This window comes from Schistocerca gregaria, unplaced genomic scaffold (genome assembly GCF_023897955.1).
Source record: "Schistocerca gregaria isolate iqSchGreg1 unplaced genomic scaffold, iqSchGreg1.2 ptg000327l, whole genome shotgun sequence".
Lineage (NCBI taxonomy): Eukaryota > Metazoa > Arthropoda > Insecta > Orthoptera > Acrididae > Schistocerca > Schistocerca gregaria.
In genome coordinates this window covers 1,947,317-2,019,405 of record NW_026061797.1, presented here as the reverse complement: position 1 = coordinate 2,019,405, position 72,089 = coordinate 1,947,317, and positions in this window count along the sequence as shown.

Sequence of the window (72,089 nt, the reverse complement as noted above, 5' to 3'; positions counted from 1 at the left end):
CGACTTAAAGCCAGATCGTCACATTGGGCGCTCTTCTCTCTGAAACGGTTCTACTTATCGTCTGCAAAGCTATCTCGCGTGTTGCCGTAGGCGGAAACAGGAAAAGCACCATAATAGAACACAGATGAAGCTTCTAAGTTGATGTAATAGCCAGTAAGAAGTAGTCCAATTTAAGTTTTAGGTATCGATTATTGACTTTTTAGCTGGCTTTGGTGCCTTGGACATAAGCTAGTACCTTAAGATTCTGCATGAAAGGAGGACTAGCAGCCGAGTTGCACGGGAGAATGTGAAAAGTGTTCATATAAAGTAACAACCTGAGAAATCGGTCCGTTTTCGTCATTTGTTATCGAATCGACTTAAAGCCAGATCGTCACATTGGCCGCTCTTCTCTCTGAAACGGTTGTTCTTATCGTCTGCAAAGCCATGTCGCGCCTTGCCGTAGGCGGAAACAGTAAAAGCACCATTGTAGAACACAGATGAAGCTTCTACGTTGATGTAATAGCCAGTAAGAAGTAATCCAATTCAAGATTTAGGTATCGATTATTGACTTTTTAGCTGGCTTTGGTGCCTTGGACATGAGCTAGTACCTTAAGATTCTGCATGAAAGGAGGACTAGCAGCCGAGTTGCACGGGAGAATGTGAAAAATGGTCATATGTAGTAAAAAAATGAGACATCCGTCCGTTTTCGTCATTTGTTATCGAATCTACTTAAAGCCAGATCGTCACATTGGTCGCTCTTCTCTCTGAAACGGTTGTACTTGTCGTCTGCAAAGCTATGTCACGTGCTGCGGTATGCGGAGACACTAAAATCACCACAGTAGAACACAGATGAAGCTTCTAAGTTGTTGTAATAGCCAGTAAGAAGTAGTACAATTCATGTTTTAGGTATTGAATATTGACCTTTTTGCTGGCTTTGGTGCCTTGGACATGTGCTAGGACCTTAAGATTCTGCATGAAAGGAGGACTAGCAGCCGAGTTGCACGGGAGAATGTGAAAAGTGTTCATATGTAGTACAAACCTGAGAAATCCGTCCGTTTTCGTCATTTGTTATCGAATCGACTTAAAGCCAGATCGTCACATTGGCCGCTCTTCTCACTGAAACGGTTGTACTTATCGTCTGCAAAGCTATGTCGCGTGTTGCCGTAGGCGGAAACAGGAAAAGCACCATAATAGAACACAGATGAAGCTTCTAAGTTGATGTAATAGCCAGTAAGAAATAGTCCAATTCAAGATTTAGGTATCGATTATTGACTTTTTAGCTGGCTTAGGTGCCTTGGACACGAGCTAGGACATTAAGATTCTGCATAAAAGGAGGACTAGCAGCCCAGTTGCACGGGAGAATGTGAAAAGTGTTCATATGTAGTAAAAACCTGAGACATCCGTCCGTTTTCGTCATTTGTTATCGAATTGACTTAAAGCCAGATCGTCACATTTTCCGCTCTTCTCTCTGAAACGGTTGTACTTATCGTCTGCAAAGCTATGTCGCGTGCTGCGGTATGCGGAGACACTAAAAGCACCATAGTAGAACACAGATGATGCTTCTAAGTTGATGTAATAGCCAGTAAGAAGTAGTACAATTCAAGGTTTAGGTATCGGTTATTGACTTTTTACCCTTCTTTGGTGCCTTGGACACGAGCTAGGAACTTAAGATTTTGCATGAAGGAGGACTAGCAGCCGAGTTGCACGGGAGAATGTGAAAAGTGTTCATATGTAGTAAAACCTGAGAAATACGTCCGTTTTCGTCATTTGTTATCGAATCGACTTAAAGCCAGATCGTCACATTGGCCGCTCTACTCTCTGAAACGGTTGTACTTATCGTCTGCAAAGCTATGTCGCGTGCTGCGGTATGCTGACACACTAAAATCACCATAGTAGAACACGGATGAAGCTTTGAAGTTGATGAAATAGCCAGTAAGAAGTAGTACAATTCAAGTTTTAGGTATTGAATATTGACCTTTTAGCTGGCTTTTGCGCCTTGGACATGAGCTAGGACCTCAAGATTCTGCATGAAAGGAGGACTAGCAGCCGAATTGCACGGGAGAATGTGAAAAGTGTACATATGTAGTAAAAACCTGAGAAATCCGTCCGTTTTCGTTATTTGTTATCGAATTGACTTAAAGCCAGATCGTCACATTGGCCGCTCTTCTCACTGAAACGGTTGTACATATCGTCTGCAAAGCTATGTCGCGTACTGCGGTATTCGGAGACACTAAAAGCACCTTAATAGAACACAGATGAAGCTTCTAAGTTGATGTAATACCCAATAAGAAGTAGTACAATTCAAGTTTTAGGTATCGAATATTGACTTTTTAGCTGGCTTTGGTGCCTTGGACATGAGCTAGGACCTTAAGATTCTGCATGAAAGGAGGACTAGCAGCCGAGTTGCACGGGAGAATGTGAAAAGTGTTCATATGTAGTAATAACCTGAGAAATCCGTCCTTTTTCGTCATTTGTTATCGAATCGACTTAAAGCCAGATCGTCACATTGGCCGCTCTTCTCTCTGAAACGGTTGTACTTATCGTCTGCAAAGATATGTCACGTGCTGCGGTATGTGGTGACACTAAAATCACCGCAGTAGAACACAGATGAAGCTTCTAAGATGATGTAATATCCAGTAAGAAGTAGTACAATTCAAGTTTTATGTATCGATTATTGTCTTTTCAGCTGGCTTTGGTGCATTGGACATGAGCTAGGACCTTAAGATTCTGCATGAAAGGAGGACTAGCAGCCGAGTTGCACGGGAGAATGTGAAAAGTGTTCATATGTAGTACAAACCTGAGAAATCCGTCCGTTTTCGTCATTCGTTATCGAATCGACTTAAAGCCAGATCGTCACATTGGCCGCTCTTCTCTCTGAAACGGTGGTACTTATTGTCTGCAAATCTATGTCGCGTGTTGCCGTAGGCGGAAACAGGAAAAGCACCATAATAGAACACAGATGAAGCTTCTAAGTTGATGTAATAGCCAGTAAGAAGTAGTCCAATTCAAGTTTTATGTATCGATTATTGACTTTCTAGCTGGCTTAGGTGCTTTGGACATGAGCTAGGACTTTAAGATTCTGCATAAAAGGAGGACCAGCAGCCCAGTTGAACGGGAGAATGTGAAAAGTGTTCATATGTAGTAAAAACCTGAGAAATCCGTCCGTTTTCGTCATTTGTTATCGAATCGACTTAAAGCCAGATCGTCACATTGGCCGCTCTTCTCTCTGAAACGGTTGTACTTATCGTCTGAAAAGCTATGTCGCGTGCTGCGGAATGCTGAGACACTAAAAGCACCATAGTAGAACACAGATCAAGCTTCTAAGTTAATGTAATAGCCAGTAAGAAGTAGTACAATTCAAGTTTTAGGTATTGAATATGTACCTTTTAGCTGGCTTTGGTGCCTTGGACATGAGCTAGGACCTTAAGATTCTGCATGAAAGGAGGACTAGCAGCCGAGTTGCACGGGAGAATGTGAAAAGTGTTCATATGTAGTAATAACCTGAGAAATCTGTCCTTTTTCGTCATTTGTTAGCGAATCGACTTAAAGCCAAATCGTCACATTGGCCGCTCTTCTCTCTGAAACGGATGTGCTTATCGTCTGCAAAGCTATGTCGCGTGTTGCCGTAGGCGGAAACAGGAAAAGCACCATAGTAGAACACAGATGAAGCTTCTAAGTTGATGTAATAGCCAGTAAGAAGTAGCCCAATTCAAGATTTAGGTATCGATTATTGACTTTTTAGCTGGCTTCGGTACCTTGGACATGAGCTAGGACCTTAAGATTCTGCATGAAAGGAGGACTAGCAGCCGAGTTGCACGTCAGAATGTGAAAAGCGTTCATATGTAGTAAAGACCTGAGAAATCCATCCGTTTTCGTCATTTGTTATCGAATCGACTTAAAGCCAGATGGGCACATTGGCCGCTCTTCTCTCTGAAACGTTTGTACATATCGTCTGCAAAGCTATGTCGCGTGCAGCGGTATGTGGAGACACTAAAATCACCATAGTAGAACACAGATGAAGCATCTAAGTTGATGTAATAGCCAGTAAGAAGTAGTACAATTCAAGTTTTAGGAATCGATTATTGACTTTTTAGCTGGCTTTGGTGCCTTGGACATGAACTAGGACTTTAAGATTCTGCATAAAAGGAGGACCAGCAGCCCAGTTGCACGGGAGAATGTGAAAAGTGTTCATATGTAGTAAAAACCTGAGAAATCCGTCCGTTTTCGTCATTTGTTATCGAATCGACTTAAAGCCAGATCGTCACATTGGCCGCTCTTCTCTCTGAAACGGTTGTACTTATCGTCTGAAATGCTATGTCGCGTGCTGCGGAATGCTGAGACACTAAAAGCACCATAGTAGAACACAGATCAAGCTTCTAAGTTGATGTAATAGCCAGTAAGAAGTAGTACAATTCAAGTTTTAGGTATTGAATATGGACCTTTTAGCTGGCTTTGGTGCCTTGGACATGAGCTAGGACCTTAAGATTTTGCATGAAAGGAGGACTAGCAGCCGAGTTGCACGGGAGAATGTGAAAAGTGTTCATATGTAGTAAAAACCTGAGAAATCCGTCCGTTTTCGTCATTTGTTATCGAATCGACTTAAAGCCAGATCGTCACATTGGCCGCTCTTCTCTCTGAAACGGTTGTACTTATCGTCTGCAATGCTATGTCGCGTGTTGCGGTATGCTGAGACACTAAAAGCACCATAGTAGAACACAGATCAAGCTTCTAAGTTGATGTAATAGCCAGTAAGAGGTAGTAAAATTCAAGTATAAGGTACTGAATATTGAATTTTTAGCTGGCTTTGGTGCCTTGGACATGAGCTAGGACCTTAATATTATGCATGAAAGGAGGACTAGCAGCCGAGTTGCACGGGAGAATGTGAAAACTGTTCAAATGTAGTAAAAACCTGAGAGATCCGTCCGTTTTCGTCATTTGTTATCGAATCGACTTAAAGCCAGATCGTCACATTGGCCGCTCTTCTCTGTGAAACGGATGTACTTGTCGTCTGCAAAGCTATGTCGCGTGCTGCGGTATGCGGAGACACTAAAAGCACCATAGTAGAACACAGATGAAGCTTCTAAGTTGATGTAATAGCCAGTAAGAAGTAGTACAATTCAAGTTTAAGACATCGATTATTGACTTTTTAGCTGGCTTTGGTCCCTTGGACATGAGCTAGGACCTTAAAATTCTTCATGAAAGGAGGACTAGCAGCCGAGTTGCACGGGAGAATGTGAAAAGTGTTCATATGTAGTAAAAACCTTAGAATTCCATCCGTTTTCGTCATTTGTTATCGAATCGACTTAAAGCCAGATCGTCACATTGGCCGCTCTTCTCTCTGAAACGGTTGTACTTATCGTCTGCAAAGCTATGTCACGTGCTGCGGTATGCGGAGACACTAAAATCACCACAGTAGAACACAGATGAAGATTCTAAGTTGATGTAATATTCAGTAAGAAGTAGTACAATTCAAGTTTTAGGTATCGATTATTGACTTTTTAGCTGGCTTTGGTGCATTGGACATGAGCTAGGACCTTAATATTCTGCATGAAAGGTGGACTAGCAGCCGAGTTGCACGGGAGAATGTGAAAAGTGTTCATATGTAGCAAAAACCTGAGAAATCCGTCCGTTTTCGTCATTTGTTATCGAATCGACTTAAAGCCAGATCGTCACATTGGCCGCTCTTCTCTCTGAAACGGTTGTACTTATCGTCTGCAAAACTATGTCGCGTACTGCGGTATTTGGAGACACTAAAAGCACCATAGTAGAACACAGATGAAGCTTCTAAGATGATGTAATAGCCAGTAAGAAGAAGTACAATTCAAGTTTTAGGTATCGGTTATTGACTTTTTAGCTGGCTTAGGTGCCTTGGACATGAGCTAGGACCTTAAGATCCTGCATGAAAGGAGGACTAGCAGCCGAGTTGCACGGGAGAATGTGAAAAGTGTTCATATGTAGTAAAAACCTGAGAAATCCGTCCGTTTTCCTCATTTGTTATCGAATCGACTTAAAGCCAGATCGTCACATTGGCCGCTCTTCTCTCTGAAACGGTTGTACTTATCGTCTGCAAAACTATGTCGCGTGCTGCGGTATGCGGAGACACTAAAAGCACCATAGTAGAACACAGATGAAGCTTCTAAGTTGATGTAATACCCAGTAAGAAGTAGTACAATTCAAGTTTAAGGTATCGATTATTGACTTTTTAGCTGGCTTTGGACCCTTGGACATGAGCTAGGACCTTAACATTCTTCATGAAAGGAGGACTAGCAGCCGAGTTGCACGGGAGAATGTGAAAAGTGTTCATATGTAGTAAAAACCTTAGAAATCCGTCCGTTTTCGTCATTTGTTATCGAATCGACTTAAAGCCAGATCGTCACATTGGCCGCTCTTCTCTCTGAAACGGTTGTACTTATCGTCTGCAAAGCTATGTCACGTGCTGCGGTATGCGGAGACACTAAAATCACCACAGTAGAACACAGATGAAGCTTCTAAGTTGATGTAATATCCAAAAAGAAGTAGTACAATTCAAGTTTTAGGTATTGATTATTGACTTTTTAGCTGGTTTTGGTGCCTTGAACATGAGCTAGGACTTTAAGATTCTGCATAATAGGAGGACTAGCAGCCGAGTTGCACGGGAGAATGTGAAAAGTGTTCATATGTAGTAATAACCTGAGAAATCCGTCCTTTTTCGTCATTTGTTATCGAATCGACTTAAAGCCAGACCGTCACATTGGCAGCTCTTCTCTCTGAAATGGTTGTACTTATCGTCTGCAAAACTATGTCGCGTGCTGCGGTATGCGGAGAGAGTAAAAGCACCGTAGTAGAACACAGATCAAGCTTCTAAGTTGATGTAATAGCCAGTAAGAAGTAGTACAATTCAAGTTTTAGGTATTGATTATTGACTTTTTAGCTGGCTTTGGTGCCTTGGACATGAGCTAGGACCTTAAGATTCTGCATGAAAGGAGGACTAGCAGCCGAGTTGCACGGGAGAATGTGAAAAGTGGTCATATGTAGTAAAAACCTGAGAAATCCGTTCGTTTTCGTCATTTGTTATCGAATCGACTTAAAGCCAGATCGTCACATTGGCCGCTCTTCTCTCTGAAACGGTTGTACTTATCGTCTGCAAAGCTATGTCGCGTACTGCGATATTCGGAGACACTAAAAGCACCATAGTAGAACACAGATGAAGCTTCTAAGTGTATGTAATAGCCAGTAAGAAGTAGTACAATTCAAGTTTTAGGTATTGAATATTGACCTTTTAACTGGCTTTGGTGCCTTGGATATGAGCTAGGACCTTGACATTCTGCATGAAAGGAGGACTAGCAGCCGAGTTGCACGGGAGAATGTGAAAAGTGTTCATATGTAGTAAAAACCTGAGAAATCCGTCCGTTTTCGTCATTTGTTATCGAATCGACTTAAAGCCAGATCGTCACATTGGCCGCTCTTCTCTCTGAAACGGTTGTACTTATCGTCTGCAAAGCTATGTCGCGTGCTGCGGTATGCGGAGACACTAAAATCACCATAGTAGAACACAGATGAAGCTTCTAAGTTGATGCAATAGCCAGTAAGAAGTAGAACAATTCAAGTTTTAGGTATCGATTATTGTCTCTTTAGCTGGCTTTGGTGCCTTGGACATAAGCTAGGACCTTAAGATTCTGCATGAAAGGAGGACTAGCAGCCGAGTTGCACGGGAGAATGTGAAAAGTGTTCATATGTAGTACAAACCTGAGAAATCCGTCCGTTTTCGTCATTTGTTATCGAATCGACTTAAAGCCAGATCGTCACATTGGGCGTTCTTCTCTCTGAAACGGTTGTACTTATCGTCTGAAAAGCTATGTCGCGTGCTGCGGAATGCTGAGACACTAAAAGCACCATAGTAGAACACAGATCAAGCTTCTAAGTTGATGTAATAGCCAGTAAGAAGTAGTACAATTCAAGTTTTAGGTATTGAATATGGACCTTTTAGCTGGCTTTGGTGCCTTGGACATGAGCTAGGACCTTAAGATTCTGCATGAAAGGAGGACTAGCAGCCGAGTTGCACGGGAGAATGTGAAAAGTGTTCATATGTAGTAATAACTTGAGAAATCCGTCCTTTTTCGTCATTTGTTAGCGAATCGACTTAAAGCCAAATCGTCACATTGGCCGCTCTTCTCTCTGAAACGGTTGTGCTTATCGTCTGCAAAGCTATGTCGCGTGTTGCCGTAGGCGGAAACAGGAAAAGCACCATAGTAGAACACAGATGAAGCTTCTAAGTTGATGTAATAGCCAGTAAGAAGTAGCCCAATTCAAGATTTAGGTATCGATTATTGACTTTTTAGCTGGCTTTCGTGCCTTGGACATGAGCTAGGACTTTAAGATTCTGCATAAAAGGAGGACAAGCAGCCCAGTTGCACGGGAGAATGGGAAAAGTGTTCATATGTAGTAAAAACCTGAGAAATCCGTCCGTTTTCGTCATTTGTTATCGAATCGACTTAAAGCCAGATCGTCACATTGGCCGCTCTACTCTCTGAAACGGTTGTACTTATCGTCTGCAAAGCTATGTCACGTGCTGCGGTATGTGGAGACACTAAAAGCACCATTGTAGAACACAGATGAAGCTTCTAAGTTGATGTAATACCCAGTAAGAAGTAGTACAATTCAAGTTTTAGGTATCGATTATTGACTTTTCAGCTGGCTTTGGTGCATTGGACATGAGCTAGGACCTTAAGATTCTGCATGAAAGGAGGACTAGCAGCCGAGTTGCACGGAAGGATGTGAAAAGTGTTCATATGTAGTAAAAACCTGAGAAATCCGTCCGTTTTCGTCATTTGTTATCGAATCGACTTAAAGCCAGATCGTCACATTGGCCGCTCTTCTCTCTGAAACGGTTGTACTTACCGTCTGCAAAGATATGTCGCGTGCTGCGGTATGCGGAGACACTAAAATCACCATAGTAGAACACAGATGAAGCTTCTAAGTTGATGCAATAGCCAGTAAGAAGTAGAACAATTCAAGTTTTAGGTATCGATTATTGACTTTTTAGCTGGCTTCGGTACCTTGGACATGAGCTAGGACCTTAAGATTCTGCATGAAAGGAGGACTAGCAGCCGAGTTGCACGTCAGAATGTGAAAAGCGTTCATATGTAGTAAAAACCTGAGAAATCCATCCGTTTTCGTCATTTGTTATCGAATCGACTTAAAGCCAGATGGTCACATTGGCCGCTCTTCTCTCTGAAACGTTTGTACATATCGTCTGCAAAGCTATGTCGCGTGCAGCGGTATGTGGAGACACTAAAATCACCATAGTAGAACACAGATGAAGCATCTAAGTTGATGTAATAGCCAGTAAGAAGTAGTACAATTCAAGTTTTAGGAATCGATTATTGACTTTTTAGCTGGCTTTGGTGCCTTGGACATGTGCTAGGACTTTAAGATTCTGCATGTAAGGAGGACTAGCAGCCGAGTTGCACGGGAGAATTAGAAAAGTGTTCATATGTAGTAAAAACTTGAGAAAACCGTCCGTTTTCGTCTTTTGTTACCGAATCGACTTAAAGCCAGATCGTCGCATTGGCCGCTCTTCTCTCTGAAACGGTTGTACTTATCGTCTGCAAAGCTATGTCGCGTGCTGCGGCATGCTGAGACACTAAAAGCACCATAGTAGACCACAGATCAAGCTTCTAAGTTGATGTAATAGCCAGTAAGAAGTAGTACAATTCAAGTTTTAGGTATTGAATATGGACCTTTTAGCTGGCTTTGGTGCCTTGGACATGGGCTAGGACCTTAAGATTCAGCATGAAAGGAGGACTAGCAGCCGAGTTGCACGGGAGAATGTGAAAAGTGTTCATATGTAGTAATAACCTGAGAAATCCGTCCTTTTTCGTCATTTGTTATCGAATCGACTTAAAGCCAGATCGTCACATTGGCCGCTATTCTCTCTGAACCGGTTGTGTTTATAGTCTGCAAAGCTATGTCGCGTGTTGCCGTAGGCGGAAACAGGAAAAGCACCATAGTAGAACACAGATGAAGCTTCTAAGTTGATGTAATAGCCAGTAAGAAGTAGTCCAATTCAAGATTTAGGAATCGATTGTCGACTTTTTAGCTGGCTTTCGTGCCTTGGACATGAGCTAGGACTTTAAGATTCTGCATAAAAGGAGGACAAGCAGCCCAGTTGCACGGGAGAATGGGAAAAGTGTTCATATGTAGTAAAAACCTGAGAAATCCGTCCGTTTTCGTCATTTGTTATCGAATCGACTTAAAGCCAGATCGTCACATTGGCCGCTCTACTCTCTGAAACGGTTGTACTTATCGTCTGCAAAGCTATGTCGCGTGCTGCGGTATGTGGAGACACTAAAAGCACCATTGTAGAACACAGATGAAGCTTCTAAGTTGATGTAATACCCAGTAAGAAGTAGTACAATTCAAGTTTTAGGTATCGATTATTGACTTTTCAGCTGGCTTTGGTGCATTGGACATGAGCTAGGACCTTAAGATTCTGCATGAAAGGAGGACTAGCAGCCGAGTTGCACGGAAGGATGCGAAAAGTGTTCATATGTAGTAAAAACCTGAGAAATCCGTCCGTTTTCGTCATTTGTTATCGAATCGACTTAAAGCCAGATCGTCACATTGGCCGCTCTTCTCTCTGAAACGGTTGTACTTACCGTCTGCAAAGATATGTCGCGTGCTGCGGTATGCGGAGACACTAAAATCACCATAGTAGAACACAGATGAAGCTTCTAAGTTGATGCAATAGCCAGTAAGAAGTAGAACAATTCAAGTTTTAGGTATCGATTATTGACTTTTTAGCTGGCTTCGGTACCTTGGACATGAGCTAGGACCTTAAGATTCTGCATGAAAGGAGGACTAGCAGCCGAGTTGCACGTCAGAATGTGAAAAGCGTTCATATGTAGTAAAAACCTGAGAAATCCATCCGTTTTCGTCATTTGTTATCGAATCGACTTAAAGCCAGATGGTCACATTGGCCGCTCTTCTCTCTGAAACGTTTGTACATATCGTCTGCAAAGCTATGTCGCGTGCAGCGGTATGTGGAGACACTAAAATCACCATAGTAGAACACAGATGAAGCATCTAAGTTGATGTAATAGCCAGTAAGAAGTAGTACAATTCAAGTTTTAGGAATCGATTATTGACTTTTTAGCTGGCTTTGGTGCCTTGGACATGTGCTAGGACTTTAAGATTCTGCATGTAAGGAGGACTAGCAGCCGAGTTGCACGGGAGAATTAGAAAAGTGTTCATATGTAGTAAAAACTTGAGAAAACCGTCCGTTTTCGTCTTTTGTTACCGAATCGACTTAAAGCCAGATCGTCGCATTGGCCGCTCTTCTCTCTGAAACGGTTGTACTTATCGTCTGCAAAGCTATGTCGCGTGCTGCGGCATGCTGAGACACTAAAAGCACCATAGTAGACCACAGATCAAGCTTCTAAGTTGATGTAATAGCCAGTAAGAAGTAGTACAATTCAAGTTTTAGGTATTGAATATGGACCTTTTAGCTGGCTTTGGTGCCTTGGACATGGGCTAGGACCTTAAGATTCAGCATGAAAGGAGGACTAGCAGCCGAGTTGCACGGGAGAATGTGAAAAGTGTTCATATGTAGTAATAACCTGAGAAATCCGTCCTTTTTCGTCATTTGTTATCGAATCGACTTAAAGCCAGATCGTCACATTGGCCGCTATTCTCTCTGAACCGGTTGTGTTTATAGTCTGCAAAGCTATGTCGCGTGTTGCCGTAGGCGGAAACAGGAAAAGCACCATAGTAGAACACAGATGAAGCTTCTAAGTTGATGTAATAGCCAGTAAGAAGTAGTCCAATTCAAGATTTAGGAATCGATTGTCGACTTTTTAGCTGGCTTTCGTGCCTTGGACATGAGCTAGGACTTTAAGATTCTGCATAAAAGGAGGACTAGCAGCCCAGTTGCACGGGAGAATGTGAAAAGTGTTCATATGTAGTAAAAACCTTAGAAATCCGTCCGTTTTCGTCATTTGTTATCGAATCGACTTAAAGCCAGATCGTCACATTGGCCGCTCTTCTCTCTGAAACGGTTGTACTTATCGTCTGCAAAACTATGTCGCGTGCTGCGGTATGCTGAGACACTAAAAGCACCGTAGTAGAACACAGATGATGCTTCTAAGTTGATGTAATAGCCAGTAAGAAGTAGTACAATTCAAGTTTTACGTATCGATTATTGACTTTTTAGGTGGCTTTGGTGCCTAGGACCTTAAGATTCTGCATGAAAGGAGGACTAGCAGCCGAGTTGCACGGGAGAATGTGAAAAGTGTTCATATGTAGTAAAAACCTGAGAAATCCGTCCGTTTTCGTCATTTGTTATCGAATCAACTTAAAGCCAGATCGTCACATTGGCCGCTCTTCTCTCTGAAACGTTTGTAAATATCGTCTGCAAAGCTATGTAGCGTGCAGCGGTATGTTCAGACACTAAAATCACCATAGTAGAACACAGATGAAGCATCTAAGTTGATGTAATAGCCAGTAAGAAGTAGTACAAATCAAGTTTTAGGAATCGATAATTGACTTTTTAGCTGGCTTTGGTGCCTTGGACATGAGCTAGGACTTTAAGATTCTGCATAAAAGGAGGACCAGCAGCCCAGTTGCACGGGAGAATGTGAAAAGTGTTCATATGTAGTAAAAACCTGAGAAATCCGTCCGTTTTCGTCATTTGTTATCGAATCGACTTAAAGCTAGATCGTCACATTGGCCGCTCTTCTCTCTGAAACGGTTGTACTTATCGTCTGAAATGCTATGTCGCGTGCTGCGGAATGCTGAGACACTAAAAGCACCATAGTAGAACACAGATCAAGCTTCTAAGATGATGTAATAGCCAGTAAGAAGTAGTACAATTCAAGTTTTAGGTATTGAATATGGACCTTTTAGCTGGCTTTTGTGCCTTGGACATGAGCTAGGACCTTAAGATTCTGCATGAAAGGAGGACTAGCAGCCGAGTTGCACGGGAGAATGTGAAAAGTGTTCATATGTAGTAATAACCTGAGAAATCCGTCTTTTTTCGTCATTTGTTAGCGAATCGACTTAAAGCCAGATCGTCACATTGGCCGCTCTTCTCTCTGAAACGGTTGTGCTTATCGTCTGCAAAGCTATGTCGCGTGTTGCCGTAGGCGGAAACAGGAAAAGCACCATAGTAGAACACAGATGAAGCTTCTAAGTTGATGTAATAGCCAGTAAGAAGTAGTCCAATTCAAGATATAGGTATCGATTATTGACTTTTTAGCTGGCTTTCGTGCCTTGGACATGAGCTAGGACCTTAAGATTCTGCATAAAAGGAGGACCAGCAGCCCAGTTGCACGGGAGAATGTGAAAAGTGTTCATATGTAGTAAAAACCTGAGAAATCCGTCCGTTTTCGTCATTTGTTATCGAATCGACTTAAAGCCAGATCGTCACATTGCCCGCTCTTCTCTCTGAAACGGTTGTACTTGTCGTCTGCAAAGCTATGTCGCGTGCTGCGGTATGCGGAGACACTAAAAGCACCATAGTAGAACACAGATGAAGCTTCTAAGTTGATGTAATACCCAGTAAGAAGTAGTAAAATTCAAGGTTAAGGTATCGATTATTGACTTTTTAGCTGGCTTTGGTCCCTTGGACATGATCTAGGACCTTAACATTCTTCATGAAAGGAGGACTAGCAGCCGAGTTGCATGGGAGAATGTGAAAAGTGTTCATATGTAGTAAAAACCTTAGAAATCCGTCCGTTTTCGTCATTTGTTATCGAATCGACTTAAAGCCAGATCGTCACATTGGCCGCTCTTCTCCTTGAAACGGTTGTACTTATCGTCTGCAAAGCTATGTCACGTGTTGCGGTATGCGGAGACACTAAAATCACCACAGTAGAACACAGATGAAGCTTCTAAGTTGATGTAATATCCAGTAAGAAGTAGTACAATTCAAGTTTTAGGTATCGATTATTGACTTTTTTGCTGGCTTTGGTGCATTGGACATTAGCTAGGACCTTAAGATTCTGCATGAAAGGAGGACTTGCAACCGAGTTGCACGGGAGAATGTGAAAAGTGTTCATATGTAGTAAAAACCTGAGAAATCCGTCCGTTTTCGTCATTTGTTATCGAATCGACTTAAGGCCAGATCGTCATATTGGCCGCTCTTCTCTCTGAAACGGTTGTACTTATCGTCTGCAATGCTATGTCGCGTGTTGCGGTATGCTGAGACACTAAAAGCACCATAGTAGAACACAGATCAAACTTCTAAGTTGATGTAATAGCCAGTAAGAGGTAGTAAAATTCAAGTATAAGGTACTGAATATTGAATTTTTAGCTGGCTTTGTGCCTTGGACATGAGCTAGGACCTTAATATTATGCATGAAAGGAGGACTAGCTGCCGAGTTGCACGGGAGAATGTGAAAACTGTTCAAATGTAGTAAAAACCTGATAAATCCGTCCGTTTTCGTCATTTGTTATCGAATCGACTTAAAGCCAGATCGTCACATTGGCCGCTCTTCTCTGTGAAACGGATGTACTTATCGTCTACAAAGCTATGTCGCGTGCTGCGGTATGCGGAGACACTAAAAGCACCATAGTAGAACACAGATGAAGCTTCTAAGTTGATGTAATAGCCAGTAAGAAGTAGTCCAATTCAAGTTTTAGGTATCGATTATTGACTTTTTTGCTGGCTTTGGTGCTTTGGACATGAGCTAGGACCTTAAAATTCTTCATGAAAGGAGGACTAGCAGTCGAGTTGCACGGGAGAATGTGAAAAGTGTTCATATGTAGTAAAAACCTTAGAATTCCATCCGTTTTCGTCATTTGTTATCGAATCGACTTAAAGCCAGATCGTCACATTGGCCGCTCTTCTCTCTGAAACGGTTGTACTTATCGACTGCAAAGCTATGTCACGTGCTGCGGTATGCGGAGACACTATAATCACCACAGTAGAACACAGATGAAGATTCTAAGTTGATGTAATATCCAGTAAGAAGTAGTACAATTCAAGTTTTAGGTATCGATTATTGACTTTTTAGCTGGCTTTGGTGCATTGGACATGAGCTAGGACCTTAATATTCTGCATGAAAGGTGGACTAGCAGCCGAGTTGCACGGGAGAATGTGAAAAGTGTTCATATGTAGCAAAAACCTGAGAAATCCGTCCGTTTTCGTCATTTGTTATCGAATCGACTTAAAGCCAGATCGTCACATTGGCCGCTCTTCTCTCTGAAACGGTTGTACTTATCGTCTGCAAAACTATGTCGCGTACTGCGGTATTTGGAGACACTAAAAGCACCATAGTAGAACACAGATGAAGCTTCTAAGATGATGTAATAGCCAGTAAGAAGAAGTACAATTCAAGTTTTAGGTATCGGTTATTGACTTTTTAGCTGGCTTAGGTGCCTTGGACATGAGCTAGGACCTTAAGATTCTGCATGAAAGGAGGACTAGCAGCCGAGTTGCACGGGAGAATGTGAAAAGTGTTCATATGTAGTAAAAACCTGAGAAATCCGTCCGTTTTCCTCAATTGTTATCGAATCGACTTAAAGCCAGATCGTCACATTGGCCGCTCTTCTCTCTGAAACGGTTGTACTTATCGTCTGCAAAGCTATGTCACGTGCTGCGGTATGCGGAGACACTAAAATCACCACAGTAGAACACAGATGAAGCTTCGAAGTTGATGTAATACCCAATAAGAAGTAGTACAATTCAAGTTTTAGGTATCGAATATTGACTTCTTAGCTGGCTTTTGTGCCTTGGACATGAGCTAGGACCTTAAGATTCTGCATGAAAGGAGGACTAGCAGCCGAGTTGCACGGGAGAATGTGAAAAGTGTTCATATGTAGTAATAACCTGAGAAATCCGTCTTTTTTCGTCATTTGTTAGCGAATCGACTTAAAGCCAGATCGTCACATTGGCCGCTCTTCTCTCTGAAACGGTTGTGCTTATCGTCTGCAAAGCTATGTCGCGTGTTGCCGTAGGCGGAAACAGGAGAAGCACCATAGTAGAACACAGATGAAGCTTCTAAGTTGATGTAATACCCAGTAAGAAGTAGTCCAATTCAAGATTTAAGTATCGATTATTGACATTTTAGCTGGCTTTCGTGCCTTGGACATGAGCTAGGACCTTAAGATTCTGCATAAAAGGAGGACCAGCAGCCCAGTTGCACGGGAGAATGGGAAAAGTGTTCATATGTAGTAAAAACCTGAGAAATCCGTCCGTTTTCGTCATTTGTTATCGAATCGACTTAAAGCCAGATCGTCACATTGCCCGCTCTTCTCTCTAAAACGGTTGTACTTATCGTCTGCAAAGCTATGTCGCGTGCTGCGGTATGCGGAGACACTAAAAGCACCATAGTAGAACACAGATGAAGCTTCTAAGTTGATGTAATACCCAGTAAGAAGTAGTAAAATTCAAGTTTAAGTTATCGATTATTGACTTTTTAGCTGGCTTTTGTCCCTTGGACATGAGCTAGGACCTTAACATTCTTCATGAAAGGAGGACTAGCAGCCGAGTTGCACGGGAGAATGTGAAAAGTGTTCATATGTAGTAAAAACCTTAGAAATCCGTCCGTTTTCGTCATTTGTTATTGAATCGACTTAAAGCCAGATCGTCACATTGGCCGCTCTTCTCCTTGAAACGGTTGTACTTATCGTCTGCAAAGCTATGTCACGTGTTGCGGTATGCGGAGACACTAAAATCACCACAGTAGAACACAGATGAAGCTTCTAAGTTGATGTAATATCCAGTAAGAAGTAGTACAATTCAAGTTTTAGGTATCGATTATTGACTTTTTTGCTGGCTTTGGTGCATTGGACATGAGCTAGGACCTTAAGATTCTGCATGAAAGGAGGACTTGCAACCGAGTTGCACGGAAGAATGTGAAAAGTGTTCATATGTAGTAAAAACCTGAGAAATCCGTCCGTTTTCGTCATTTGTTATCGAATCGACTTAAAGCCCGATCGTCATATTGGCCGCTCTTCTCTCTGAAACGGTTGTACTTATCGTCTGCAATGCTATGTCGCGTGTTGCGGTATGCTGAGACACTAAAAGCACCATAGTAGAACACAGATCAAGCTTCTAAGTTGATGTAATAGCCAGTAAGAGGTAGTAAAATTCAAGTATAAGGTACTGAATATTGAATTTTTAGCTGGCTTTGGTGCCTTGGACATGAGCTAGGACCTTAATATTATGCATGAAAGGAGGACTAGCAGCCGAGTTGCACGGGAGAATGTGAAAACTGTTCAAATGTAGTAAAAACCTGAGAAATCCGTCCGTTTTCGTCATTTGTTATCGAATCGACTTAAAGCCAGATCGTCACATTGGCCGCTCTTCTCTGTGAAACGGATGTACTTATCGTCTGCAAAGCTATGTCGCGTGCTGCGGTATGCGGAGACACTAAAAGCACCATAGTAGAACACAGATGAAGCTTCTAAGTTGATGTAATAGCCAGTAAGAAGTAGTCCAATTCAAGTTTTAGGTATCGATTATTGACTTTTTTGCTGGCTTTGGTGCCTTGGACATGAGCTAGGACCTTAAAATTCTTCATGAAAGGAGGACTAGCAGCCGAGTTGCACGGGAGAATGTGAAAAGTGTTCATATGTAGTAAAAACCTTAGAATTCCATCCGTTTTCGTCATTTGTTATCGAATCGACTTAAAGCCAGATCGTCACATTGGCCGCTCTTCTCTCTGAAACGGTTGTACTTATCGTCTGCAAAGCTATGTCACGTGCTGCGGTATGCGGAGACACTAAAATCACCACAGTAGAACACAGATGAAGATTCTAAGTTGATGTAATATCCAGTAAGAAGTAGTACAATTCAAGTTTTAGGTATCGATTATTGACTTTTTAGCTGGCTTTGGTGCATTGGACATGAGCTAGGACCTTAATATTCTGCATGAAAGGTGGACTAGCAGCCGAGTTGCACGGGAGAATGTGAAAAGTGTTCATATGTAGCAAAAACCTGAGAAATCCGTCCGTTTTCGTCATTTGTTATCGAATCGACTTAAAGCCAGATCGTCACATTGGCCGCTCTTCTCTCTGAAACGGTTGTACTTATCGTCTGCAAAACTATGTCGCGTACTGCGGTATTTGGAGACACTAAAAGCACCATAGTAGAACACAGATGAAGCTTCTAAGATGATGTAATAGCCAGTAAGAAGAAGTACAATTCAAGTTTTAGGTATCGGTTATTGACTTTTTAGCTGGCTTAGGTGCCTTGGACATGAGCTAGGACCTTAAGATTCTGCATGAAAGGAGGACTAGCAGCCGAGTTGCACGGGAGAATGTGAAAAGTGTTCATATGTAGTAAAAACCTGAGAAATCCGTCCGTTTTCCTCAATTGTTATCGAATCGACTTAAAGCCAGATCGTCACATTGGCCGCTCTTCTCTCTGAAACGGTTGTACTTATCGTCTGCAAAGCTATGTCACGTGCTGCGGTATGCGGAGACACTAAAATCACCACAGTAGAACACAGATGAAGCTTCGAAGTTGATGTAATACCCAATAAGAAGTAGTACAATTCAAGTTTTAGGTATCGAATATTGACTTCTTAGCTGGCTTTTGTGCCTTGGACATGAGCTAGGACCTTAAGATTCTGCATGAAAGGAGGACTAGCAGCCGAGTTGCACGGGAGAATGTGAAAAGTGTTCATATGTAGTAATAACCTGAGAAATCCGTCTTTTTTCGTCATTTGTTAGCGAATCGACTTAAAGCCAGATCGTCACATTGGCCGCTCTTCTCTCTGAAACGGTTGTGCTTATCGTCTGCAAAGCTATGTCGCGTGTTGTCGTAGGCGGAAACAGGAGAAGCACCATAGTAGAACACAGATGAAGCTTCTAAGTTGATGTAATACCCAGTAAGAAGTAGTCCAATTCAAGATTTAAGTATCGATTATTGACATTTTAGCTGGCTTTCGTGCCTTGGACATGAGCTAGGACCTTAAGATTCTGCATAAAAGGAGGACCAGCAGCCCAGTTGCACGGGAGAATGGGAAAAGTGTTCATATGTAGTAAAAACCTGAGAAATCCGTCCGTTTTCGTCATTTGTTATCGAATCGACTTAAAGCCAGATCGTCACATTGCCCGCTCTTCTCTCTAAAACGGTTGTACTTATCGTCTGCAAAGCTATGTCGCGTGCTGCGGTATGCGGAGACACTAAAAGCACCATAGTAGAACACAGATGAAGCTTCTAAGTTGATGTAATACCCAGTAAGAAGTAGTAAAATTCAAGTTTAAGGTATCGATTGTTGACTTTTTAGCTGGCTTTTGTCCCTTGGACATGAGCCAGGACCTTAACATTCTTCATGAAAGGAGGACTAGCAGCCGAGTTGCACGGGAGAATGTGAAAAGTGTTCATATGTAGTAAAAACCTTAGAAATCCGTCCGTTTTCGTCATTTGTTATTGAAGCGACTTAAAGCCAGATCGTCACATTGGCCGCTCTTCTCCTTGAAACGGTTGTACTTATCGTCTGCAAAGCTATGTCACGTGTTGCGGTATGCGGAGACACTAAAATCACCACAGTAGAACACAGATGAAGCTTCTAAGTTGATGTATTATCCAGTAAGAAGTAGTACAATTCAAGTTTTAGGTATCGATTATTGACTTTTTTGCTGGCTTTGGTGCATTGGACATGAGCTAGGACCATAAGATTCTGCATGAAAGGAGGACTTGCAACCGAGTTGCACGGGAGAATGTGAAAAGTGTTCATATGTAGTAAAAACCTGAGAAATCCGTCCGTTTTCGTCATTTGTTATCGAATCGACTTAAAGCCAGATCGTCATATTGGCCGCTCTTCTCTCTGAAACGGTTGTACTTATCGTCTGCAATGCTATGTCGCGTGTTGCGGTATGCTGAGACACTAAAAGCACCATAGTAGAACACAGATCAAGCTTCTAAGTTGATGTAATAGCCAGTAAGAGGTAGTAAAATTCAAGTATAAGGTACTGAATATTGAATTTTTAGCTGGCTTTGGTGCCTTGGACATGAGCTAGGACCTTAATATTATGCATGAAAGGAGGACTAGCAGCCGAGTTGCACGGGAGAATGTGAAAACTGTTCAAATGTAGTAAAAACCTGAGAAATCCGTCCGTTTTCGTCATTTGTTATCGAATCGACTTAAAGCCGGATCGTCACATTGGCCGCTCTTCTCTGTGAAACGGATGTACTTATCGTCTGCAAAGCTATGTCGCGTGCTGCGGTATGCGGAGACACTAAAAGCACCATAGTAGAACACAGATGAAGCTTCTAAGTTGATGTAATAGCCAGTAAGAAGTAGTCCAATTCAAGTTTTAGGTATCGATTATTGACTTTTTTGCTGGCTTTGGTGCCTTGGACATGAGCTAGGACCTTAAAATTCTTCATGAAAGGAGGACTAGCAGCCGAGTTGCACGGGAGAATGTGAAAAGTGTTCATATGTAGTAAAAACCTTAGAATTCCATCCGTTTTCGTCATTTGTTATCGAATCGACTTAAAGCCAGATCGTCACATTGGCCGCTCTTCTCTCTGAAACGGTTGTACTTATCGTCTGCAAAGCTATGTCACGTGCTGCGGTATGCGGAGACACTAAAATCACCACAGTAGAACACAGATGAAGATTCTAAGTTGATGTAATATCCAGTAAGAAGTAGTACAATTCAAGTTTTAGGTATCGATTATTGACTTTTTAGCTGGCTTTGGTGCATTGGACATGAGCTAGGACCTTAATATTCTGCATGAAAGGTGGACTAGCAGCCGAGTTGCACGGGAGAATGTGAAAAGTGTTCATATGTAGCAAAAACCTGAGAAATCCGTCCGTTTTCGTCATTTGTTATCGAATCGACTTAAAGCCAGATCGTCACATTGGCCGCTCTTCTCTCTGAAACGGTTGTACTTATCGTCTGCAAAACTATGTCGCGTACTGCGGTATTTGGAGACACTAAAAGCACCATAGTAGAACACAGATGAAGCTTCTAAGATGATGTAATAGCCAGTAAGAAGAAGTACAATTCAAGTTTTAGGTATCGGTTATTGACTTTTTAGCTGGCTTAGGTGCCTTGGACATGAGCCAGGACCTTAAGATTCTGCATGAAAGGAGGACTAGCAGCCGAGTTGCACGGGAGAATGCGAAAAGTGTTCATATGTAGTAAAAACCTTAGAAATCCGTCCGTTTTCGTCATTTGTTATTGAATCGACTTAAAGCCAGATCGTCACATTGGCCGCTCTTCTCCTTGAAACGGTTGTACTTATCGTCTGCAAAGCTATGTCACGTGTTGCGGTATGCGGAGACACTAAAATCACCACAGTAGAACACAGATGAAGCTTCTAAGTTGATGTAATATCCAGTAAGAAGTAGTACAATTCAAGTTTTAGGTATCGATTATTGACTTTTTTGCTGGCTTTGGTGCATTGGACATGAGCTAGGACCTTAAGATTCTGCATGAAAGGAGGACTTGCAACCGAGTTGCACGGAAGAATGTGAAAAGTGTTCATATGTAGTAAAAACCTGAGAAATCCGTCCGTTTTCGTCATTTGTTATCGAATCGACTTAAAGCCAGATCGTCATATTGGCCGCTCTTCTCTCTGAAACGGTTGTACTTATCGTCTGCAATGCTATGTCGCGTGTTGCGGTATGCTGAGACACTAAAAGCACCATAGTAGAACACAGATCAAGCTTCTAAGTTGATGTAATAGCCAGTAAGAGGTAGTAAAATTCAAGTATAAGGTACTGAATATTGAATTTTTAGCTGGCTTTGGTGCCTTGGACATGAGCTAGGACCTTAATATTATGCATGAAAGGAGGACTAGCAGCCGAGTTGCACGGGAGAATGTGAAAACTGTTCAAATGTAGTAAAAACCTGAGAAATCCGTCCGTTTTCGTCATTTGTTATCGAATCGACTTAAAGCCAGATCGTCACATTGGCCGCTCTTCTCTGTGAAACGGATGTACTTATCGTCTGCAAAGCTATGTCGCGTGCTGCGGTATGCGGAGACACTAAAAGCACCATAGTAGAACACAGATGAAGCTTCTAAGTTGATGTAATAGCCAGTAAGAAGTAGTCCAATTCAAGTTTTAGGTATCGATTATTGACTTTTTTGCTGGCTTTGGTGCCTTGGACATGAGCTAGGACCTTAAAATTCTTCATGAAAGGAGGACTAGCCGCCGAGTTGCACGGGAGAATGTGAAAAGTGTTCATATGTAGTAAAAACCTTAGAATTCCATCCGTTTTCGTCATTTGTTATCGAATCGACTTAAAGCCAGATCGTCACATTGGCCGCTCTTCTCTCTGAAACGGTTGTACTTATCGTCTGCAAAGCTATGTCACGTGCTGCGGTATGCGGAGACACTAAAATCACCACAGTAGAACACAGATGAAGATTCTAAGTTGATGTAATATCCAGTAAGAAGTAGTACAATTCAAGTTTTAGGTATCGATTATTGACTTTTTAGCTGGCTTTGGTGCATTGGACATGAGCTAGGACCTTAATATTCTGCATGAAAGGTGGACTAGCAGCCGAGTTGCACGGGAGAATGTGAAAAGTGTTCATATGTAGCAAAAACCTGAGAAATCCGTCCGTTTTCGTCATTTGTTATCGAATCGACTTAAAGCCAGATCGTCACATTGGCCGCTCTTCTCTCTGAAACGGTTGTACTTATCGTCTGCAAAACTATGTCGCGTACTGCGGTATTTGGAGACACTAAAAGCACCATAGTAGAACACAGATGAAGCTTCTAAGATGATGTAATAGCCAGTAAGAAGAAGTACAATTCAAGTTTTAGGTATCGGTTATTGACTTTTTAGCTGGCTTAGGTGCCTTGGACATGAGCCAGGACCTTAAGATTCTGCATGAAAGGAGGACTAGCAGCCGAGTTGCACGGGAGAATGTGAAAAGTGTTCATATGTAGTAAAAACCTTAGAAATCCGTCCGTTTTCGTCATTTGTTATTGAATCGACTTAAAGCCAGATCGTCACATTGGCCGCTCTTCTCCTTGAAACGGTTGTACTTATCGTCTGCAAAGCTATGTCACGTGTTGCGGTATGCGGAGACACTAAAATCACCACAGTAGAACACAGATGAAGCTTCTAAGTTGATGTAATATCCAGTAAGAAGTAGTACAATTCAAGTTTTAGGTATCGATTATTGACTTTTTTGCTGGCTTTGGTGCATTGGACATGAGCTAGGACCTTAAGATTCTGCATGAAAGGAGGACTTGCAACCGAGTTGCACGGAAGAATGTGAAAAGTGTTCATATGTAGTAAAAACCTGAGAAATCCGTCCGTTTTCGTCATTTGTTATCGAATCGACTTAAAGCCAGATCGTCATATTGGCCGCTCTTCTCTCTGAAACGGTTGTACTTATCGTCTGCAATGCTATGTCGCGTGTTGCGGTATGCTGAGACACTAAAAGCACCATAGTAGAACACAGATCAAGCTTCTAAGTTGATGTAATAGCCAGTAAGAGGTAGTAAAATTCAAGTATAAGGTACTGAATATTGAATTTTTAGCTGGCTTTGGTGCCTTGGACATGAGCTAGGACCTTAATATTATGCATGAAAGGAGGACTAGCAGCCGAGTTGCACGGGAGAATGTGAAAACTGTTCAAATGTAGTAAAAACCTGAGAAATCCGTCCGTTTTCGTCATTTGTTATCGAATCGACTTAAAGCCAGATCGTCACATTGGCCGCTCTTCTCTGTGAAACGGATGTACTTATCGTCTGCAAAGCTATGTCGCGTGCTGCGGTATGCGGAGACACTAAAAGCACCATAGTAGAACACAGATGAAGCTTCTAAGTTGATGTAATAGCCAGTAAGAAGTAGTCCAATTCAAGTTTTAGGTGTCGATTATTGACTTTTTTGCTGGCTTTGGTGCCTTGGACATGAGCTAGGACCTTAAAATTCTTCATGAAAGGAGGACTAGCAGCCGAGTTGCACGGGAGAATGTGAAAAGTGTTCATATGTAGTAAAAACCTTAGAATTCCATCCGTTTTCGTCATTTGTTATCGAATCGACTTAAAGCCAGATCGTCACATTGGCCGCTCTTCTCTCTGAAACGGTTGTACTTATCGTCTGCAAAGCTATGTCACGTGCTGCGGTATGCGGAGACACTAAAATCACCACAGTAGAACACAGATGAAGATTCTAAGTTGATGTAATATCCAGTAAGAAGTAGTACAATTCAAGTTTTAGGTATCGATTATTGACTTTTTAGCTGGCTTTGGTGCATTGGACATGAGCTAGGACCTTAATATTCTGCATGAAAGGTGGACTAGCAGCCGAGTTGCACGGGAGAATGTGAAAAGTGTTCATATGTAGCAAAAACCTGAGAAATCCGTCCGTTTTCGTCATTTGTTATCGAATCGACTTAAAGCCAGATCGTCACATTGGCCGCTCTTCTCTCTGAAACGGTTGTACTTATCGTCTGCAAAACTATGTCGCGTACTGCGGTATATGGAGACACTAAAAGCACCATAGTAGAACACAGATGAAGCTTCTAAGATGATGTAATAGCCAGTAAGAAGAAGTACAATTCAAGTTTTAGGTATCGGTTATTGACTTTTTAGCTGGCTTAGGTGCCTTGGACATGAGCTAGGACCTTAAGATTCTGCATGAAAGGAGGACTAGCAGCCGAGTTGCACGGGAGAATGTGAAAAGTGTTCATATGTAGTAAAAACCTGAGAAATCCGTCCGTTTTCCTCAATTGTTATCGAATCGACTTAAAGCCAGATCGTCACATTGGCCGCTCTTCTCTCTGAAACGGTTGTACTTATCGTCTGCAAAGCTATGTCACGTGCTGCGGTATGCGGAGACACTAAAATCACCACAGTAGAACACAGATGAAGCTTCGAAGTTGATGTAATACCCAATAAGAAGTAGTACAATTCAAGTTTTAGGTATCGAATATTGACTTCTTAGCTGGCTTTTGTGCCTTGGACATGAGCTAGGACCTTAGGATTCTGCATGAAAGGAGGACTAGCAGCCGAGTTGCACGGGAGAATGTGAAAAGTGTTCATATGTAGTAATAACCTGAGAAATCCGTCTTTTTTCGTCATTTGTTAGCGAATCGACTTAAAGCCAGATCGGCACATTGGCCGCTCTTCTCTCTGAAACGGTTGTGCTTATCGTCTGCAAAGCTATGTCGCGTGTTGCCGTAGGCGGAAACAGGAGAAGCACCATAGTAGAACACAGATGAAGCTTCTAAGTTGATGTAATACCCAGTAAGAAGTAGTCCAATTCAAGATTTAAGTATCGATTATTGACATTTTAGCTGGCTTTCGTGCCTTGGACATGAGCTAGGACCTTAAGATTCTGCATAAAAGGAGGACCAGCAGCCCAGTTGCACGGGAGAATGGGAAAAGTGTTCATATGTAGTAAAAACCTGAGAAATCCGTCCGTTTTCGTCATTTGTTATCGAATCGACTTAAAGCCAGATCGTCACATTGCCCGCTCTTCTCTCTAAAACGGTTGTACTTATCGTCTGCAAAGCTATGTCGCGTGCTGCGGTATGCGGAGACACTAAAAGCACCATAGTAGAACACAGATGAAGCTTCTAAGTTGATGTAATACCCAGTAAGAAGTAGTAAAATTCAAGTTTAAGGTATCGATTATTGACTTTTTAGCTGGCTTTTGTCCCTTGGACATGAGCTAGGACCTTAACATTCTTCATGAAAGGAGGACTAGCAGCCGAGTTGCACGGGAGAATGTGAAAAGTGTTCATATGTAGTAAAAACCTTAGAAATCCGTCCGTTTTCGTCATTTGTTATTGAAGCGACTTAAAGCCAGATCGTCACATTGGCCGCTCTTCTCCTTGAAACGGTTGTACTTATCGTCTGCAAAGCTATGTCACGTGTTGCGGTATGCGGAGACACTAAAATCACCACAGTAGAACACAGATGAAGCTTCTAAGTTGATGTAATATCCAGTAAGAAGTAGTACAATTCAAGTTTTAGGTATCGATTATTGACTTTTTTGCTGGCTTTGGTGCATTGGACATGAGCTAGGACCTTAAGATTCTGCATGAAAGGAGGACTTGCAACCGAGTTGCACGGAAGAATGTGAAAAGTGTTCATATGTAGTAAAAACCTGAGAAATCCGTCCGTTTTCGTCATTTGTTATCGAATCGACTTAAAGCCAGATCGTCATATTGGCCGCTCTTCTCTCTGAAACGGTTGTACTTATCGTCTGCAATGCTATGTCGCGTGTTGCGGTATGCTGAGACACTAAAAGCACCATAGTAGAACACAGATCAAGCTTCTAAGTTGATGTAATAGCCAGTAAGAGGTAGTAAAATTCAAGTATAAGGTACTGAATATTGAATTTTTAGCTGGCTTTGGTGCCTTGGACATGAGCTAGGACCTTAATATTATGCATGAAAGGAGGACTAGCAGCCGAGTTGCACGGGAGAATGTGAAAACTGTTCAAATGTAGTAAAAACCTGAGAAATCCGTCCGTTTTCGTCATTTGTTATCGAATCGACTTAAAGCCAGATCGTCACATTGGCCGCTCTTCTCTGTGAAACGGATGTACTTATCGTCTGCAAAGCTATGTCGCGTGCTGCGGTATGCGGAGACACTAAAAGCACCATAGTAGAACACAGATGAAGCTTCTAAGTTGATGTAATAGCCAGTAAGAAGTAGTCCAATTCAAGTTTTAGGTATCGATTATTGACTTTTTTGCTGGCTTTGGTGCCTTGGACATGAGCTAGGACCTTAAAATTCTTCATGAAAGGAGGACTAGCAGCCGAGTTGCACGGGAGAATGTTAAAAGTGTTCATATGTAGTAAAAACCTTAGAATTCCATCCGTTTTCGTCATTTGTTATCGAATCGACTTAAAGCCAGATCGTCACATTGGCCGCTCTTCTCTCTGAAACGGTTGTACTTATCGTCTGCAAAGCTATGTCACGTGCTGCGGTATGCGGAGACACTAAAATCACCACAGTAGAACACAGATGAAGATTCTAAGTTGATGTAATATCCAGTAAGAAGTAGTACAATTCAAGTTTTAGGTATCGATTATTGACTTTTTAGCTGGCTTTGGTGCATTGGACATGAGCTAGGACCTTAATATTCTGCATGAAAGGTGGACTAGCAGCCGAGTTGCACGGGAGAATGTGAAAAGTGTTCATATGTAGCAAAAACCTGAGAAATCCGTCCGTTTTCGTCATTTGTTATCGAATCGACTTAAAGCCAGATCGTCACATTGGCCGCTCTTCTCTCTGAAACGGTTGTACTTATCGTCTGCAAAACTATGTCGCGTACTGCGGTATATGGAGACACTAAAAGCACCATAGTAGAACACAGATGAAGCTTCTAAGATGATGTAATAGCCAGTAAGAAGAAGTACAATTCAAGTTTTAGGTATCGGTTATTGACTTTTTAGCTGGCTTAGGTGCCTTGGACATGAGCTAGGACCTTAAGATTCTGCATGAAAGGAGGACTAGCAGCCGAGTTGCACGGGAGAATGTGAAAAGTGTTCATATGTAGTAAAAACCTGAGAAATCCGTCCGTTTTCCTCAATTGTTATCGAATCGACTTAAAGCCAGATCGTCACATTGGCCGCTCTTCTCTCTGAAACGGTTGTACTTATCGTCTGCAAAGCTATGTCACGTGCTGCGGTATGCGGAGACACTAAAATCACCACAGTAGAACACAGATGAAGCTTCGAAGTTGATGTAATACCCAATAAGAAGTAGTACAATTCAAGTTTTAGGTATCGAATATTGACTTCTTAGCTGGCTTTTGTGCCTTGGACATGAGCTAGGACCTTAGGATTCTGCATGAAAGGAGGACTAGCAGCCGAGTTGCACGGGAGAATGTGAAAAGTGTTCATATGTAGTAATAACCTGAGAAATCCGTCTTTTTTCGTCATTTGTTAGCGAATCGACTTAAAGCCAGATCGGCACATTGGCCGCTCTTCTCTCTGAAACGGTTGTGCTTATCGTCTGCAAAGCTATGTCGCGTGTTGCCGTAGGCGGAAACAGGAGAAGCACCATAGTAGAACACAGATGAAGCTTCTAAGTTGATGTAATACCCAGTAAGAAGTAGTCCAATTCAAGATTTAAGTATCGATTATTGACATTTTAGCTGGCTTTCGTGCCTTGGACATGAGCTAGGACCTTAAGATTCTGCATAAAAGGAGGACCAGCAGCCCAGTTGCACGGGAGAATGGGAAAAGTGTTCATATGTAGTAAAAACCTGAGAAATCCGTCCGTTTTCGTCATTTGTTATCGAATCGACTTAAAGCCAGATCGTCACATTGCCCGCTCTTCTCTCTAAAACGGTTGTACTTATCGTCTGCAAAGCTATGTCGCGTGCTGCGGTATGCGGAGACACTAAAAGCACCATAGTAGAACACAGATGAAGCTTCTAAGTTGATGTAATACCCAGTAAGAAGTAGTAAAATTCAAGTTTAAGGTATCGATTATTGACTTTTTAGCTGGCTTTTGTCCCTTGGACATGAGCTAGGACCTTAACATTCTTCATGAAAGGAGGACTAGCAGCCGAGTTGCACGGGAGAATGTGAAAAGTGTTCATATGTAGTAAAAACCTTAGAAATCCGTCCGTTTTCGTCATTTGTTATTGAAGCGACTTAAAGCCAGATCGTCACATTGGCCGCTCTTCTCCTTGAAACGGTTGTACTTATCGTCTGCAAAGCTATGTCACGTGTTGCGGTATGCGGAGACACTAAAATCACCACAGTAGAACACAGATGAAGCTTCTAAGTTGATGTAATATCCAGTAAGAAGTAGTACAATTCAAGTTTTAGGTATCGATTATTGACTTTTTTGCTGGCTTTGGTGCATTGGACATGAGCTAGGACCTTAAGATTCTGCATGAAAGGAGGACTTGCAACCGAGTTGCACGGAAGAATGTGAAAAGTGTTCATATGTAGTAAAAACCTGAGAAATCCGTCCGTTTTCGTCATTTGTTATCGAATCGACTTAAAGCCAGATCGTCATATTGGCCGCTCTTCTCTCTGAAACGGTTGTACTTATCGTCTGCAATGCTATGTCGCGTGTTGCGGTATGCTGAGACACTAAAAGCACCATAGTAGAACACAGATCAAGCTTCTAAGTTGATGTAATAGCCAGTAAGAGGTAGTAAAATTCAAGTATAAGGTACTGAATATTGAGTTTTTAGCTGGCTTTGGTGCCTTGGACATGAGCTAGGACCTTAATATTATGCATGAAAGGAGGACTAGCAGCCGAGTTGCACGGGAGAATGTGAAAACTGTTCAAATGTAGTAAAAACCTGAGAAATCCGTCCGTTTTCGTCATTTGTTATCGAATCGACTTAAAGCCGGATCGTCACATTGGCCGCTCTTCTCTGTGAAACGGATGTACTTATCGTCTGCAAAGCTATGTCGCGTGCTGCGGTATGCGGAGACACTAAAGGCACCATAGTAGAACACAGATGAAGCTTCTAAGTTGATGTAATAGCCAGTAAGAAGTAGTCCAATTCAAGTTTTAGGTATCGATTATTGACTTTTTTGCTGGCTTTGGTGCCTTGGACATGAGCTAGGACCTTAAAATTCTTCATGAAAGGAGGACTAGCAGCCGAGTTGCACGGGAGAATGTGAAAAGTGTTCATATGTAGTAAAAACCTTAGAATTACATCCGTTTTCGTCATTTGTTATCGAATCGACTTAAAGCCAGATCGTCACATTGGCCGCTCTTCTCTCTGAAACGGTTGTACTTATTGTCTGCAAAGCTATGTCACGTGCTGCGGTATGCGGAGACACTAAAATCACCACAGTAGAACACAGATGAAGATTCTAAGTTGATGTAATATCCAGTAAGAAGTAGTACAATTCAAGTTTTAGGTATCGATTATTGACTTTTTAGCTGGCTTTGGTGCATTGGACATGAGCTAGGACCTTAATATTCTGCATGAAAGGTGGACTAGCAGCCGAGTTGCACGGGAGAATGTGAAAAGTGTTCATATGTAGCAAAAACCTGAGAAATCCGTCCGTTTTCGTCATTTGTTATCGAATCGACTTAAAGCCAGATCGTCACATTGGCCGCTCTTCTCTCTGAAACGGTTGTACTTATCGTCTGCAAAACTATGTCGCGTACTGCGGTATTTGGAGACACTAAAAGCACCATAGTAGAACACAGATGAAGCTTCTAAGATGATGTAATAGCCAGTAAGAAGAAGTACAATTCAAGTTTTAGGTATCGGTTATTGACTTTTTAGCTGGCTTAGGTGCCTTGGACATGAGCTAGGACCTTAAGATTCTGCATGAAAGGAGGACTAGCAGCCGAGTTGCACGGGAGAATGTGATAAGTGTTCATATGTAGTAAAAACCTGAGAAATCCGTCCGTTTTCCTCATTTGTTATCGAATCGACTTAAAGCCAGATCGTCACATTGGCCGCTCTTCTCTCTGAAACGGTTGTACTTATCGTCTGCAAAGCTATGTCGCGAGTTGCTTTAGGCGGAAACAGGAAAAGCACCATAATAGAACACAGATGGAGCTTCTAAGTTGATGTAATACCCAGTAAGAAGTAGTCCAATTCAAGTTTTAGGTATCGATTATTGACTTTTTAGCTGGCTTTGGTGCCTTGGACATGAGCTAGGACTTTAAGATTCTGCATAATAGGAGGACTAGCAGCCGAGTTGCACGGGAGAATGTGAAAAGTGGTCATATGTAGTATAAACCTGAGAAATCCGTTCGTTTTCGTCATTTGTTATCGAATCGACTTAAAGCCAGATCGTCACGTTGGCCGCTCTTCTCTCTGAAACGGCTGTACTTATCGTCTGCAAAACTATGTCGAGTGCTGCGGTATGCGGAGAAACTAAAAGCACCGTAGTAGAACACAGATGAAGCTTCTAAGTTGATGTAATAGCCAGTAAGAAGTAGTACAATTCAAGTTTTACGTATCGATTATTGACTTTTTAACTGGCTTTGGTGCCTTGGCCATGAGCTAGGACCTTGACATTCTGCATGAAAGGAGGACTAGCAGCCGAGTTGCACGGGAGAATGTGAAAAGTGTTCATATGTAGTAAAAACCTGAGAAATCCGTCCGTTTTCGTCATTTATTATCGAATCGACTTAAAGCCAGATCGTCACATTGGCCGCTCTTCTCTCTGAAACGGTTGTGCTTATCGTCTGCAAAGCTATGTCGCGTGTTGCCGTAGGCGGAAACAGGAAAAGCACCATAGTAGAACACAGATGAAGCTTCTAAGTTGATGTAATAGCCAGTAAGAAGTAGTCCAATTCAAGATTTAGGTATCGATTATTGACTTTTTAGCTGGCTTTCGTGCCATGGACATGAGCTAGGACTTTAAGATTCTGCATAAAAGGAGGACTAGCAGCCCAGTTGCACGGGAGAATGTGAAAAGTGTTCATAAGTAGTAAAAACCTGAGAAATCCGTCCGTTTTCGTCATTTGTTATCGAATCGACTTAAAGCCAGATCGTCACATTGGCCGCTCTTCTCTCTGAAACGGTTGTACTTATCGTCTGCAAAACTATGTCGCGTGCTGCGGTATGCGGAGACACTAAAAGCACCATAGTAGAACACAGATGAAGCTTCTAAGTTGATGTAATACCCAGTAAGAAGTAGTACAATTCAAGTTTAAGGTATCGATTATTGACTTTTTAGCTGGCTTTGGACCCTTGGACATGAGCTAGGACCTTAACATTCTTCATGAAAGGAGGACTAGCAGCCGAGTTGCACGGGAGAATGTGAAAAGTGTTCATATGTAGTAAAAACCTGAGAAATCCGTCCGTTTTCGTCATTTGTTATCGAATCGACTTAAAGCCAGATCGTCACATTGGCCGCTCTTCTCTCTGAAACGGTTGTACTTATCGTCTGCAAAGCTATGTCACGTGTTGCCGTAGGCGGAAACAGGAAAAGCACCATAGTAGAACACAGACGAAGCTTCTAAGTTGATGTAATAGCCAGTAAGAAGTAGTACAATTCATGTTTTAGGTATCGATTATTGACTTTTTAACTGGCTTTGGTGCCTTGGCCATGAGCTAGGACCTTAAGATTCTGCATGAAAGGAGGACTTGCAACCGAGTTGCACGGGAGAATGTGAAAAGTGTTCATATGTAGTAAAAACCTGAGAAATCCGTCCGTTTTCGTCATTTGTTATCGAATCGACTTAAAGCCAGATCGTCATATTGGCCGCTCTTCTCTCTGAAACGGTTGTACTTATCGTCTGCAATGCTATGTCGCGTGTTGCGGTATGCTGAGACACTAAAAGCACCATGGTAGAACACAGATCAAGCTTCTAAGTTGATGTAATAGCCAGTAAGAGGTAGTAAAATTCAAGTATAAGGTACTGAATATTGAATTTTTAGCTGGCTTTGGTGCCTTGGACATGAGCTAGGACCTTAATATTATGCATGAAAGGAGGACTAGCAGCCGAGTTGCACGGGAGAATGTGAAAACTGTTCAAATGTAGTAAAAACCTGAGAAATCCGTCCGTTTTCGTCATTTGTTATCGAATCGACTTAAAGCCAGATCGTCACATTGGCCGCTCTTCTCTGTGAAACGGATGTACTTATCGTCTGCAAAGCTATGTCGCGTGCTGCGGTATGCGGAGACACTAAAAGCACCATAGTAGAACACAGATGAAGCTTCTAAGTTGATGTAATAGCCAGTAAGAAGTAGTCCAATTCAAGTTTTAGGTATCGATTATTGACTTTTTTGCTGGCTTTGGTGCCTTGGACATGAGCTAGGACCTTAAAATTCTTCATGAAAGGAGGACTAGCAGCCGAGTTGCACGGGAGAATGTGAAAAGTGTTCATATGTAGTAAAAACCTTAGAATTCCATCCGTTTTCGTCATTTGTTATCGAATCGACTTAAAGCCAGATCGTCACATTGGCCGCTCTTCTCTCTGAAACGGTTGTACTTATCGTCTGCAAAGCTATGTCACGTGCTGCGGTATGCGGAGACACTAAAATCACCACAGTAGAACACAGATGAAGATTCTAAGTTGATGTAATATCCAGTAAGAAGTAGTACAATTCAAGTTTTAGGTATCGATTATTGACTTTTTAGCTGGCTTTGGTGCATTGGACATGAGCTAGGACCTTAATATTCTGCATGAAAGGTGGACTAGCAGCCGAGTTGCACGGGAGAATGTGAAAAGTGTTCATATGTAGCAAAAACCTGAGAAATCCGTCCGTTTTCGTCATTTGTTATCGAATCGACTTAAAGCCAGATCGTCACATTGGCCGCTCTTCTCTCTGAAACGGTTGTACTTATCGTCTGCAAAACTATGTCGCGTACTGCGGTATTTGGAGACACTAAAAGCACCATAGTAGAACACAGATGAAGCTTCTAAGATGATGTAATAGCCAGTAAGAAGAAGTACAAGTCAAGTTTTAGGTATCGGTTATTGACTTTTTAGCTGGCTTAGGTGCCTTGGACATGAGCTAGGACCTTAAGATTCTGCATGAAAGGAGGACTAGCAGCCGAGTTGCACGGGAGAATGTGAAAAGTGTTCATATGTAGTAAAAACCTGAGAAATCCGTCCGTTTTCCTCATTTGTTATCGAATCGACTTAAAGCCAGATCGTCACATTGGCCGCTCTTCTCTCTGAAACGGTTGTACTTATCGTCTGCAAAGCTATGTCGCGAGTTGCTTTAGGCGGAAACAGGAAAAGCACCATAATAGAACACAGATGGAGCTTCTAAGTTGATGTAATACCCAGTAAGAAGTAGTCCAATTCAAGTTTTAGGTAACGATTATTGACTTTTTAGCTGGCTTTGGTGCCTTGGACATGAGCTAGGACTTTAAGATTCTGCATAATAGGAGGACTAGCAGCCGAGTTGCACGGGAGAATGTGAAAAGTGGTCATATGTAGTATAAACCTGAGAAATCCGTTCGTTTACGTCATTTGTTATCGAATCGACTTAAAGCCAGATCGTCACGTTGGCCGCTCTTCTCTCTGAAACGGCTGTACTTATCGTCTGCAAAACTATGTCGAGTGCTGCGGTATGCGGAGAAACTAAAAGCACCGTAGTAGAACACAGATGAAGCTTCTAAGTTGATGTAATAGCCAGTAAGAAGTAGTACAATTCAAGTTTTACGTATCGATTATTGACTTTTTAACTGGCTTTGGTGCCTTGGCCATGAGCTAGGACCTTGACATTCTGCATGAAAGGAGGACTAGCAGCCGAGTTGCACGGGAGAATGTGAAAAGTGTTCATATGTAGTAAAAACCTGAGAAATCCGTCCGTTTTCGTCATTTATTATCGAATCGACTTAAAGCCAGATCGTCACATTGGCCGCTCTTCTCTCTGAAACGGTTGTGCTTATCGTCTGCAAAGCTATGTCGCGTGTTGCCGTAGGCGGAAACAGGAAAAGCACCATAGTAGAACACAGATGAAGCTTCTAAGTTGATGTAATAGCCAGTAAGAAGTAGTCCAATTCAAGATTTAGGTATCGATTATTGACTTTTTAGCTGGCTTTCGTGCCATGGACATGAGCTAGGACTTTAAGATTCTGCATAAAAGGAGGACTAGCAGCCCAGTTGCACGGGAGAATGTGAAAAGTGTTCATATGTAGTAAAAACCTGAGAAATCCGTCCGTTTTCGTCATTTGTTATCGAATCGACTTAAAGCCAGATCGTCACATTGGCCGCTCTTCTCTCTGAAACGGTTGTACTTATCGTCTGCAAAACTATGTCGCGTGCTGCGGTATGCGGAGACACTAAAAGCACCATAGTAGAACACAGATGAAGCTTCTAAGTTGATGTAATACCCAGTATGAAGTAGTACAATTCAAGTTTAAGGTATCGATTATTGACTTTTTAGCTGGCTTTGGACCCTTGGACATGAGCTAGGACCTTAACATTCTTCATGAAAGGAGGACTAGCAGCCGAGTTGCACGGGAGAATGTGAAAAGTGTTCATATGTAGTAAAAACCTGAGAAATCCGTCCGTTTTCGTCATTTGTTATCGAATCGACTTAAAGCCAGATCGTCACATTGGCCGCTCTTCTCTCTGAAACGGTTGTACTTATCGTCTGCAAAGCTATGTCACGTGTTGCCGTAGGCGGAAACAGCAAAAGCACCATAGTAGAACACAGACGAAGCTTCTAAGTTGATGTAATAGCCAGTAAGAAGTAGTACAATTCAAGTTTTAGGTATCGATTATTGACTTTTTAACTGGCTTTGGTGCCTTGGCCATGAGCTAGGACCTTAAGATTCTGCATGAAAGGAGGACTTGCAACCGAGTTGCACGGGAGAATGTGAAAAGTGTTCATATGTAGTAAAAACCTGAGAAATCCGTCCGTTTTCGTCATTTGTTATCGAATCGACTTAAAGCCAGATCGTCATATTGGCCGCTCTTCTCTCTGAAACGGTTGTACTTATCGTCTGCAATGCTATGTCGCGTGTTGCGGTATGCTGAGACACTAAAAGCACCATAGTAGAACACAGATGAAGCTTCTAAGTTGATGTAATAGCCAGTAAGAAGTAGTAGAATTCAAGTTTAAGGCATCGATTATTGACTTTTTAGCTGGCTTTGGTCCCTTGGACATGAGCTAGGACCTTAAAATTCTTCATGAAAGGAGGACTAGCAGCCGAGTTGCACGGGAGAATGTGAAAAGTGTTCATATGTAGTAAAACCCTGAGAAATCCGTCCGTTTTCGTCATTTGTTATCGAATCGACTTAAAGCCAGATCGTCACATTGGCCGCTCTTCTCTCTGAAACGGTTGTACTTATCGTCTGCAAAGCTATGTCGCGAGTTGCTTTAGGCGGAAACAGGAAAAGCACCATAATAGAACACAGATGGAGCTTCTAAGTTGATGTAATACCCAGTAAGAAGTAGTCCAATTCAAGTTTTAGGTAACGATTATTGACTTTTTAGCTGGCTTTGGTGCCTTGGACATGAGCTAGGACTTTAAGATTCTGCATAATAGGAGGACTAGCAGCCGAGTTGCACGGGAGAATGTGAAAAGTGGTCATATGTAGTATAAACCTGAGAAATCCGTTCGTTTACGTCATTTGTTATCGAATCGACTTAAAGCCAGATCGTCACGTTGGCCGCTCTTCTCTCTGAAACGGCTGTACTTATCGTCTGCAAAACTATGTCGAGTGCTGCGGTATGCGGAGAAACTAAAAGCACCGTAGTAGAACACAGATGAAGCTTCTAAGTTGATGTAATAGCCAGTAAGAAGTAGTACAATTCAAGTTTTACGTATCGATTATTGACTTTTTAACTGGCTTTGGTGCCTTGGCCATGAGCTAGGACCTTGACATTCTGCATGAAAGGAGGACTAGCAGCCGAGTTGCACGGGAGAATGTGAAAAGTGTTCATATGTAGTAAAAACCTGAGAAATCCGTCCGTTTTCGTCATTTATTATCGAATCGACTTAAAGCCAGATCGTCACATTGGCCGCTCTTCTCTCTGAAACGGTTGTGCTTATCGTCTGCAAAGCTATGTCGCGTGTTGCCGTAGGCGGAAACAGGAAAAGCACCATAGTAGAACACAGATGAAGCTTCTAAGTTGATGTAATAGCCAGTAAGAAGTAGTCCAATTCAAGATTTAGGTATCGATTATTGACTTTTTAGCTGGCTTTCGTGCCATGGACATGAGCTAGGACTTTAAGATTCTGCATAAAAGGAGGACTAGCAGCCCAGTTGCACGGGAGAATGTGAAAAGTGTTCATATGTAGTAAAAACCTGAGAAATCCGTCCGTTTTCGTCATTTGTTATCGAATCGACTTAAAGCCAGATCGTCACATTGGCCGCTCTTCTCTCTGAAACGGTTGTACTTATCGTCTGCAAAACTATGTCGCGTGCTGCGGTATGCGGAGACACTAAAAGCACCATAGTAGAACACAGATGAAGCTTCTAAGTTGATGTAATACCCAGTATGAAGTAGTACAATTCAAGTTTAAGGTATCGATTATTGACTTTTTAGCTGGCTTTGGACCCTTGGACATGAGCTAGGACCTTAACATTCTTCATGAAAGGAGGACTAGCAGCCGAGTTGCACGGGAGAATGTGAAAAGTGTTCATATGTAGTAAAAACCTGAGAAATCCGTCCGTTTTCGTCATTTGTTATCGAATCGACTTAAAGCCAGATCGTCACATTGGCCGCTCTTCTCTCTGAAACGGTTGTACTTATCGTCTGCAAAGCTATGTCACGTGTTGCCGTAGGCGGAAACAGCAAAAGCACCATAGTAGAACACAGACGAAGCTTCTAAGTTGATGTAATAGCCAGTAAGAAGTAGTACAATTCAAGTTTTAGGTATCGATTATTGACTTTTTAACTGGCTTTGGTGCCTTGGCCATGAGCTAGGACCTTAAGATTCTGCATGAAAGGAGGACTTGCAACCGAGTTGCACGGGAGAATGTGAAAAGTGTTCATATGTAGTAAAAACCTGAGAAATCCGTCCGTTTTCGTCATTTGTTATCGAATCGACTTAAAGCCAGATCGTCATATTGGCCGCTCTTCTCTCTGAAACGGTTGTACTTATCGTCTGCAATGCTATGTCGCGTGTTGCGGTATGCTGAGACACTAAAAGCACCATAGTAGAACACAGATGAAGCTTCTAAGTTGATGTAATAGCCAGTAAGAAGTAGTAGAATTCAAGTTTAAGGCATCGATTATTGACTTTTTAGCTGGCTTTGGTCCCTTGGACATGAGCTAGGACCTTAAAATTCTTCATGAAAGGAGGACTAGCAGCCGAGTTGCACGGGAGAATGTGAAAAGTGTTCATATGTAGTAAAACCCTGAGAAATCCGTCCGTTTTCGTCATTTGTTATCGAATCGACTTAAAGCCAGATCGTCACATTGGCCGCTCTTCTCTCTGAAACGGTTGTACTTATCGTCTGCAAAGCTATGTCACGTGCTGCGGTATGCGAAGACACTAAAATCACCACAGTAGAACACAGATGAAGATTCTAAGTTGATGTAATATCCAGTAAGAAGTAGTACAATTCAAGTTTTAGGTATGGATTATTGACTTTTTAGCTGGCTTTGGTGCATTGGACATGAGCTAGGACCTTAATATTCTGCATGAAAGGTGGACTAGGAGCCGAGTTGCAAGGGAGAATGTGAAAAGTGTTCATATGTAGTAAAAACCTGAGAAATCAGTCCGTTTTCGTCATTTGTTATCGAATCGACTTAAAGCCAGATCGTCACATTTTCCGCTCTTCTCTCTGAAACGGTTGTACTTATCGTCTGCAAAACTATGTCGCGTACTGCGTTATTTGGAGACACTAAAAGCACCATAGTAGAACACAGATGAAGCTTCTAAGATGATGTAATAGCCAGTAAGAAGAAGTACAATTCAAGTTTTAGGTATCGGTTATTGACATTTTAGCTGGCTTAGGTGCCTTGGACATGAGCTAGGACCTTAGATTCTGCATGAAAGGAGGACTATCAGCCGAGTTGCACGGGAGAATGTGAAAAGTGTTCATATGTAGTAAAAACCTGAGAAATCCGTCCGTTTTCCTCATTTGTTATCGAATCGTCTTAAAGCCAGATCGTCACATTGGCCGCTCTTCTCTCTGAAACGGTTGTACTTATCGTCTGCAAAGCTATGTCGCGAGTTGCTTTAGGCGGAAACAGGAAAAGCACCATAACAGAACACAGATGAAGCTTCTAAGTTGATGTAATACCCTTTAAGAAGTAGTCCAATTCAAGTTTTAGGTATCGATTATTGACTTTTTAGCTGGCTTTGGTGCCTTGGACATGAGCTAGGACTTTAAGATTCTGCATAATAGGAGGACTAGCAGCCACGTTGCACGGGAGAATGTGAAAAGTGGTCATATGTAGTATAAACCTGAGAAATCCGTTCGTTTTCGTCATTTGTTATCGAATCGACTTAAAGCCAGATCGTCACATTGGCCGCTCTTCTCTCTGAAACGGTTGTACTTACCGTCTGCAAAGCTATGTCGCGTACTGCGGTATTCGGAGACACTAAAAGCACCATAGTAGAAGACAGATGAAGCTCCTAAGATGATGTAATAGCCAGTAAGAAGTAGTACAATTAAAGTTTTAGGTATCGGTTATTGACTTTTTAGCTGGCTTTGGTGCCTTGGACATGAGCTAGGTCCTTAAGATTCTGCATGAAAGGAGGACTAGCAGCCGAGTTGCACGGGAGAATGTGAAAAGTGTTCATATGTAGGAAAAACCTGAGAAATCCGTCCGTTTTCCTCATTTGTTATCGAATCGACTTAATGCCAGATCGTCACATTGGCCGCTCTTCTCTCTGAAACGGCTGTACTTATCGTCTGCAAAACTATGTCGCGTGCTGCGGTATGCGGAGAAACTAAAAGCACCGTAGTAGAACACAGATGAAGCTTCTAAGTTGATGTAATAGCCAGTAAGAAGTAGTACAATTCAAGTTTAACGTATCGATTATTGACTTTTTAGCTGGCTTTGGTGCCTTGGACATGAGCTAGGACCTTAAGATTCTGCATGAAAGGAGGACTAGCAGCCGAGTTGCACGGGAGAATGTGAAAAGTGTTCATATGTAGTAAAAACCTGAGAAATCCGTCATTTTTCGTCATTTGTTATCGAATCGACTTAAAGCCAGACCGTCACATTGGCAGCTCTTCTCTCTGAAATGGTTGTACTTATCGTCTGCAAAACTATGTCGCGTGCTGCGGTATGCGGAGAAAGTAAAAGCACCGTAGTAGAACACAGATGAAGCTTCTATGTTGATGTAATAGCCAGTAAGAAGTAGTACAATTCAAGTTTTAGGTATTGATTATTGACTTTTTAGCTGGCTTTGGTGCCTTGGACATGAGCTAGGACCTTAAGATTCTGCATGAAAGGAGGACTAGCAGCCGAGTTGCACGGGAGAATGTGAAAAGTGGTCATATGTAGTAAAAACCTGAGAAATCCGTTCGTTTTCGTCATTTGTTATCGAATCGACTTAAAGCCAGATCGTCACATTGGCCGCTCTTCTCTCTGAAACGGTTGTACTTATCGTCTGCAAAGCTATGTCGCGTACTGCGATATTCGGAGACACTAAAAGCACCATAGTAGAACACAGATGAAGCTTCTAAGTGTATGTAATAGCCAGTAAGAAGTAGTACAATTCAAGTTTTAGGTATTGAATATTGACCTTTTAGCTGGCTTTGGTGCCTTGGATATGAGCTAGGACCTTGACATTCTGCATGAAAGGAGGACTAGCAGCCGAGTTGCACGGGAGAATGTGAAAAGTGTTCATATGTAGTAAAAACCTGAGAAATCCGTCCGTTTTCGTCATTTGTTATCGAATCGACTTAAAGCCAGATCGTCACATTGGCCGCTCTTCTCTCTGAAACGGTTGTACTTATCGTCTGCAAAGCTATGTCGCGTGCTGCGGTATGCGGAGACACTAAAATCACCATAGTAGAACACAGATGAAGCTTCTAAGTTGATGCAATAGCCAGTAAGAAGTAGAACAATTCAAGTTTTAGGTATCGATTATTGTCTCTTTAGCTGGCTTCGGTACCTTGGGCATGAGCTAGGACCTTAAGATTCTGCATGAAAGGAGGACTAGCAGCCGAGTTGCACGTCAGAATGTGAAAAGTGTTCATATGTAGTAAAAACCTGAGAAATCCGTCCGTTTTCGTCATTTGTTATCGAATCGACTTAAAGCCAGATCGTCACATTGGCCGCTCTTCTCTCTGAAACGGTTGTACTTATCGTCTGCAATGCTATGTCGCGTGTTGCGGTATGCTGAGACACTAAAAGCACCATAGTAGAACACAGATCAAGCTTCTAAGTTGATGTAATAGCCAGTAAGAGGTAGTAAAATTCAAGTATAAGGTACTGAATATTGAATTTTTAGCTGGCTTTGGTGCCTTGGACATGAGCTAGGACCTTAATATTATGCATGAAAGGAGGACTAGCAGCCGAGTTGCACGGGAGAATGTGAAAACTGTTCAAATGTAGTAAAAACCTGAGAAATCCGTCCGTTTTCGTCATTTGTTATCGAATCGACTTAAAGCCAGATCGTCACATTGGCCGCTCTTTTCTGTGAAACGGATGTACTTATCGTCTGCAAAGCTATGTCGCGTGCTGCGGTATGCGGAGACACTAAAAGCACCATAGTAGAACACAGATGAAGCTTCTAAGTTGATGTAATACCCAGTAAGAAGTAGTACAATTCAAGTTTAAGGCATCAATTATTGACTTTTTAGCTGGCTTTGCTCCCTTGGACATGAGCTAGGACCTTAAAATTCTTCATGAAAGGAGGACTAGCAGCCGAGTTGCACGGGAGAATGTGAAAAGTGTTCATATGTAGTAAAAACCTTAGAATTCCATCCGTTTTCGTCATTTGTTATCGAATCGACTTAAAGCCAGATCGTCACATTGGCCGCTCTTCTCTCTGAAACGGTTGTACTTATCGTCTGCAAAGCTATGTCACGTGCTGCGGTATGCGGAGACACTAAAATCACCACAGTAGAACACAGATGAAGATTCTCAGTTGATGTAATATCCAGTAAGAAGTAGTACAATTCAAGTTTTAGGTATCGATTATTGACTTTTTAGCTGGCTTTGGTGCATTGGACATGAGCTAGGACCTTAATATTCTGCATGAAAGTTGGACTAGCAGCCGAGTTGCACGGGAGAATGTGAAAAGTGTTCATATGTAGCAAAAACCTGAGAAATCCGTCCGTTTTCGTCATTTGTTATCGAATCGACTTAAAGCCAGATCGTCACATTGGCCACTCTTCTCTCTGAAACGGTTGTACTTATCGTCTGCAAAACTATGTCGTGTACTGCGGTATTCGGAGACACTAAAAGCACCATAGTAGAACACAGATGAAGCTTCTAAGAATGTAATAGCCAGTAAGAAGAAGTACAATTCAAGTTTTAGGTATCGGTTATTGACTTTTTAGCTAGCTTAGGTGCCTTGGACATGAGCTAGGACCTTAAGATTCTGCATGAAAGGAGGACTAGCAGCCGAGTTGCACGGGAGAATGTGAAAAGTGTTCATATGTAGTAAAAACCTGAGAAATCCGTCCGTTTTCCTCATTTGTTATCGAATCGACTTAAACCCAGATCGTCACATTGGCCGCTCTTCTCTCTGAAACGGTTGTACTTGTCGTCTGCAAAGCTATGTCGCGAGTTGCTTTAGGCGGAAACAGGAAAAGCACCATAATAGAACACAGATGAAGCTTCTAAGTTGATGTAATACCCAGTAAGAAGTAGTCCAATTCAAGTTTTAGGTATCGATTATTGACTTTTTAGCTATCTTTGTTGCCTTGGACATGAGCTAGGACTTTAAGATTCTGAATAATAGGAGGACTAGCAGCCGAGTTGCACGGGAGAATGTGAAAAGTATTCATATGTAGTAATAACCTGAGAAATCCGTTCTTTTTCGTCATTTGTTATCGAATCGACTTAAAGCCAGATCGTCACATTGGCAGCTCTTCTCTCTGAAATGGTTGTACTTATCGTCTGCAAAACTATGTCGCGTGCTGCGGTATGTGGAGAAACTAAAAGCACCGTAGTAGAACACAGATGAAGCTTCTAAGTTGATGTAATAGCCAGTAAGAAGTAGTACAATTCAAGTTTTAAGTATTGATTATTGACTTTTTAGCTGGCTTTGGTGATTTGGACATAAGCTAGGACCTTAAGACTCTGCATGAAAGGAGGACTAGCAGCCGAGTTGCACGGGAGAATGTGAAAAGTGGTCATATGTAGTATAAACCTGAGAAATCCGTTCGTTTTCGTCATTTGTTATCGAATCGACTTAAAGCCAGATCGTCACATTGGCCGCTCTTCTCTCTGAAACGGTTGTACTTATCGTCTGCAAAGCTATGTCGCGTACTGCGGTATGCGGAGAAACTAAAAGCACCGTAGTAGAACACAGATGAAGCTTCTAAGATGATGTAATAGCCAGTAAGATGTAGTACAATTAAAGTTTTAGGTATCGGTTATTGACTTTTTAGCTGGCTTTGGTGCCCTGGACATGAGCTAGGTCCTTAAGATTCTGCATGAAAGGAGGACTAGCAGCCGAGTTGCACGGGAGAATGTGAAAAGTGTTCATATGTAGTAAAAACCTGAGAAATCCGTCCGTTTTCGTCATTTGTTATCGAATCGACTTAAAGCCAGATCGTCACATTGGCCGCTCTTCTCTCTGAAACGGTTGTACTTATCGTCTGCAAAGCTATGTCACGTGTTGCCGTAGGCGGAAACAGGAAAAGCACCATAGTAGAACACAGACGAAGCTTCTAAGTTGATGTAATAGCCAGTAAGAAGTAGTACAATTCATGTTTTAGGTATCGATTATTGACTTTTTAACTGGCTTTGGTGCCTTGGCCATGAGCTAGGACCTTGACATTCTGCATGAAAGGAGGACTAGCAGCCGAGTTGCACGGGAGAATGTGAAAAGTGTTCATATGTAGTAAAAACCTGACAAATCCGTCCGTTTTCGTCATTTGTTATCGAATCGACTTAAAGCCAGATCGTCACATTGGCCGCTCTTCTCTCTGAAACGGTTGTACTTATCGTCTGCAAAGCTATGTCGCGTGCTGCGGTATGCGGAGACACTAAAATCACCATAGTAGAACACAGATGAAGCTTCTAAGTTGATGCAATAGCCAGTAAGAAGTAGAACAGTTCAAGTTTTAGGTATCGATTATTGTCTTTTTAGCTGGCTTCGGTACCTTGGACATGAGCTAGGACCTTAAGATTCTGCACGAAAGGAAGGCTAGCAGGCGAGTTGCACGGGAGAATGTGAAAAGTGTTCATATGTAGTAATAAACTTAGAAATCCGTCCTTTTTCGTCATTTGTTAGCGAATCGACTTAAAGCCAGATCGTCACATTGGCCGCTCTTCTCTCTGAAACGGTTGTACATATCGTCTGCAAAGCTATATCACGTGCTGCGGTATGCGGAGACACTAAAATCACCACAGTAGAATACAGATGAAGCTTCTAAGTTGATGTAATACCCAGTAAGAAGTAGTACAATTCAAGTTTTAAGTATCGATTATTGACTTTGTAGCTGGCTTTGGTGCATTGGACATGAGCTAGGACCTTAACATTCTTCATGAAAGGGAGACTAGCAGCCGAGTTGCACGGGAGAATGTGAAAAGTGTTCATATGTAGTAAAAACCTGAGAAATCCGTCCGTTTTCGTCATTTGTTATCGAATCGACTTAAAGCCAGATCGTCACATTGGCCGCTCTTCTCTCTGAAACGGTTGTACTTATCGTCTGCAAAGCTATGTCGCGTACTGCGGTATTCGGAGACACTAAAAGCACCATAGTAGAACACAGATGAAGCTTCTAAGATGATGTAATAGCCAGTAAGAAGAAGTACAATTCAAGTTTTAGGTATCGGTTATTGACTATTTAGCTGGCTTTGGTGCTTTGGACATGAGCTAGGACCTTAAGATTCTGCATGAAAGGAGGACTAGCAGCTGAGTTGCACGGGAGAATGTGAAAAGTGTTCATATGTAGTAAAAATCTGAGAAATCCGTCGTTTTCGTCATTTGTTATCGAATCGACTTAAAGCCAGATCGTCACATTGGGCGCTCTTCTCTCTGAAACGGTTGTACTTATCGTCTGCAAAGCTATGTCGCGTGTTGCCGTAGGCGGAAACAGGAACAGCACCATAATAGAACACAGATGAAGCTTCTAAGTTGATGTTATACCCAGTAAGAAGTAGTCCAATTCAAGTTTTAGGCATCGATTATTGACTTTTTAACTGGCTTTGTTGCCTTGGACATGAGCTAGAACTTTAAGATTCTGCATAACAGGAGGACTAGCAGCCGAGTTGCACGGGAGAATGTGAAAAGTGTTCATATGTAGCAAAAACCTGAGAAATCCGTCCGTTTTCGTCATTTGTTATCGAATCGACTTAAAGCCAGATCGTCACATTGGCCGCTCTTCTCTCTGAAACGGTTGTACTTATCGTCTGCAAAGCTATGTCGCGTACTGCGGTATGCTGAGACACTAAAAGCACCATAGTAGAACACAGATCAAGCTTCTAAGTTGATGTAATAGCCAGTAAGAAGTAGTACAATTCAAGTTTTAGGTATTGAATATTGATCTTTTAGCTGGCTTTGGTGCGTTGGACATGTGCTAGGACCTTAAGATTCTGCATGAAATAAGGACTAGCAGCCGAGTTGCACGGGAGAATGTGAAAAGTGTTCATATGTAGTAAAAAATTAGACATCCGTCCGTTTTCGTCATTTGATATCGAATCGACTTAAAGCCAGATCGTCACATTGGCCGCTCTTCTCTCTGAAACGGTTGTACTTATCGTCTGCAAAGCTATGTCGTGTGTTGCCGTAGGCGGAAACAGGAAAAGCACCATAATAGAACACAGATGAAGCTTCTAAGTTGATGTAATACCCAGTAACAAGAAGTCCAATTCAAGTTTTAGGTATCGATTATTGACTTTTTAGCTGGCTTTGGTGCCTTGGACATGAGCTAGGACTTTAAGATTCTGCATAATAGGAGGACTAGCAGCCGAGTTGCACGAGAGAATGTGAAAAGTGTTCATATGTAGTAATAACCTGAGAAATCCGTCCTTTTTCGTGATTTGTTATCGAATCGACTTAAAGCCAGATCGTCACATTGGCAGCTCTTCTCTCTGAAATGGTTGTACTTATCGTCTGCAAAACTATGTCGCGTGCTGCGGTATGCGGAGAAACTAAAAGCACCGTAGTAGAACACAGATGAAGCTTCTAAGTTGATGTAATAGCCAGTAAGAAGTAGTACAATTCAAGTTTCAGGTATTGATTATTGACTTTTTAGCTGGCTTTGGTGCCTTGGACATGAGCTAGGACCTTAAGATTCTGCATGAAAGGAGGACTAGCAGCCGAGTTGCACGGGAGAATGTGAAAAGTGGTCAAATGTAGTAAAAACCTGAGAAATCCGTCCGTTTTCGTCATTTGTTATCGAAACGACGTAAAGCCAGATCGTCACATTGGCAGCTCTTCTCTCTGAAACGGTTATCGTCTGCAAAGCTATGTCGCGTGCTGCGCTATGTGGAGACACTAAAAGCACCATAGTAGAACACAGACGAAGCTTCTAAGTTGATGTAATAGCCAGTAACAAGTAGAACAATTTAAGTTTTAGGTATCGATTATTGCCTTTTTAGCTGGCTTCGGTACCTTGGACATGAGCTAGGACCTTAAGATTCTGCATGAAGGGAGGACTAGCAGCCGAGTTGAACGGGAGGATTTGAAAAGAGTTCATATGTAGTAAAAACCTGAGAAATCCGTCCGTTTTCGTCATTTGTTATCGAATCGACTTAAATCCAGATCGTCACATTGGCCGCTCTTCTCTCTGAAACGGTTGTACTTATCGTCTGCAAAGCTATGTCGCGTGTTGCCGTAGGCGGAAACAGGAAAAGCACCATAATAGAACACAGATGAAGCTTCTAAGTTGATGTAATACCCAGTAAGAAGTAGTCCAAGTTTTAGGTATCGATTATTGACTTTTTAGCTGGCTTTGGTGCCTTGGACATGAGCTAGGACCTTGACATTCTGCATGAAAGGAGGACTAGTAGCCGAGTTGCACGGGAGAATGTGAAAAGTGTTCATATGTAGTAAAAACCTGAGAAATCCGTCCGTTTTCGTCATTTGTTATCGAATCGACTTAAAGCCAGATCGTCACATTGGCCGCTCTTCTCTCTGAAACGGTTGTACTTATCGTCTGCAAAGCTGTGTCGCGTGCTGCGGTATGCGGAGACACTAAAATCACCATAGTAGAACACAGATGAAACTTCTAAGTTGATGCAATAGCCAGTAAGAAGTAGAACAATTCAAGTTTTAGGTATCGATTATTGAATTTTTAGCTGGCTTCGGTACCTTGGACATGAGCTAGGACCTTAAGAATCTGCATGAAAGGAGGACTAGCAGCCGAGTTGCACGTCAGAATGTGAAAAGTGTTCATATGTAGTAAAAACCTGAGAAATCCGTCCGTTTTCGTCATTTGTTATCGAATCGACTTAAAGCCAGATCGTCACATTGGCCGCTCTTCTCTCTGAAACGGTTGTACTTATCGTCTGCAAAGCTATGTCGCGTGCTGCGGCATGCTGAGACACTAAAAGCACCATAGTAGAACACAGATCAAGCTTCTAAGTTGATGTAATAGCGAGTAAGAAGTAGTACAATTCAAGTTTTAGGTATTGAATATGGAACTTTTAGCTGGCTTTGGTGCCTTGGACATGAGCTAGGACCTTAAGATTCTGCATGAAATAAGGACTAGCAGCCGAGTTGCACGGGAGCATGTGAAAAGTGTTCATATGTAGTAATAACCTGAGAAATCTGTCCTTTTTCGTCATTTGTTATCGAATCGACTTAAAGCCAGATCGTCACATTGGCCGCTCTTCTCTCTGAAACTGTTGTGCTTATCGTCTGCAAAGCTATGTCGCGTGTTGCCGTAGGCGGAAACAGGAAAAGCACCATAGTAGAACACAGATGAAGCTCCTAAGTTGATGTAATAGCCAGTAAGAAGTAGTCCAATTCAAGATTTAGGAATCGATTATTGACTTTTTAGCTGGCTTTCGTGCCTTGGACATGAGCTAGGACCTTAAGGTTCTGCATGAAAGGAGGACTAGCAGCCGAGTTGCACGGGAGAATGTGAAAAGTGTTCATATGTAGTAAAAACCTGAGAAATCCGTCCGTTTTCGTCATTTGTTATCGAATCGACTTAAAGCCAGATCGTCACATTGGCTGCTCTTCTCTCTGAAACGGTTGTACTTATCGCCTGCAAAGCAATGTCACGTGCTGCGGTATGCGGTGACACTAAAATCACCACAGTAGAACACAGATGAAGCTTCTAAGTTGATGTAATAGCCAGTAAGAAGTAGTACAATTCAAGTTTTAGGTATCGATTATTGACTTTTTAGCTGGCTTTGGTGCATTGGACATGAGCTAGGACATTAAGATTTTGCATGAAACGTGGACTAGCAGCCGAGATCCACGGGAGAATGTGAAAAGTGTTCATATGTAGTAAAAACCTGAGAAATCCGTCCGTTTTCGTCCTTTGTTATCGAATCGACTTAAAGCCAGATCGTCACATTGGCCGCTCTTCTCTCTGAAACGGTTGTACTTATCGTCTGCAAAGCTATGTCGCGTACTGCGGTATTCGGAGACACTAAAAGCACCATAGTAGAACACAGATGAAGCTCCTAAGATGATGTAATAGCCAGTAAGAAGTAGTACAATTCAAGTTTTAGGTATCGGTTATTGACTTTTTAGCTGGCTTTGGTGCCTTGGACATGTGCTAGGACCTTAAGATTCTGCATGAAAGGAGGACTAGCAGCCGAGTTGCACGGGAGAATGTGAAAAGTGTTCATATGTATTAAAAACCTGAGAAATCCGTCCGTTTTCTTCATTTGTTATCGAATCGACTTAAAGCCAGATCGTCACATTGGCCGCTCTTCTCTCTGAAAGGGTTGTGCTTATCGTCTGCAAAGCTATGTCGCGTGTTGCCGTAGGCGGAAACAGGAAAAGCACCATAGTAGAACACAGACGAAGCTTCTAAGTTGATGTAATAGCCAGTAAGAAGTAGTCCAATTCAAGATTTAGGTATGGATTATTGACTTTTTAGCTGGCTTTCGTGCCTTGGACATGAGCTAGGACTTAAAGATTCTGCATAAAAGGAGGACTAGCAGCCCAGTTGAACGGGAGAATGTGAAAAGTGTTCATATGTAGTAAAAACCTGAGAAATCCGTCCGTTTTCGTCATTTGTTATCGAATCGACTTAAAGCCAGATCGTCACATTGGCCGCTCTTCTCTCTGAAACGGTTGTACTTATCGTCTGAAAAGCTATGTCGCGTGATGCGGCATGCTGAGACACTAAAAGCACCATACTAGAACACAGATCAAGCTTCTAAGTTGATGTAATAGCCAGTAAGAAGTAGTACAATTCAAGTTTTAGGTATTGAATATGGACCTTTTAGCTGGCTTTGGTGCCTTGGACATGAGCTAGGACCTTGAGATTCTGCATGAAAGTAGGACTAGCAGCCGAGTTGCACGGGAGAATGTGAAAAGTGTTCATGTGTAGTAATAACCTGAGAAATCCGTCCTTTTTCGTCATTCGTTATCGAATCGACTTAAAGCCAGATCGTCAAATTGGCCGCTCTTCTCTCTGAAACGTTTGTGCTTATCGTCTGCAAAGCTATGTCGCGTGTTGCCGTAGGCGTAAACAGGAAAAGCACCATAGTAGAACACAGATGAAGCTTCTAAGTTGATGTAATAGCCAGTAATAAGTAGTCCAATTCAAGATTTAGGTATCGATTATTGACTTTTTAGCTGGCTTTCGTGCCTTGGACATGAGCTAGGGCTTTAAGATTCTGCATAAAAGGAGGACTAGCAGCCGAGTTGCACGGGAGAATGTGAAAAGTGTTCATATGTAGTAAAAACCTGAGAAATCCGTCCGTTTTCGTCATTTGTTATCGAATCGACTTAAAACCAGATCGTCACATTGGCCGCACTTCTCTCTGAAAAGGTTGCACTCATCGTCTGCAAAGCTATGTCGCATGCTGCGGTATGCGGAGACACTAAAAGCACCATAGTAGAACACAGACGAAGCTTCTATGTTGACGTTATAGCCGGTAAGATGTAGTCCAATTCAAGATTTACGTATCGATTATTGACTTTTTAACTAGCTTTGGTGCCTTGGACATGAGATAAGACCTTGACATTCTGCATGAAAGGAGGACTAGCAGCCGAGTTGCACGGGAGAATGTGAAAAGTGTTCATATGTAGTAAAAACCTGAGAAATCCGTCCGTTTTCGTCATTTGTTATCGAATCGACTTAAAGCCAGATGGTCACATAAGCCGCTCTTCTCTCTGAAACGGTTGTACATATCGTCTGCAAAGCTATGTCGCGTGCAGCGGCATGTGGAGACACTAATATCACCATAGTAGAACACAGATGAAGCTTCTAAGTTGGTGCAATAGCCAGTAAGAAGTAGAACAATTCAAGTTTTAGGTATCGATTATTGTCCTTTTAGCTGGCTCTGCTGCCTTGCACATGAGCTAGGACTTTAAGATTCTGCATGAAAGGAGGACTAGCAGCCGAGTTGCGCGGGAGAATGTGAAATGTGTTCATATGTAGTAAAAACCTGAGTAATCCGTCCGTTTTCGTCATTTGCTATGTAATCGACTTAAAGACAGATCGTCACATTGGCCGCTCTTCTCTCTGAAACGGTTGTACTTATCGTCTGAAAAACTATGTCGCGTGCTGCGGTATGCAGAGACACTAAAAGCACTATAGTAGAACACAGATGAAGCTTCTAAGTTGATGTAATACCCAGTAAGAAGTAGTACAATTCAAGTTTAAGGTATCGATTATTGACTTTTTAGCTGGCTTTGGACCCTTGGACATGAGCTAGGACCTTAACATTCTTCATGAAAGGAGGACTAGCAGCCGAGTTGCACGGGAGACTGTGAAAAGTGTTCATATGTAGTAAAAACCTTAGAAATCCGTCCGTTTTAGTCATTTGTTATCGAATCGACTTAAAGCCAGATCGTCACATTGGCCGCTCTTATCTCTGAAACGGTTGTACTTATCGTCTGCAAAGCTATGTCACGTGCTGCGGTATGCGGAGACACTAAAATCACCACAGTAGAACACAGATGAAGATTCTAAGTTGATGTAATACCCAGTAAGAAGTAGTACAATTCAAGTTTTAGGTATTGATTATTGACTTTTTAGCTGGTTTTGGTGCCTTGGACATGAGCTAGGACTTTAAGATTCTGCATAATAGGAGGACTAGCAGCCGAGTTGCACGGGAGAATGTGAAAAGTGTTCATATCTAGTAATAACCTGAGATATCCGTCCTTTTTCGTCATTTGTTATCGAATCGACTTAAAGCCAGATCGTCACATTGGCCGCTCTTCTCTCTGAAACGGTTGTACTTATCGTCTGCAAAGCTATGTCGCGTACTGCGATATTCGGAGACACTAAAAGCACCATAGTAGAACACAGATGAAGCTTCTAAGTGTATGTAATAGCCAGTAAGAAGTAGTACAATTCAAGTTTTAGGTATTGAATATTGACCTTTTAGCTGGCTTTGGTGCCTTGGATATGAGCTAGGACCTTGACATTCTGCATGAAAGGAGGACTAGCAGCCGAGTTGCACGGGAGAATGTGAAAAGTGTTCATATGTAGTAAAAACCTGACAAATCCGTCCGTTTTCGTCATTTGTTATCGAATCGACTTAAACCCAGATCGTCACATTGGCCGCTCTTCTCTCTGAAACGGTTGTACTTATCGTCTGCAAAGCTATGTCGCGTGCTGCGGTATGCGGAGACACTAAAATCACCATAGTAGAACACAGATGAAGCTTCTAAGTTGATGCAATAGCCAGTAAGAAGTAGAACAGTTCAAGTTTTAGGTATCGATTATTGTCTTTTTAGCTGGCTTCGGTACCTTGGACATGAGCTAGGACCTTAAGATTCTGCACGAAAGGAAGGCTAGCAGGCGAGTTGCACGGGAGAATGTGAAAAGTGTTCATATGTAGTAATAAACTTAGAAATCCGTCCTTTTTCGTCATTTGTTAGCGAATCGACTTAAAGCCAGATCGTCACATTGGCCGCTCTTCTCTCTGAAACGGTTGTACATATCGTCTGCAAAGCTATATCACGTGCTGCGGTATGCGGAGACACTAAAATCACCACAGTAGAATACAGATGAAGCTTCTAAGTTGATGTAATACCCAGTAAGAAGTAGTACAATTCAAGTTTTAAGTATCGATTATTGACTTTGTAGCTGGCTTTGGTGCATTGGACATGAGCTAGGACCTTAACATTCTTCATGAAAGGGAGACTAGCAGCCGAGTTGCACGGGAGAATGTGAAAAGTGTTCATATGTAGTAAAAACCTGAGAAATCCGTCCGTTTTCGTCATTTGTTATCGAATCGACTTAAAGCCAGATCGTCACATTGGCCGCTCTTCTCTCTGAAACGGTTGTACTTATCGTCTGCAAAGCTATGTCGCGTACTGCGGTATTCGGAGACACTAAAAGCACCATAGTAGAACACAGATGAAGCTTCTAAGATGATGTAATAGCCAGTAAGAAGAAGTACAATTCAAGTTTTAGGTATCGGTTATTGACTATTTAGCTGGCTTTGGTGCTTTGGACATGAGCTAGGACCTTAAGATTCTGCATGAAAGGAGGACTAGCAGCTGAGTTGCACGGGAGAATGTGAAAAGTGTTCATATGTAGTAAAAATCTGAGAAATCCGTCGTTTTCGTCATTTGTTATCGAATCGACTTAAAGCCAGATCGTCACATTGGGCGCTCTTCTCTCTGAAACGGTTGTACTTATCGTCTGCAAAGCTATGTCGCGTGTTGCCGTAGGCGGAAACAGGAACAGCACCATAATAGAACACAGATGAAGCTTCTAAGTTGATGTTATACCCAGTAAGAAGTAGTCCAATTCAAGTTTTAGGCATCGATTATTGACTTTTTAACTGGCTTTGTTGCCTTGGACATGAGCTAGAACTTTAAGATTCTGCATAACAGGAGGACTAGCAGCCGAGTTGCACGGGAGAATGTGAAAAGTGTTCATATGTAGCAAAAACCTGAGAAATCCGTCCGTTTTCGTCATTTGTTATCGAATCGACTTAAAGCCAGATCGTCACATTGGCCGCTCTTCTCTCTGAAACGGTTGTACTTATCGTCTGCAAAGCTATGTCGCGTACTGCGGTATGCTGAGACACTAAAAGCACCATAGTAGAACACAGATCAAGCTTCTAAGTTGATGTAATAGCCAGTAAGAAGTAGTACAATTCAAGTTTTAGGTATTGAATATTGATCTTTTAGCTGGCTTTGGTGCGTTGGACATGTGCTAGGACCTTAAGATTCTGCATGAAATAAGGACTAGCAGCCGAGTTGCACGGGAGAATGTGAAAAGTGTTCATATGTAGTAAAAAATTAGACATCCGTCCGTTTTCGTCATTTGATATCGAATCGACTTAAAGCCAGATCGTCACATTGGCCGCTCTTCTCTCTGAAACGGTTGTACTTATCGTCTGCAAAGCTATGTCGTGTGTTGCCGTAGGCGGAAACAGGAAAAGCACCATAATAGAACACAGATGAAGCTTCTAAGTTGATGTAATACCCAGTAACAAGAAGTCCAATTCAAGTTTTAGGTATCGATTATTGACTTTTTAGCTGGCTTTGGTGCCTTGGACATGAGCTAGGACTTTAAGATTCTGCATAATAGGAGGACTAGCAGCCGAGTTGCACGAGAGAATGTGAAAAGTGTTCATATGTAGTAATAACCTGAGAAATCCGTCCTTTTTCGTGATTTGTTATCGAATCGACTTAAAGCCAGATCGTCACATTGGCAGCTCTTCTCTCTGAAATGGTTGTACTTATCGTCTGCAAAACTATGTCGCGTGCTGCGGTATGCGGAGAAACTAAAAGCACCGTAGTAGAACACAGATGAAGCTTCTAAGTTGATGTAATAGCCAGTAAGAAGTAGTACAATTCAAGTTTCAGGTATTGATTATTGACTTTTTAGCTGGCTTTGGTGCCTTGGACATGAGCTAGGACCTTAAGATTCTGCATGAAAGGAGGACTAGCAGCCGAGTTGCACGGGAGAATGTGAAAAGTGGTCAAATGTAGTAAAAACCTGAGAAATCCGTCCGTTTTCGTCATTTGTTATCGAAACGACGTAAAGCCAGATCGTCACATTGGCAGCTCTTCTCTCTGAAACGGTTATCGTCTGCAAAGCTATGTCGCGTGCTGCGCTATGTGGAGACACTAAAAGCACCATAGTAGAACACAGACGAAGCTTCTAAGTTGATGTAATAGCCAGTAACAAGTAGAACAATTTAAGTTTTAGGTATCGATTATTGCCTTTTTAGCTGGCTTCGGTACCTTGGACATGAGCTAGGACCTTAAGATTCTGCATGAAGGGAGGACTAGCAGCCGAGTTGAACGGGAGGATTTGAAAAGAGTTCATATGTAGTAAAAACCTGAGAAATCCGTCCGTTTTCGTCATTTGTTATCGAATCGACTTAAATCCAGATCGTCACATTGGCCGCTCTTCTCTCTGAAACGGTTGTACTTATCGTCTGCAAAGCTATGTCGCGTGTTGCCGTAGGCGGAAACAGGAAAAGCACCATAATAGAACACAGATGAAGCTTCTAAGTTGATGTAATACCCAGTAAGAAGTAGTCCAAGTTTTAGGTATCGATTATTGACTTTTTAGCTGGCTTTGGTGCCTTGGACATGAGCTAGGACCTTGACATTCTGCATGAAAGGAGGACTAGTAGCCGAGTTGCACGGGAGAATGTGAAAAGTGTTCATATGTAGTAAAAACCTGAGAAATCCGTCCGTTTTCGTCATTTGTTATCGAATCGACTTAAAGCCAGATCGTCACATTGGCCGCTCTTCTCTCTGAAACGGTTGTACTTATCGTCTGCAAAGCTGTGTCGCGTGCTGCGGTATGCGGAGACACTAAAATCACCATAGTAGAACACAGATGAAACTTCTAAGTTGATGCAATAGCCAGTAAGAAGTAGAACAATTCAAGTTTTAGGTATCGATTATTGAATTTTTAGCTGGCTTCGGTACCTTGGACATGAGCTAGGACCTTAAGAATCTGCATGAAAGGAGGACTAGCAGCCGAGTTGCACGTCAGAATGTGAAAAGTGTTCATATGTAGTAAAAACCTGAGAAATCCGTCCGTTTTCGTCATTTGTTATCGAATCGACTTAAAGCCAGATCGTCACATTGGCCGCTCTTCTCTCTGAAACGGTTGTACTTATCGTCTGCAAAGCTATGTCGCGTGCTGCGGCATGCTGAGACACTAAAAGCACCATAGTAGAACACAGATCAAGCTTCTAAGTTGATGTAATAGCGAGTAAGAAGTAGTACAATTCAAGTTTTAGGTATTGAATATGGAACTTTTAGCTGGCTTTGGTGCCTTGGACATGAGCTAGGACCTTAAGATTCTGCATGAAATAAGGACTAGCAGCCGAGTTGCACGGGAGCATGTGAAAAGTGTTCATATGTAGTAATAACCTGAGAAATCTGTCCTTTTTCGTCATTTGTTATCGAATCGACTTAAAGCCAGATCGTCACATTGGCCGCTCTTCTCTCTGAAACTGTTGTGCTTATCGTCTGCAAAGCTATGTCGCGTGTTGCCGTAGGCGGAAACAGGAAAAGCACCATAGTAGAACACAGATGAAGCTCCTAAGTTGATGTAATAGCCAGTAAGAAGTAGTCCAATTCAAGATTTAGGAATCGATTATTGACTTTTTAGCTGGCTTTCGTGCCTTGGACATGAGCTAGGACCTTAAGGTTCTGCATGAAAGGAGGACTAGCAGCCGAGTTGCACGGGAGAATGTGAAAAGTGTTCATATGTAGTAAAAACCTGAGAAATCCGTCCGTTTTCGTCATTTGTTATCGAATCGACTTAAAGCCAGATCGTCACATTGGCTGCTCTTCTCTCTGAAACGGTTGTACTTATCGCCTGCAAAGCAATGTCACGTGCTGCGGTATGCGGTGACACTAAAATCACCACAGTAGAACACAGATGAAGCTTCTAAGTTGATGTAATATCCAGTAAGAAGTAGTACAATTCAAGTTTTAGGTATCGATTATTGACTTTTTAGCTGGCTTTGGTGCATTGGACATGAGCTAGGACATTAAGATTTTGCATGAAACGTGGACTAGCAGCCGAGATCCACGGGAGAATGTGAAAAGTGTTCATATGTAGTAAAAACCTGAGAAATCCGTCCGTTTTCGTCCTTTGTTATCGAATCGACTTAAAGCCAGATCGTCACATTGGCCGCTCTTCTCTCTGAAACGGTTGTACTTATCGTCTGCAAAGCTATGTCGCGTACTGCGGTATTCGGAGACACTAAAAGCACCATAGTAGAACACAGATGAAGCTCCTAAGATGATGTAATAGCCAGTAAGAAGTAGTACAATTCAAGTTTTAGGTATCGGTTATTGACTTTTTAGCTGGCTTTGGTGCCTTGGACATGTGCTAGGACCTTAAGATTCTGCATGAAAGGAGGACTAGCAGCCGAGTTGCACGGGAGAATGTGAAAAGTGTTCATATGTATTAAAAACCTGAGAAATCCGTCCGTTTTCTTCATTTGTTATCGAATCGACTTAAAGCCAGATCGTCACATTGGCCGCTCTTCTCTCTGAAACGGTTGTACTTATCGTCTGCAAAGCTATGTCGCGTGCTGCGGTATGCGGAGACACTAAAATCACCCTAGTAGAACACAGATGAAGCTTCTAAGTTGATGCAATAGCCAGTAAGAAGTAGAAGAATTCAAGTTTTAGGTATCGATTATTGACTTTTTAGCTGGCTTCGGTGCCTTGGACATGAGCTAGGACCTTAAGATTCTGCATGAAAGGAGGACTAGCAGCCGAGTTGCGCGGGAGAATGTGAAAAGTGTTCATATGTAGTAAAAACCTGAGTAATCCGTCCGTTTTCGTCATTTGTTATCGAATCGACTTAAAGCCAGATCGTCACATTGGCCGCTCTTCTCTCTGAAACGGTTGTACTTATCGTCTGAAAAGCTATGTCGCGTGATGCGGCATGCTGAGACACTAAAAGCACCATAGTAGAACACAGATCAAGCTTCTAAGTTGATGTAATAGCCAGTAAGAAGTAGTACAATTCAAGTTTTAGGTATTGAATATGGACCTTTTAGCTGGCTTTGGTGCCTTGGACATGAGCTAGGACCTTAAGATTCTGCATGAAAGGAGGATTAGCAGCCGAGTTGCACGGGAGAATGTGAAAAGTGTTCATATGTAGTAATAACCTGAGAAATCCGTCCTTTTTCGTCATTTGTTATCGAATCGACTTAAAGCCAGATCGTCACATTGGCCGCTCTTCTCTCTGAAAGGGTTGTGCTTATCGTCTGCAAAGCTATGTCGCGTGTTGCCGTAGGCGGAAACAGGAAAAGCACCATAGTAGAACACAGACGAAGCTTCTAAGTTGATGTAATAGCCAGTAAGAAGTAGTCCAATTCAAGATTTGGGTATGGATTATTGACTTTTTAGCTGGCTTTCGTGCCTTGGACATGAGCTAGGACTTAAAGATTCTGCATAAAAGGAGGACTAGCAGCCCAGTTGAACGGGAGAATGTGAAAAGTGTTCATATGTAGTAAAAACCTGAGAAATCCGTCCGTTTTCGTCATTTGTTATCGAATCGACTTAAAGCCAGATCGTCACATTGGCCGCTCTTCTCTCTGAAACGGTTGTACTTATCGTCTGAAAAGCTATGTCGCGTGATGCGGCATGCTGAGACACTAAAAGCACCATACTAGAACACAGATCAAGCTTCTAAGTTGATGTAATAGCCAGTAAGAAGTAGTACAATTCAAGTTTTAGGTATTGAATATGGACCTTTTAGCTGGCTTTGGTGCCTTGGACATGAGCTAGGACCTTGAGATTCTGCATGAAAGTAGGACTAGCAGCCGAGTTGCACGGGAGAATGTGAAAAGTGTTCATGTGTAGTAATAACCTGAGAAATCCGTCCTTTTTCGTCATTCGTTATCGAATCGACTTAAAGCCAGATCGTCAAATTGGCCGCTCTTCTCTCTGAAACGTTTGTGCTTATCGTCTGCAAAGCTATGTCGCGTGTTGCCGTAGGCGTAAACAGGAAAAGCACCATAGTAGAACACAGATGAAGCTTCTAAGTTGATGTAATAGCCAGTAATAAGTAGTCCAATTCAAGATTTAGGTATCGATTATTGACTTTTTAGCTGGCTTTCGTGCCTTGGACATGAGCTAGGGCTTTAAGATTCTGCATAAAAGGAGGACTAGCAGCCGAGTTGCACGGGAGAATGTGAAAAGTGTTCATATGTAGTAAAAACCTGAGAAATCCGTCCGTTTTCGTCATTTGTTATCGAATCGACTTAAAACCAGATCGTCACATTGGCCGCACTTCTCTCTGAAAAGGTTGCACTCATCGTCTGCAAAGCTATGTCGCATGCTGCGGTATGCGGAGACACTAAAAGCACCATAGTAGAACACAGACGAAGCTTCTATGTTGACGTTATAGCCGGTAAGATGTAGTCCAATTCAAGATTTACGTATCGATTATTGACTTTTTAACTAGCTTTGGTGCCTTGGACATGAGATAAGACCTTGACATTCTGCATGAAAGGAGGACTAGCAGCCGAGTTGCACGGGAGAATGTGAAAAGTGTTCATATGTAGTAAAAACCTGAGAAATCCGTCCGTTTTCGTCATTTGTTATCGAATCGACTTAAAGCCAGATGGTCACATAAGCCGCTCTTCTCTCTGAAACGGTTGTACATATCGTCTGCAAAGCTATGTCGCGTGCAGCGGCATGTGGAGACACTAATATCACCATAGTAGAACACAGATGAAGCATCTAAGTTGATGTAATAGCCAGTAAGAAGTAGTACAATTCAAGTTTTAGGAATCGATTATTGACTTTTTAGCTGTCTTTGGTGCCTTGGACATGAGCTAGGACCTTAAGATTCTGCATGAAAGGAGGACTAGCAGCCGAGTTGCACGGGAGAATGTAAAAAGTGTTCATATGTAGTAAAATCATGAGAAATCTGTCCGTTTTCGTCATTTGTTATCGAATCGACTTAAAGCCAGATCGTCACATTGGCCGCTCTTCTCTCTGAAACGGTTGTACTTATCGTCTGCAAAGCTATGTCGCGTGCTGCGGTATGCTGAGACACTAAAAGCACCATAGTAGAACACAGATCAAGCTTCTAAGTTGATGTAATAGCCAGTAAGAAGTAGCACAATTCAAGTTTAATTAATGAATATGGAACTTTTAGCTGGCATTGGCGCCTTGGACATGAGCTAGGACCTTCAGTTTCTGACTGAAAGGAGGACTAGCAGCCGAGTTGCACGGGAGAATGTGAAAAGTGTTCATATGTAGTAAGAACCTGAGACATCCGTCCGTTTTCGTCATTTGTTATCAATCGACTTAAATCCAGATCGTCACATTGGCCGCTCTTCTCTCTGAAACGGTTGTACTTGTCGTCTGCAAAGCTATGTCGCGTGCTGCGGTATGCGGAGACACTAAAATCACCATAAGAGAACTCACAAGAAGCTTCTAAGTTGATGCAATAGCCAGTAAGAAGTAGAACAATTCAAGTTTTAGGTATCGATTATTGACTTTTTAGCTGGCTTCGGTACCTTGGACATGAGCTAGGACGTTAAGATTCTGCATGAAAGGTGGATTAGCAGCCGAGTTGCACGGGAGAATGTGAAAATTGTTCATATGTAGTAAAAATCTGAGAAATCTGTCCGTTTTCGTCATTTGTTATCGAATCGACTTAAAGCCACATCGTCACATTGGCCGCTCTTCTCTCTGAAACGGTTGTGCTTATTGTCTGCAAAACTATGTCGCGTGCTGCGGTATGCGGAGAAACTAAAAGCACCGTAGTAGAACACTGATGAAGCTTCTAAGTTGATGTAATAGCCAGTAAGAAGTAGTCCAATTCAAGTTTTAGGTATCGATTATTGACTTTTTAGCTGGCTTTGGTGCCTTGGACATGAGCTAGGACTTTAAGATTCTGCATAAAAGGAGGACTAGCAGCCCAGTTGCACAGGAGAATGTGAAAAGTGTTCACATGTAGTAAAAACCTGAGACATCCGTCAGTTTTCGTCATTTGTTATTCAATCGACTTAAAGCCAGATCGTCACATTGGCAGCTCTTCTCTCTGAAACGGTTGTACTTATCGTCTGCAAAGCTATGTCGCGTGCTGCGGTATGCGGAGACACTAAAAGCACCATAGTAGATCACAGATGATGCTGCTAAGCTGATGTAATAGCCAGTAAGAAGTAGTACAATTCAAGTTTTAGGTATCGGTTATTGATTATTTACCCTTCTTTCGTGCCTTGGACACGAGCTAGGAACTTAAGATTTTGCATGAAGGAGGACTAGCAGCCGAGTTGCACGGGAGAATGTGAAAAGTGTTCATATGTAGTAAAAACCTGAGAAATCCGTCCGTTTTCGTCATTTGTTATCGAATCGACTTAAAGCCAGATGGTCATATAAGCCGCTCTTCTCTCTGAAACGGTTGTACATATCGTCTGCAAAGCTATGTCGCGTGCAGCGGCATGTGGAGACACTAATATCACCATAGTAGAACACAGATGAAGCATCTAAGTTGATGTAATAGCCAGTAAGAAGTAGTACAATTCAAGTTTTAGGAATCGATTATTGACTTTTTAGCTGTCTTTGGTGCCTTGGACATGAGCTAAGACCTTAAGATTCTGCATGAAAGGAGGACTAGCAGCCGAGTTGCACGGGAGAATGTAAAAAGTGTTCATATGTAGTAAAATCATGAGAAATCCGTCCGTTTTCGTCATTTGTTATCGAATCGACTTAAAGCCAGATCGTCACATTGGCCGCTCTTCTCTCTGAAACGGTTGTACTTATCGTCTGCAAAGCTATGTCGCGTGCTGCGGTATGCTGAGACACTAAAAGCACCATAGTAGAACACAGATCAAGCTTCTAAGTTGATGTAATAGCCAGTAAGAAGTAGCACAATTCAAGTTTAAGTAATGAATATGGAACTTTTAGCTGGCATTGGTGCCTTGGACATGAGCTAGGACCTTGAGTTTCTGACTGAAAGGAGGACTAGAAGCCGAGTTGCACGGGAGAATGTGAAAAGTGTTCATATGTAGTAAGAACCTGAGACATCCGTCCGTTTTCGTCATTTGTTATCAATCGACTTAAAGCCAGATCGTCACATTGGCCGCTCTTCTCTCTGAAACGGTTGTACTTATCGTCTGCAAAGCTATGTCGCGTGCTGCGGTATGCGGAGACACTAAAATCACCATAAGAGAACTCATAAGAAGCTTCTAAGTTGATGCAATAGCCAGTAAGAAGTAGAACAATTCAAGTTTTAGGTATCGATTATTGACTTTTTAGCTGGCTTCGGTACCTTGGACATGAGCTAGGACGTTAAGATTCTGCATGAAAGGTGGATTAGCAGCCGAGTTGCACGGGAGAATGTGAAAATTGTTCATATGTAGTAAAAATCTGAGAAATCCGTCCGTTTTCGTCATTTGTTATCGAATCGACTTAAAGCCACATCGTCACATTGGCCGCTCTTCTCTCTGAAACGGTTGTGCTTATTGTCTGCAAAACTATGTCGCGCGCTGCGGTATGCGGAGAAACTAAAAGCACCGTAGTAGAACACAGATGAAGCTTCTAAGTTGATGTAATAGCCAGTAAGAAGTAGTCCAATTCAAGTTTTAGGTATCGATTATTGACTTTTTAGCTGGCTTTGGTGCCTTGGACATGAGCTAGGACTTTAAGATTCTGCATAAAAGGACTACTAGCAGCCCAGTTGCACAGGAGAATGTGAAAAGTGTTCACATGTAGTAAAAACCTGAGACATCCGTCAGTTTTCGTCATTTGTTATTCAATCGACTTAAAGCCAGATCGTCACATTGGCAGCTCTTCTCTCTGAAACGGTTGTACTTATCGTCTGCAAAGCTATGTCGCGTGCTGCGGTATGCGGAGACACTAAAAGCACCATAGTAGATCACAGATGATGCTGCTAAGCTGATGTAATAGCCAGTAAGAAGTAGTACAATTCAAGTTTTAGGTATCGGTTATTGATTATTTACCCTTCTTTGGTGCCTTGGACACGAGCTAGGAACTTAAGATTTTGCATGAAGGAGGACTAGCAGCCGAGTTGCACGGGAGAATGTGAAAAGTGTTCATATGCAGTAAAAACCTGAGAAATCCGTACGTTTTCGTCATTTGTTATTGAATCGACTTAAAGCCAAATCGTCACATTGGCCGCTCTTCTCACTGAAACGGTTGTACTTATCGTCTGCAAAGCTATGTCGCGTGCTGCGGTATGCGGAGACACTAAAAGCACCTTAGTAGAACACAGATGAAGCTTCTAAGTTGATGTAATACCCAGTAAGAAGTAGTACAATTCAAGTTTTAGGTATCGATTATTGACTTTTTAGCTGGCTTTGGTGCCTTGGACATGAGCTAGGACCTTAAGATTCTGCATAAAAGGAGGACTAGCAGCCGAGTTGCACGGGAGAATGTGAAAAGTGTTCATATGTAGTAAAAACCTGAGAAATCCGTCCGTTTTCGTCATTTGTTATCGAATCGACTTAAAGCCAGATCGTCACATTGGCCGCTCTTCTCTCTGAAACGGTTGTACTTATCGTCTGCAAAGCTATGTCGCGCCTTGCCGTAGGCGGAAACAGTAAAAGCACCATTGTAGAACACAGATGAAGCTTCTACGTTGATGCAATAGCCAGTAAGAAGTAATCCAATTCAAGATTTAGGTATCGATTATTGACTTTTTAGCTGGCTTTGGTGCCTTGGACATGAGCTAGGACCTCAAGATTCTGCATGAAAGGAGGACTAGCAGCCGATTTGCACGGGAGAATGTGAAAAGTGTTCATATGTAGTAAAAACCTTAGAAATCCGTCCGTTTTCGTCATTTTTTATCGAATCGACATAAAGCCAGATCGTCACATTGGCCGCTCTTCTCTCTGAAACGGTTGTACTTATCGTCTGCAAAGCTATGTCGCGTGCTGCGGTATGCTGAGACACTAAAAGCACCATAGTAGAACACAGATCAAGGTTCTAAGTTGATGTAATAGCCAGTAAGAAGTAGTACAATTCAAGTTTTAGGTATTAAATATGGACCTTTTAGCTGGCTTTGGTGCCTTGGACATGAGCTAGGACCTTAAGATTCTGCATGAAAGGAAGACTAGCAGCCGAGTTGCACGGGAGAATGTGAAAAGTGTTCATATGTAGTAATAACCTGAGAAATCCGTCCTATTTCGTCATTTGCTATCGAATCGACATTAAGCCAGATCGTCACATTGGCCGCTCTTCTCTCTGAAACGGTTGTGCTTACCGTCTGCAAAGCTATGTCGCGTGTTGCCGTAGGCGGAAACAGGAAAAGCACCATAGTAGAACACAGATGAAGCTTCTAAGTTGATGTAATAGCCAGTAATAAGTAGTCCAATTCAATATTTAGGTATCGATTATTGACTTTTTAGCTGGCTTTCGTGCCTTGGACATGAGCCAGGACTTTAAGATTCTGCATAAAAGGAGGACTAGCAGCCCAGTTGCACGGGAGAATGTGAAAAGTGTTCATATGTAGTAAAAACCTGAGAAATCCGTTTTCGTCATTTGTTATCAAATCGACTTAAAGCCAGATCGTCACATTGGCCCCTCTTCTCTCTGAGACGGTTGTACTTATCGTCTGCAAAGCTATGTCGCGTGCTGCGGTATGCGGAGACACTAAAATCACCATAGTAGAACACAGATGAAGCTTCTAAGATGATGCAATAGCCAGTAAGAAGTAGAACAATTCAAGTTTTAGGTATCGATTATTGACTTTTTAGCTGGCTTCGGTACCTTGGACATGAGCTAGGACCTTAAGATTCTGCATGAAAGGAGGACTAGCAGCCGAGTTGCCCGAGAGAATGTAAAAAGTGTTCATATGTAGTAAAAACCTGAGAAATCCGTCCGTTTTCGTCATTTGTTATCGAATCGACTTAAAGCCAGATCGTCACATTGGCCGCTCTTCTCTCTGAAACGGTTGTACTTATCGTCTGCAAAGCTATGTCGCGTGCTGCGGTATGCTGAGACACTAAAAGCACCATAGTAGAACACAGATCAAGCTTCTAAGTTGATGTAATAGCCAGTAAGAAGTAGCACAATTCAAGTTTAATTAATGAATATGGAACTTTTAGCTGGCATTGGTGCCTTGGACATGAGCTAGGACCTTGAGTTTCTGACTGAAAGGAGGACTAGCAGCCGAGTTGCACGGGAGAATGTGAAAAGTGTTTATATGTAGTAAAAACCTGAGAAATCCGTCCTTTTTCGTCATTTGTTATCGAATCGACTTAAAGCCAGATTGTCACATTGGCCGCTCTTCTCTCTGAAACGGTTGTGCTTATCGTCTGCAAAACTATGTCGCGTGCTGCGGTATGCGGAGAAACTAAAAGCATCGTAGTAGAACACAGATGAAGCTTCTAAGTTGATGTAATAGCCAGTAAGAAGTAGTCCAATTCAAATTTTAGGTATCGATTATTGACTTTTTAGCTTGCTTTGGTTCCTTGGAAATGAGCTAGGACTTTAAGATTCTGCATAAAAGGAGGACTAGCAGCCCAGTTGCAAAGGAGAATGTCAAAAGTGTTCACATGTAGTAAGAACCTGAGACATCCGTCCGTTTTCGTCATTTGTTATCAATCGACTTAAAGCCAGATCGTCACATTGGCCGCTCTTCTCTCTGAAACGGTTGTACTTATCGTCTGCAAAGCTATGTCGCGTGCTGCGGTTTGCGGAGACACTAAAATCACCATAATAGAACTCAGATGAAGCTTCTAAGTTGATGCAATAGCCAGTAAGAAGTAGAACAATTCAAGTTTTAGGTATCGATTATTGACTTTTTAGCTGGCTTCGGTACCTTGGACGTGAGCTAGGACTTTAAGATTCTGCATGAAAGGTGGACTAGCAGCCGAGTTGCACGGGAGAATGTGAAAATTGTTCATATGTAGTAAAAACCTGAGAAATCCGTCCGTTTTCGTCATTTGTTATCGAATCGACTTAAAGCTAGGTCGTCACATTGGCCGCTCTTCTCTCTGAGACGGTTGTACTTATCGTCTGCAAAGCTATGTCGTTTGCTGCGGTATGTGGCGACACTAATAGCACCATAATAGAATACAGATGACGCTTCTAAGTTGTTGTAATAGCCAGTAAGAAGTAGTACAATTCAAGTTTTAGGTATCGATTATTGACTTTTTAGCTGGCTTTGGTGCCTTGGACATGAGCTAGGACTTTAAGATTCTGCATAAAAGGAGGACTAGCAGCCCAGTTGCACAGGAGAATGTGAAAAGTGTTCACATGTAGTAAAAACCTGAGACATCCGTCAGTTTTCGTCATTTGTTATTCAATCGACTTAAAGCCAGATCGTCACATTGGCAGCTCTTCTCTCTGAAACGGTTGTACTTATCGTCTGCAAAGCTATGTCGCGTGCTGCGGTATGCGGAGACACTAAAAGCACCATAGTAGATCACAGATGATGCTGCTAAGATGATGTAATAGCCAGTAAGAAGTAGTACAATTCAAGTTTTAGGTATCGGTTATTGACTATTTACCCTTCTTTGGTGCCTTGGACACGAGCTAGGAACTTAAGATTTTGCATGAAGGAGGACTAGCAGCCGAGTTGCACGGGAGAATGTGAAAAGTGTTCATACGCAGTAAAAACCTGAGAAATCCGTACGTTTTCGTCATTTGTTATCGAATCGACTTAAAGCCAGATCGTCACATTGGCCGCTCTTCTCACTGAAACGGTTGTACTTATCGTCTGCAAAGCTATGTCGCGTGCTGCGGTATGCGGAGACACTAAAAGCACCTTAGTAGAACACAGATGAAGCTCGTAAGTTGATGTAATACCCAGTAAGAAGTAGTACAATTCAAGTTTTAGGTATCGATTATTGACTTTTTAGCTGGCTTTGGTGCCTTGGACATGAGCTAGGACCTTAAGATTCTGCATAAAAGGAGGACTAGCAGCCGAGTTGCACGGGAGAATGTGAAAAGTGTTCATATGTAGTAAAAACCTGAGAAATCCGTCCGTTTTCGTCATTTGTTATCGAATCGACTCAAAGCCAGATCGTCACATTGGCCGCTCTTCTCTCTGAAACGGTTGTACTTATCGTCTGCAAAGCTATGTCACGTGCTGCGGTATGCGGTGACACTAAAGTCACCACAGTAGAACACAGATGAAGCTTCTAAGTTGATGTAATATCCAGTAAGATGTAGTACAATTCAAGTTTTAGGTATCGATTATTGACTTTTAGCTGGCTTTGGTGGATTGGACATGAGCTAGGACGTTAAGATTCTGCATGAAAGGTGGACTAGCAGCCGAGTTGCACGGGAGAATGTGAAAAGTGTTCATATGTAATAAAAACCTGAGAAATCCGTCCGTTTTCGTCATTTGTTATCGAATCGACTTAAAGCCAGATCGTCACATTGGCCGCTCTGCTCTCTGAAACGGTTGTACTTATCGTCTGCAAAGCTATGTCGCGTACTGCGGTATTCGGGGACACTAAAAGCACCATAGTAGAACACAGATGAAGCTCCTAAGATGATGTAATAGCCTGTAAGAAGTAGTACAATTCAAGTTTTAGGTATCGGTTATTGACTTTTTAGCTGGCTTTGGTGCCTTGGACATGAGCTAGGACCTTAAGATTCTGCATGAAAGGAGGACTAGCAGCCGAGTTACACGGGAGAATGTGAAAAGTGTTCATATGTAGTAAAAACCTGAGAAATCCGTCCGTTTTCGTCATTTGTTATCGAATCGACTTAAAGCCAGATCGTCACATTGGCCGCTCTTCTCTCTGAAACGGTTACTTATCGTCTGCAAAGCTATGTCGCGCCTTGCCGTAGGCGGAAAAAGTAAAAGCACCATTGTAGAACACAGATGAAGCTTCTACGTTGATGTAATAGCCAGTAAGAAGTAATCCAATTCAAGATTTAGGTATCGATTATTGACTTTTTAGCTGGCTTTGGTGCCTTGGACAAGAGCTAGGACTTTAAGATTCTGCATAAAAGGAGGACTAGCAGCCCAGTTGCACAGGAGAATGTGAAAAGTGTTCACATGTAGTAAAAACCTGAGACATCCGTCAGTTTTCGTCATTTGTTATTCAATCGACTTAAAGCCAGAACGTCACATTGGCAGCTCTTCTCTCTGAAACGGTTGTACTTATCGTCTGCAAAGCTATGTCGCGTGCTGCGGTATGCGGAGACACTAAAAGCACCATAGAAGATCACAGATGATGCTGCTAAGCTGATGTAATAGCCAGTAAGAAGTAGTACAATTCAAGTTTTAGGTATCGGTTATTGACTATTTACCCTTCTTTGGTGCCTTGGACACGAGCTAGGAACTTAAGATTTTGCATGAAGGAGGACTAGCAGCCGAGTTGCACGGGAGAATGTGAAAAGTGTTCATACGCAGTAAAAACCTGAGAAATCCGTACGTTTTCGTCATTTGTTATCGAATCGACTTAAAGCCAGATCGTCACATTGGCCGCTCTTCTCACTGAAACGGTTGTACTTATCGTCTGCAAAGCTATGTCGCGTGCTGCGGTATGCGGAGACACTAAAAGCACCTTAGTAGAACACAGATGAAGCTCCTAAGTTGATGTAATACCCAGTAAGAAGTAGTACAATTCAAGTTTTAGGTATCGATTATTGACTTTTTAGCTGGCTTTGGTGCCTTGGACATGAGCTAGGACCTTAAGATTCTGCATAAAAGGAGGACTAGCAGCCGAGTTGCACGGGAGAATGTGAAAAGTGTTCATATGTAGTAAAAACCTGAGAAATCCGTCCGTTTTCGTCATTTGTTATCGAATCGACTCAAAGCCAGATCGTCACATTGGCCGCTCTTCTCTCTGAAACGGTTGTACTTATCGTCTGCAAAGCTATGTCACGTGCTGCGGTATGCGGTGACACTAAAGTCACCACAGTAGAACACAGATGAAGCTTCTAAGTTGATGTAATATCCAGTAAGATGTAGTACAATTCAAGTTTTAGGTATCGATTATTGACTTTTAGCTGGCTTTGGTGGATTGGACATGAGCTAGGACGTTAAGATTCTGCATGAAAGGTGGACTAGCAGCCGAGTTGCACGGGAGAATGTGAAAAGTGTTCATATGTAGTAAAAACCTGAGAAATCCGTCCGTTTTCGTCATTTGTTATCGAATCGACTTAAAGCCAGATCGTCACATTGGCCGCTCTGCTCTCTGAAACGGTTGTACTTATCGTCTGCAAAGCTATGTCGCGTACTGCGGTATTCGGAGACACTAAAAGCACCATAGTAGAACACAGATGAAGCTCCTAAGATGATGTAATAGCCTGTAAGAAGTAGTACAATTCAAGTTTTAGGTATCGGTTATTGACTTTTTAGCTGGCTTTGGTGCCTTGGACATGAGCTAGGACCTTAAGATTCTGAATGAAAGGAGGACTAGCAGCCGAGTTACACGGGAGAATGTGAAAAGTGTTCATATGTAGTAAAAACCTGAGAAATCCGTCCGTTTTCGTCATTTGTTATCGAATCGACTTAAAGCCAGATCGTCACATTGGCCGCTCTTCTCTCTGAAACGGTTACTTATCGTCTGCAAAGCTATGTCGCGTGCTGCGGTATGCCGTGACACTAAAATCACCATAGTAGAACACAGATGAAGCTTCTAAGTTGATGCAATAGCCAGTAAGAAGTAGAACAATTCAAGTTTTAGGTATAGATTATTGACTTTTTAGCTGGCTTTGGTGCCTTGGACATGAGCTAGGACCTCAAGATTCTGCATGAAAGGAGGACTAGCAGCCGATTTGCACGGGAGAATGTGAAAAGTGTTCATATGTAGAGAAAACCTTAGAAATCCGTCCGTTTTCGTCATTTTTTATCGAATCGACATAAAGCCAGATCGTCACATTGGCCGCTCTTCTCTCTGAAACGGTTGTACTTATCGTCTGCAAAGCTATGTCGCGTGCTGCGGTATGCTGAGACACTAAAAGCACCATAGTAGAACACAGATCAAGGTTCTAAGTTGATGTAATAGCCAGTAAGAAGTAGTACAATTCAAGTTTTAGGTATTGAATATGGACGTTTTAGCTGGCTTTGGTGCCTTGGACATGAGCTAGGACCTTAAGATTCTGCATGAAAGGAAGACTAGCAGCCGAGTTGCACGGGAGAATGTGAAAAGTGTTCATATGTAGTAATAACCTGAGAAATCCGTCCTATTTCCTCATTTGCTATCGAATCGACATTAAGCCAGATCGTCACATTGGCCGCTCTTCTCTCTGAAACGGTTGTGCTTACCGTCTGCAAAGCTATGTCGCGTGTTGCCGTAGGCGGAAACAGGAAAAGCACCATAGTAGAACACAGATGAAGCTTCTAAGTTAATGTAATAGCCAGTAATAAGTAGTCCAATTCAAGATTTAGGTATCGATTATTGACTTTTTAGCTGGCTTTCGTGCCTTGGACATGAGCCAGGACTTTAAGATTCTGCATAAAAGGAGGACTAGCAGCCCAGTTGCACGGGAGAATGTGAAAAGTGTTCATATGTAGTAAAAACCTGAGAAATCCGTTTTCGTCATTTGTTATCAAATCGACTTAAAGCCAGATCGTCACATTGGCCCCTCTTCTCTCTGAGACGGTTGTACTTATCGTCTGCAGAGCTATGTCGCGTGCTGCGGTATGCGGAGACACTAAAATCACCATAGTAGAACGCAGATGATGCTTGTAAGATGATGCAATAGCCAGTAAGAAGTAGAACAATTCAAGTTTTAGGTATCGATTATTGACTTTTTAGCTGGCTTTGGTGCCTTGGACATGAGCTAGGACCTTGACATTCTGCATGAAAGAATGACTAGCAGCCGAGTTGCACGGGAGACTGTGAAAAGTTTTCATATGTAGTAAAAACCTGAGAAATCCGTCCGTTTTCGTCATTTGTTATAGAATCGACTTAAAGCCAAATCGTCACATTGGCTACTCTTCTCTCTGAAACGGTTGTACTTATCGTCTGCAAAGCTATGTCGCGTGCTGCGTTATGTGGAGACACTAAAAGCACCATAGTAGAACACAGATGAAGCTTCTAAGTTGATGTAATAGCCAGTAAGAAGTAGTAGAATTCAAGTTTTAGGTATCGATAATTGACTTTTTACCTGGCTTTCGTGCCTTGGACATGAGCTAGGACTTTAAGATTCTGCATGAAAGGAGGACTAGCAGCCGCGTTGCACGGGAGAATGTGAAAAGTGTTCACATGTAGTAAAAACCTGAGACATCCGTCCGTTTTCGTCATTTGTTATTGAATCGACTTAAAGTCAGATCGTCACATTGGCCGCTCTTCTCTCTGAAACGGTTGTACTTATCGTCTGCAAAGCTATATCGCGTACTGCGGTATGCTGAGACACTAAAAGCACCATAGTAGAACACAGATCAAGCTTCTAAGTTGATGTAATAGCCAGTAAGAAGTAGTACAATTCAAGTTTTAGGTATTGAATATTGACCTTTTAGCTGGCTTTGGTGCCTTGGACATGAGCTAGGACCTTAAGATTCTGCATGAATGGAGGACTAGCAGCCGCGTTGCACGGGAGAATGTGAAAAGTGTTCATATGTAGTAAAAACCTGAGAAATCCGTATGTCTTCGTCATTTGTTATCGAATCGACTTAAAGCCAGATCGTCACATTGGCCGCTCTGCTCTCTGAAACGGTTGTACTTATCGTCTGCAAAGCTATGTCGCGTACTGCGGTATTCGGAGACACTAAAAGCACCATAGTAGAACACAGATGAAGCTCCTAAGATGATGTAATAGCCAGTAAGAAGTAGTACAATTCAAGTTTTAGGTATCGGTTATTGACTTTTTAGCTGGCTTTGGTGCCTTGGACATGTGCTAGGACCTTAAGATTCTGCATGAAAGGAGGACTAGCAGCCGAGTTGCACGGGAGAATGTGAAAAGTGTTCATATGTATTAATAACCTGAGAAATCCGTCCGTTTTCTTCATTTGTTATCAATCGACTTAAAGCCAAATCGTCACATTGGCCGCTCTTCTCTCTGAAACGGTTGTACTTATCGTCTGCAAAGCTATGTCGCGTGCTGCGCTTTGCGGAGACACTAAAATCACCATAATAGAACTCAGATGAAGCTTCTAAGTTGATGCAATAGCCAGTAAGAAGTAGAACAATTCAAGTTTTAGGTATCGATTTTTGACTTTTTAGCTGGCTTCGGTACCTTGGACGTGAGCTAGGACGTTAAGATTCTGCATGAAAGGTGGACTAGCAGCCGAGTTGCACGGGAGAATGTGAAAATTGTTCATATGTAGTAAAAACCTGAGAAATCCGTCCGTTTTCGTCATTTGTTATCGAATCGACTTAAAGCTAGGTCGTCACATTGGCCGCTCTTCTCTCTGAGACGGTTGTACTTATCGTCTGCAAAGCTATGTCGTTTGCTGCGGTATGTGGCGACACTAATAGCACCATAGTAGAATACAGATGACGCTTCTAAGTTGTTGTAATAGCCAGTAAGAAGTAGTACAATTCAAGTTTTAGGTATCGATTATTGACTTTTTAGCTGGCTTTGGTGCCTTGGACATGAGCTAGGACTTTAAGATTCTGCATAAAAGGAGGACTAGCAGCCCAGTTGCACAGGAGAATGTGAAAAGTGTTCACGTGTAGTAAAAACCTGAGACATCCGTCAGTTTTCGTCATTTGTTATTCAATCGACTTAAAGTCAGATCGTCACATTGGCCGCTCTTCTCTCTGAAACGGTTGTACTTATCGTCTGCAAAGCTATATCGCGTACTGCCGTATGCTGAGACACTAAAAGCACCATAGTAGAACACAGATCAAGCTTCTAAGTTGATGTAATAGCCAGTAAGAAGTAGTACAATTCAAGTTTTAGGTATTGAATATTGACCTTTTAGCTGGCTTTGGTGCCTTGGACATGAGCTAGGACCTTAAGATTCTGCATGAATGGAGGACTAGCAGCCGCGTTGCACGGGAGAATGTGAAAAGTGTTCATATGTAGTAAAAACCTGAGAAATCCGTATGTCTTCGTCATTTGTTATCGAATCGACTTAAAGCCAGATCGTCACATTGGCCGCTCTGCTCTCTGAAACGGTTGTACTTATCGTCTGCAAAGCTATGTCGCGTACTGCGGTATTCGGAGACACTAAAAGCACCATAGTAGAACACAGATGAAGCTCCTAAGATGATGTAATAGCCAGTAAGAAGTAGTACAATTCAAGTTTTAGGTATCGGTTATTGACTTTTTAGCTGGCTTTGGTGCCTTGGACATGTGCTAGGACCTTAAGATTCTGCATGAAAGGAGGACTAGCAGCCGAGTTGCACGGGGAATGTGAAAAGTGTTCATATGTATTAATAACCTGAGAAATCCGTCCGTTTTCTTCATTTGTTATCAATCGACTTAAAGCCAAATCGTCACATTGGCCGCTCTTCTCTCTGAAACGGTTGTACTTATCGTCTGCAAAGCTATGTCGCGTGCTGCGGTTTGCGGAGACACTAAAATCACCATAATAGAACTCAGATGAAGCTTCTAAGTTGGTGCAATAGCCAGTAAGAAGTAGAACAATTCAAGTTTTAGGTATCGATTATTGACTTTTTAGCTGGCTTCGGTACCTTGGACGTGAGCTAGGACGTTAAGATTCTGCATGAAAGGTGGACTAGCAGCCGAGTTGCACGGGAGAATGTGAAAATTGTTCATATGTAGTAAAAACCTGAGAAATCCGTCCGTTTTCGTCATTTGTTATCGAAT